This window comes from Lissotriton vulgaris, chromosome 4_1 (assembly GCF_964263255.1).
Source record: "Lissotriton vulgaris chromosome 4_1, aLisVul1.2, whole genome shotgun sequence".
Classification (NCBI taxonomy): Eukaryota; Metazoa; Chordata; class Amphibia; order Caudata; family Salamandridae; genus Lissotriton; species Lissotriton vulgaris.
The window spans coordinates 272687002-272759090 of record NC_141691.1 but is presented as its reverse complement, the minus strand read 5'-3'; positions in this window follow the sequence as shown (position 1 = coordinate 272759090).

The following is a 72089-nucleotide window of genomic DNA, read 5'->3' as shown; positions in this document are numbered from 1 at the left end:
GGCATAGGCGGAGGGCGGAGGGTGAGAGCACCTGTTTGTGTATCTGTTCGTTTATCTGTATGCTCTAAGCTTCGAGCCAGGCTCTGAGTCAGGATTAGGATTAACACCCAAAAAACTCCCTGTAAACCCCTGCAAAAAATACAAACAGGCTCAAGGACTAAGGACTAGGTCCGAGGACCACAGCTTCGCAGGTGCCGCTGGCAGGTGTGAGCGCTGTTCTAAGCGCTGTGATAACAACTCCTGCTAGCAGGAGGGGGGCGCTGTTACATTTTGGTCCCTCGCGTAATCGCCCATTGCCCTCGGCGCCAAAGTACTAATGTGCGCTAGGCAGGCGTGAGCTCTGTGTGGATCATTGAGCGCTGTGATAGCAACGCCGCCACCGACACTGTTCAGTTTGACCACCTGGGCTACACACCTATTGAGAAAAGATTCTAACCTCAAGTAAATCAGAGCGTAGGAGGACTACGACTTGAATGTATACAGAGAGCCGGTCTACCTCTGGGTTCATTTCTAGGGGAGTGCGAGAACATTGCCCTCAGCTTCACTGCCCCGACCATCCCAGAGTGTACAAATCAAAGGAGAAAGGCGAAAAAATGAGGACTAGAAACTCGACCTTATTGCAAGTCCAGACACAGGCAAAGCCTCGCCCTCATAGATCTGCCAGAAGACGTAAGGCAAAACTTTTTACCCCTGGGAGTGGGGGAGCTCTACCCTGGGCCAGTGCTCTTGGAGGGGGCATTCTTGGATTCTTCTGGAGCCCCAGGAGCCACTCCAACGCTCCCAGGCTTACTTATGGTGTGCCCAGCACGGACAGAGTCATTGAACATTGCACCGCCGCAAGCAGGGGAAGAGGGGAAGCGTTATAATCGAGCCTACTTAACCCCCCGCCCGGGTGCTACTGTAGCCAGCACTGGGCCCTCAGGAAATAGAGACAAAAGAACTTTCTTGCACCCTCTGGTAATAAGTTCCGCTGCACCTTTGAGGCCCCAGAACTGTTTCTTGCCTACCAAGTCTCCTGAGGACGGCCAGGGCCAGAGCTTGAGCTCTATTGTGGTGCAGGCACCAGGGCCACCTCTATCACCAATAATAACCACGCTTCAGGAGGGTGACCTGCTCAAGTTAGAGCCAGCTGACAGGGCAGCATCGAGGCCCGAGCACAACAGAACAACAACCCCGTCCACCCAAGCATTAGAAAACCTTCATCTAAACTTGTCCCCAACGGATGACGCTCGTAACGGTCCACGCCGCAGTGCATCAGCAAACGGAGAATATATACTTGATGCATCTGGTAGCAGTAAAGGCCCTGCCGAAGGATTAGTAACTTCAGAACTATCGGCTCGGCACATCCAGTCTCCGATCCTGTTGAGCTGGAGTCCCCCGGATCAAGACAAAATGTCTCAGTTACCACCCTCAACACGCAGAAGGGGGGACAGCCCCCCAGTGTTTGTAGACCATCTAACATTGATCAACGAGACCCTTATTTCTATGACTGGAGACGCAATCATGCATGGCGATAAGCTTGATGCCCTGATAAATATACTACAAACAGTGGCAAATTTTAATTTCAATGCTAAATTGGATCACATGAACTCCTTGATCCGCAGAGCCCAGGATAGCACACATTTTAAGCCTGAACCATGTAGTTGCGGCCCTATTTTGGAAAATCTAGAAAAACTTCCGCATATCATGACTACACTAATTGAGGATCTTAAAATAGAAGCTGGCAGGAACAAGGACTCAAATGTAAAGGCACCTGTGCCTGATCCGTCAAAAAAAGAAGGCATAACAATCTCTTTACCAGACAGCACAGTAATCTGTAATACAAATAATGAAAATAAATTCGCTGGGTGGAGCCCCCATCGATGATCAACGCAAATTCCATAGAGGCCTCACCGACCATAACAAAAATTCACGTTCAGGAGCAGATTCCCATATCGACCAACCTAGACGTCCAAAAGAATCTATCGAGAAAAAATAAGAAAAAATAAAAAAAATTGAACAAGGCGAACAAAAAAAAATCTATACGGGAATGGCTACATCCCGGCAATCAGACGCATGGCCACACAGAGACACCGGAAATGACTGAACCAGATGCAACCCCCATAACATCAGAGAGCTTAGAACCAAAGCATGAAGTTCTTAATTTGTCTGACGCAGCAATAAACCCAGGATGGTTGCCCCTCCTGGAGCGCCCCGGCCAGTCCCACCAGCACCAACTATATGCCTAGTAAATGATCTACAAGACCAAAACGCCGCAGAAGCGACTCAAACTTCTACCATTGAATATGATGCTTGTTTAAATCATTCTTTGGTCACTGTCCCATTAACGTTGACGACGCATGGTGCGTATCAAGTGCCACGGGCCGTCTTAGATACCAAGGATATTGAAAACATTTCATTTAATAATTGCCTTCCTAGCTTTCCACCCACGGTGGCCCCTCAACGAGCCATGGGGCCAAAAGGGCAGGCAAGCGCCCTTTCATCTGGCTTTTCACAGTCATCACACAGTCATCACAAACAGGAGGACAGGCCGCGGACTCCGATGGTTATTTAAATCATGCCCAATCCTAGGATCGAGAAATTAGGCTGTACCCAGAATATGCCTCGCAGGGGAGGTGGGACGTTCTCAATCGCAGCAATCTCCTGATACTCTGTGCAAACATCCCAGAGCTGTAAGGAATAAAATCTACTGACATTGAAACCTTCTCCTTCGTACCGACAGGCGCGGAAGAGAAAAATGAAACCACGGAGCTAACCTTCACGAGCTCGGTAATGGCAGAGGCCTTGAAAAGCCAGCATAAGCTACTGGAAAGCTGGGGTATAAAGATAAAACCCAATCGTTCACAAAAATATCCTCTTATATTAAAAACGCAGTTTGCATAACCCCAGATGGGAAACATGGCACAACCAGCTGGAGAGGTTCCACGTCTGCACGCGCTCCCCACCCATGCGTCAAAAATGGCACCCACCCTCAGGAGTCCAAAGGTGGCACAAACACTGGTCAACCCATCAGAACTCCAATAAAGATAACCACGAATCCAATCCAGGGCACACGCACATGCGTAACACAGGGGGCTCATGAACAAAGACTGGTCCTGGCTGCCGCTTGCTTTAAATTCCAAGACCTAATGGTCCTCGCCTTAATGCCGGGGGCCACTTCCATCGATGCATGATCAATACGCACCTAAAGCCCCCAGAGAAGGAATGGCCTCCGATGAGTTTGAAAATCTTGCCTTGGAATGTTGCTGGGCTCAGGAGGTTGCTTCTCACGCAAACTGCGGTGTCATTTATGGAGGAGGCAGACATAATCTGAACACAAGAAACTTGGCAAATCCAGCCTCTCTCCTTGAGAGGATACACTGAGCATGGAAAACCCGCAAAAAAGCTCATCATTTTCGGTAGACCCTCGGGTGGGATATGCGTCTATATAAAACACTCACTTAACCTGGAATTTGCAGAAATATCCAACCTGCTGGACACTCTCCAGGCAGGCATTCTGAAAGGCTGTCGCCTAACAAACAGTAATTTTTCACTTTTACTAATTAATCTTTATCATAACCCCCATGGGTCAACATCTAACACGGCGACGCTGATACGCCACATCGAGCGTTTACTGCTTCAATTTGCGGGCCTTGAATGCATCATTCTTGGTGATTTTAACACTCATAACATTGGGGTTTCAACCACACGTAGGCACCAGGCCGGGACCACTAACGCTCTGAACGACCTGCTAAAATCCTACAATCTGGCGACGGCGCATTCAGTCTTTCTAAAGAACAGCCCCGGGCTGACTGTCGGCCCCACATTTAACAACCAAACTACGGTCGACTATATAATCCTAAGTGGCAAACTCCAAGTTTTAATGTCAAACTTCTCCGTCCATTCACGTGGTGATAGTGACCACGCTTCCCTAACCGTCACTTTGAACATCATCGCGGACCACCGCTATAAGCTTGAATAAATCGGAGAAGCCGATGGAGAAGAACTAATAAAGCTGCCCAGAAGGATCAAATGGGAACAGACCGCAATTATTGGATTTAACAGCTGGGCAAATCAGTGGACAGGTTGGCCACCGAGCGAACAAAAAAAGGGTGCCATAGAAACCTGGAATATCACAACAGAGACCCTGGCGGTGAACCTTTGCGGGAGCTTGTACAGCATATCGCACAGGCGCCCTTTACCTACATATGGTCACAATAGTGAAATCAAAACAAGTGCCAAAAAACTAAACGAGCAACGCAAACTCTTCCGCAAAATCGGGACAAGTCTAAACAGGAACCAAGTACAAGAAGTCAAAAAAAGCCATGCAAAGAAGGTTTGGGCAGCAAAACGTGCCCATTGCGAAGCACAATGGCTAATAATTATTGACTTGCTGAGCCAGGGAAAATCACAGGAGTTTTGGAAGTATACATGCAACCTGGGTCGAGGCCCAAACCATAGAGAAAACTCCCTTGAAGCCTCCACTTGGGATTCCCACGTAAAAGCACTCTATACTAATGATGGCCATGCTCACATGCAAAATGAAACATCTATTGCTGGAGACAACCTAGACCCATTCATCGAGAAGATGGCGCCACCGGGAAAATTGCTTGTTGCCAACATCATAAAAACATCAGACAAAACTCCGCTCCAGGTCCTAATGGTCTCCCTGGACATCGACTTTTGGTCCAAAAATCTGACCTACCTGTACTCTGAATGCTGGCTCCAGGGGGACGTACCAGATTAATGGGGAGGCTCCCTTTTACAGCCTATCCATAAAAAAGGTTCAAAAACTGAACCTTCCAACTACCCATGATTGCCTTGTTGGATATTGAGGGAAAAGCTTACGCTAGTGCCATCTTGAGGGACCTCGCAGACTGGTCGAGTGCTGAAGGCATCCTTCCTTTCTGCCAAACCGTATTTAGACCTGGGTCTGCCACAGTTGACAACATCATCGCACTTTCTTTCCTGGCGCACCGCGCACAGACACGTAAAAGTCTTCCCCTCTTCACCTGCTTTATTGACTATTAGGCGGCATTTGATGGGGTAGACCGCGCAATTCTGTGGCACAAGTTGGTCCAATGGAACGTCAATCTGGTTCTGTTAAGAGCGATACAGTCCCTTTACCAAAAAACATGGTTGCGAATCAAACTCTCGAGGGACCACGCATCTGCCAAGATCAACACAGACAGAGGTCTAAAACAAGGGTGTGTGCTAGCCCCATTATTATTTAACCTATACACAGCGGATATGGAGAAGGCCTTGAATGGGGCTGCCTTGGCTACTCCAAAGATTGGTGGGTTCAAAATTCATTTTATGCAATATGCTGATGACTTGGTCCTCTTGGACCACACGAGAATGGGGCTACAAAAGGCGTTGACGGCACTCGCCGTATACAACGACAAAAACAGGCTTGTAGCAAACCCAACCAAGTCTAAAGTAATCATTTTTGGACATTACCCAAGGAAAAAAACTTTAAAATGGAGGCTAGGCAATCTCCTGCTGGAAAGTACGCAGCGGTACACCTATTTGGGCATTTGTTTTCAGGAATCAAGGCGCGCAAGTGCCCATCTTAAGTCAATCCAGGCTAAAGGTAAATCCATCACATATGCCATTTGCAAGCTGCAAGCCTCCTAATACAGCCCGTCCACCACGGCCATCAACAGAGTACTCAAAGCCAAGCTTATGCCGGCACTCAACTATGCTCTACAGGCATTTCCAGGCAAACTGAGTAATGAATTAGAAAAAAATCACTGTAGTGCATATAAGAAACTTTTCCATCTTCCAAGCTGCACTAGAAACACCCTCATTTGCCTGGAGTTCTCACTCAACCAGCAAAACCTGGAAGAGCTGGCTGCCTTAAGCAATGTTCCCTCTAATTGTTTTCCTCTGTGTGCGGCAGTGTGAGGTCTCTGTGCGCTCCAGCCACAGCAATGTACACCAAGAACCCACTGCATGGGTGGGTGTAGCGACAGGGGTTCTGACACTGGAGTTAATGCTTGATTGTGCAGATAAATGACCTAGGTACTGGTACAAAGGAGGCCTGTTTGATGGGGCAGGCAGGGCCGGACTGGAAACACAAAAAAGTAGCGTTGGCAATTTTGCTGCACTGACTCCCACCCACCAGAGGAGGGGTGTAGGGGGGTGGGGGCGCCAAGTGTCAAGCACTACTACTTAAACCCGGTCCCCAGCACTGGTGCTTTTGTTACTGAAGGACCATATTGCAGCATTGCTGCAAAACTGCCCCCAGTAACACGACTGGCCACCACTGCTCTAAAACTGCCCCCAGCCTTCCAGGCAAATGCCTGCTGCCTGCTAAGGCCAGTCAAGCCAGGGGGTGGCCTTTGTGTTGATGACTGCTGTACAATGATTGGGTCAGATTCGAAATGAGAAAGTGCAGTGCACAGCATATGCAACCACGACAAAGCTACACTAATATATATATATATATATATATATATTAGGAAAATGGAGCAACCAGCCTCATTCCACAGTGCCAGTGAACCTCTTCTTTACTAACTAACTACACAGTGGCGGCTCAGGGACATCTTAAGGACTTGGAGCGTCCTCGGCCTAATGTATTTTGGGGGCCTCTGTGCAGATCAGCCTTGAATTTATGATCCCGTTTCAGCTTTCTCGTGTCCTTTTGGCCAGATCACAAACAGTGCACAGACACACTGGTTCAAATTCCAAATGTGTTTATAGTCAGGGATAGTGATTTTTCCACTATTGTAACACAGTAGAAACCCACTAATACTACTGCAAGTAATCACTGTGACACCCTCCCATTTCTCATATACGATATCCTGTTTAAATCTAAAAGAACCATTTTTTTATGGATGCTGCATGAAATAAACCCACATTTGTCAAAAAATGTCTATAATACAGTCTCACACATTAGCCAGATTAAAAATAAATTAAAGGAGAATGCTATTTGCAATAATCTGTTTAAGTATTATTCAAGGTCATCAGGGAAAGACTCAGCAGAACAGAGCTGGCTCTACCAAGGCAGGGGTTACTCCACTCTTTAAAACTGATAATCATGAGTTCACTTATCTGCTCTGAAAATTGTTTCTTGGATACGCAGGGGGGTAATGTACATAGATGTCCACCATGTGTGCATTCAGAGTCACTAATATTTGTTAGTGATTCTGAAAGCACGCATGGTGCTTTTAGGCTTGCTTAGGGCTTTAAGTGAGATGAAAAAACTGGGGGGTCTCTCAAAGGGGCGTGCTTGATGTAATTGAGGGCATGGCATAAAAACACGTAAGCTAAAAATTTCTGCTTAGCATAGTATGCCCCCCGACCGTTATTGTGCTGCCTCTGTCATTGCATCCAGATATATAACACAATAAGTAACATTATACCTACAGCAACCCAGGACTATTGACTTTGTCAATGGTTGTTATTTGCATAGGATAAATAAGCAACAACTGCAGCTTTGTTGAATATATTGAAAATGCCTCCGTTCTGAAATGATTTTTAAAAAGTCCTCTGAAGTTACACCAAAGGCTTTCAGCAGTTGAGATTTTTTTTACCCTAAGGGTGAGGGCAAAAATGAAAAGCCTGATTGGGACCTGTCTTAAAAACTAAGCATCAGCAGGACCCAACCCACTTAAAGCCCAGGGCTTGCTGCATGCTTTTTGTTAATAGAGCATGGCTGCGGGAAGATTGTGTGCATTTTTGAATGTATACTTGTTAATTGCAGCAATTAACATGAATACTTTTGAAAATGTACACAGTCTTCCCGCAGCCACGCTCTATTAACAAAAAGCATGCAGCAAGTCCAGAAGCAGGATGTGGGATTTCAGAATCACTAACATTTATTAGTGATTGTAAAAGCACATGTTATATTTTTAGGCTTGCTGCGTGCCTTTCGCTAATAGAGGCCGGCAGAGTACATGCCTTTTGGAAAGTGTTCATGTTAATTGCAGAGCCCGACACACTTATACACGGGGCTGCATTTAACATCAAAACTTTCAAAAAGTCACACAATCTGCCGCTCTATTACTCGCACCGTGGATACAGAGAAGAACACCCAGCGCGAGAGAACTCATGAAAGTTCGTTCTGACAAAAACAAGAAAGCTGCTAGCATTTAACATAGAAATGCATGTTTAATCCATCAACCCCCCTTTTTAAGAGAAACCCTTCCAGCAAGCTTTTTTTTTAAATTGAAAATGGTCAGGTCGCGGTTCAAACGCCCCCAGGCTGCCTGCTTTTATTGTATTTCACATTTTCATCTATTTAAATAGCATAATTGTTATCCACACAAAGCGCCTATGTGCGCTCTGCATAAGAACACCCGAAGTATATAAAGCAGGGCCAGCCGTAAATAAGAGGTGGGGGTGCAAATGGAGAATGGGGGTGGTGGGAAGAAAAATGTAAATAATGGCACGCACCATCGCTCCAGCATGAACGTGGCCCTGTTGCTATCTTTGCTCTTAATGATTTCGGATGTATCGGGAAAGGTTGCAGGTTAAACGGTATGTTAGTGCCTGGTACCAGAGCCTCCGAAGTCCTGGAGATGAAGTGAACGAGAAGCAACGGCTGTCTCGGCGCAGTGAGCAAGTGGACATGCGATTAAGTATGATAAACCTACACCTGCTTTTCCGCCTACTTGCTGCATGCTTTCTGCAGGGTCATGCAAGGACAGCGCATAGTTTGCGTAACTCTGTCATATTTCCATGATTGCCCGTTGTTACTGTTGTGCAGCTCATCTGTTCCCAGTCCGGCCCTGGCTTTATTAACAAAAGGTGTGCAGCAAGCTTAAAAGCGCAATGTGTGCTTTGCACGTCTTTCTTTTGTGCTGGTTGCATGTCTTCTCTTAATAGACCACGGCTAAGAGCTGTCTGTTGACCATTGCAAAAATATTCCTGTTAATTGCAGCACCGTCGTGCGCTGCAATTAACATAAATATTTTCACAATGGCCCACAATCAGCCTGCAGCAGCGCTCTATTAAGGGAACACCTGCATCAAGCCCAAAAAACTACGTGTAATGCACATGTCGTGCTATTGGACTTTCTGCATTTCTTCTCCTAAAGGAGCGCTGCTGCAGGCTGATTGTGGGCCATTGTGAAAATATTTATGTTAATTGCAGCGCACAAAGGTGCTGCAATTAACAGGAATATTTTCACAATGGTCAACAGACCGCCCCCAGCTGAAGTCCATTAAAAAGGAAAAACCGCAGCAAGCACATGAGCCACCACCAGCCGGAAATAAAACATTTTTGCGCCGCTCCTGTTCTGAAAGCGGCGGTGCAAATGCTCTTCTTAGATGTGCTGTGGATGCGCGCTCCACACGCACCCACCACTGCGCGCTCGGGGGATTAGACGTGGGCGTGCGCGCGGGCGTGCACGTTACTGGGAACACTGGCCTTAAGTAAATATTACTTTTTAACTATGGCTGCACAGGAGAACACATTAAAGGCAGTCTTGAAAGGTATCTTCAGAGAGCCAAGGAAGCCCTGGTCGGCCATCCTCGAAGTGGCTAAAGTACAACTCAATCTTGGCATGGATTCATGGAACCCTGAATACATCAAATATTCTAAAAATGCGATTAAAAAACAAGTGCGTGCAAGACCTGGACCAGTAGTCGCTGGGAAGAAAAGACTTGCATGAGACCCTGTGTTTTCCGCATACCCTGCATACCTCTAAACCTCATCTCACGCAGGCCGTGGGCCGTGCTGTCCTCCACAAGATCTTGGCTTATAGACTACACCCATTGCCCCTCAAAGAACTATATCCTTGCGGTCAGGACAGCTCAGGAGTCCGGGAATGCAGGCTTTGCCTGTATAAACGCGAGTATTTGGCACACCTCCTTTTCTGCTGCCCGGCCCTGTGTTTGGCCCGCAGTCTTTATCTTAGGCCATTACTAAGACAATCGGGACTATGTACTGCAAAGGAGGGGGTTACCCATCTTTATATCCTGTCCACGGTAATGCATTTGGCGGCCTTTGGAAAGTTCATCTTTCAAGCACGGGTAATGTTGATGACTTCTACCGGTCTGATTACAGAGGCTCCTGCCGGCCCATGATCCTTTTCTGATGTATCACCAGGGCCCATGGAGCAATTAGATAAATTGAACCTTTGCAATTTTCTTGATTTTAACTTTTGTAATGCTGTTATTTTTGTATTTTGGTTTTATGTAATGGGTTTCAGTAACCAAACAATAAATATCATTCACATAGAGATTGTTTCATCAAGCCTGACTCTCAAAGGAAGGAACCCAGCATGAACAGATTCACATCTGCACAAAAGGATTGGCAAACAGATGAAAAATTGATTAGAAGTTCTGCTGAATCCACGGGGTGGAGGTTCTTCCGGAGGCAGCCTTCATAGGGTAAAAGACCAGATCTGACTCTTATTCCCAACATGTGGCATATGCAAACTAGGACAGCATGTTAGAAGAAGGCAGGGAGGAAAAAGTATGCCTCGTCCCTAAACAGTGACAGTAATGGAGTGCTCTTACCACTGGGTGTAGATCAGAGGATATGCTTTGTCCCTGGGTGACTGTAAGGGATAGCGTTGACTGCTTGGTTTGATGGCACGTCGACACACATAGGCTCTAGGTGTGATATAGAGCCAGCAACTCAAATATTTTTTTTTACCACAAAAGTTTTATTAGTGCTATGGATTCCACACTGGTAGCATCACTAAGTATGGGCGGAAAATCCGTTCCGCTCGCGGATTTTGCGGATTTTCGGTAAATTCGCAATCTGCGAGATTCGCAAATTTCCTGCAAAATCCGCAAATCCGCGAGCAGCGGATTTTATGGCTTGCTCGCACTGTTCGCGTGAGTTCGCGGCTTCCCAGTTCAACTTCGCGCCCCGCGAATAAGCGCTAAATTGCAGAAATACGATCTTAGCAAAACTGAAACTACTTACCAGGTTCAAAAGTTCAAGCTCATCATTAGTAGCCATTTCCTGTAGTGCTTCCTGAGGGGCCCCTCCAGAGTTCAGTTGCCTACTTGCAACTATTATGTGACCCTGCTCTGACCCTCAGAATAGTTACACATATGCCACAAAGGTCCTGAATTACAGCTAAGGGAGACAAGCAGGAGCCAGGCTGGAAGTTCAAATCCAGTGACACATTAATCAGCCCCTAATTCATTATTGTCAGTTGGGGCAGGGCAGGTGTTGTAACTAATTTTGCAACAATGAAAGCACTTAGCAAGTGCAAAAGATTACTAATCAGGAAGCACTAAGGAAGCAGGTGCCAGCTAAAAAAATATTCTGTGACACATTAATCAGCCCCAAATTAATTCAGGTCACTTGAGGCAGGGAAGGTGTGCTTTGCTTTGCCACAATAATGTACACTGGACAACCAGAGGGTGCTGTGATGAAACAGAGGGTGGCATGGGTGGGCCTGAGGGTGGCATGAGTAGTCAGAGAGTGGCAGTGGTGACAGAGAGTGGCAGTGATGAAGAAGAGTGTCCCAAACAGGCTGGACACGTAGAAACAACAAGTTCGCAAAACTTGCGACCCAACAGGTAAGTTCGCGTTTGCGAAATTGTACAAAACCCTCGCGAACTGGCAGAAACCCACGCGAACACACAAAAAAAAATCCGCAAATTCGCGAGAATTCGCGGATTTTGCGGATTGCGAGTTCGCAAATCCGCAAAATTCGCAAACGCGAGATTCGCAAAATTCGCCCATGCTTAAGCATCACTTGGATCACTGGATGTTAGGCAGTGATACACACAACCCCTGAGTGTGATATGGGGTGTAATTAAGAAATTGAGGAAAATACTGGTCTTGGTGAATTAGGTGTAGCTTGTGTAATGCCACAAGGGGCTGATAGTTATCAGGTTACTCCTTTTTCTCTGCTTAAATAGCTGCTAATTTTTGCCCGCTGAGCCAATAGTGAGAGACTATCAGGCTCACCTAGATCCACGCACTATGTAGAGCATCCTGTCTCCCTGGACTAAAAGGCACGAGGAGAGGGCCCCGTTTATCTGACAAACTAACTTGTTTTTCAGTGTGAGCTGTGAAGTTGTTACATGAATATGGATTGATAATAAAAAGATTTAGAAGAATACGATGTGGCTTGGAACTTTGAATTTGGAGTCATTTCAAAATTTAATGGACATTACAGACATATGAATTTGGAGCTATTTGGAAAAACTATGGACACTATATACCTATGATTGTGGACTAATATATGGGAGATTTACTGGTTTTGACAGAATCCTAATACATATCTAGGATTTCCGAGAATACATATGCTAATTGAATAATAGGTGTGTGACCTGCTCTCATTCTCTTGTTCTTACTTGTTTGGCACTTTGTGCCTTTTTGACACTCCTGGTGGTGGGTGTGCATCAGGTCACAAGAGCACCCGTTCTGTGCTATATAACTTTTGCTACTTTTTTATACTACACATCTAATACAATTTTTGTGGAAGATATTATTTTATGCGCGGACATTTTCCCTACTTGTTAAGGTTACACTACCACCATTCCTTTCAAAAGTAACTATTTTTTCTGTCAACCTTTTTAGCTTCTCTTAAATATTTTCCTTTTTTATGCATTTTAATGATGCTGTGGAGCTGTTGAAATTTTGCAAATGGTACGTCATGTTGGTAAGTCTATGCTTTAGGTAATAATAACCTTTTTTTCAAATCATAAGTTCATGATTGTTAGTTTACTACACCAAATCAACTCAATTGCACTTTTGTTATAGGTTATTATGTTATAGTATTTTTGCCTCTATTGAATGTTCATTGATTGTTTGGATGCGTTAATATTTTTCAAGGTCATGACTAAGTAGATTGGTTTTCGGTACCACACCATGTACACGGGAACCCCAAAATTAGAGTAGAATCTGTGAAATTTTCAAAATCTCGAGACAATCAACATTTTGCAAAGACCTTAAAACAAACAAGCTTCCCAATCCATCATGGAGACTCCACTAGATCACATGAAAACGAGGTTCCTCACCAAGCTCAGGAATCTAGAAAACCACTGTTGTGAGTGATTCACCCATACCAATTCATACGCATTCCCCTGACCTGTGGGGGCATTTCACCACTAACACCACAGAACATACAAAGACTCACATACAAACTAAGTATAAAGGACATAAGAAGGCTAAGTGGGAGGCCCTAATCGAACTATGTCCTTCTTTGAGATGGCCTTTGCTTATAAGACTATCCCTGAACACACAAATAAGGTATTTACAGCTCCCCCACCATACTACAGCAGGGATGTCCTCTCATTAATTCTGGCCATCGAAGTTGCCGTCACGTTGGGTTGCACCAATCCACCGGCCGAGGAAGCTGGTGGCCACCCTGGGCATCAAGCTACCAGGCGGGGAAGAGGATCCTATGTTCTACCAGCCTGGACACCATCTGCCCCAGCTCAGACCGGTACCAAGCCCCCTCGGGGTTCGATCCCTCACCCATCAGCTGTGACCCAGCTTGTCAGGACAGAACAAGAAGCACATAGTCCTGAATGCCCCACCAGGCAGCATAAGGTCCGAGGTAGGTTTGTGTCCATAGTAGAAGGAGATTCCAGCAGTGATGGGGAAGAAAAGAATGCCTAACCCACAAGATCCAACTAGGAGGGGGGAGTTGTGGGCTACACCACACCAAGACAGGTCTATGGCACAGAAGAAGCATCAGGGAGTAAGACTTAGGCCAATACATTGTCTAGAAGAACAGCACATATCACTGACGGAAGGAGGGAACCCAGGTAGGAGTTAGGGGAAAGGAGAGAGATAAGGGTGGAGATAGAGAAAGCTCTCGCCTGGGAAGCCCAGCAAGGAGAGGGAGCATCTCCCCCCTCCACCGAAGGGAACAGGAGGTATGCTTTGGGCTATACAGGAATGAGTTGAGAGGAAGGTCTCTAATGGCTTCCCATACATCCCCGAGGCTGTTGACGCAGGGGAGGGGCTGTCCAGGAAATAAGTAGACAAGAAAGCCTGACAGAGACACAATTGAGACACCAAAGGAGGTACATGGCCCCTCTATGTATGCAGGAGGAGAGCAACAATGAGACCATTCACTACTCCCCCTGACCCTGCTGGTCAGATACGCCAACCCCTAGAGAGATAATATCCAGAGAAGAGGGCAAAGCCTTCGCACTGACTTTTTGTCATGTACTGGCCTGCTGGACTGAAAGGAAGGGCCACCAGTATGATCGCACTTGGCCAGAGGAGGGTTCCTTTGAACTGTTATGATTGCATTCAGCATGGAGGAGGAGATCTAAAAATGGAACCACCCCTACATGGAGGAGTACCTGAGATGATTGGACTGCTATGTGGAGGAGAAACTAAAAGAGCTGCCCTGAGCCAGGATTTGTCCTCTACTCCAGAAAGGTTCAGCAGCAAGCATCTATGAGCCTTGTGTACAGATGAACAAAGAATAGCTCAGGAATAAACTGCCCCTATTGCTGGATGGGGTAGAAAAATGGATTTCCTGATTTCAATAGAAAAAGGCAGGTATAAACCTAGCCATAGGTGACATCAAAAGTCTCCTCAGCAGCCTCATTGGTGAACAGACCAACATGATGGTCTCCCGAACCCACATGCCACAGTCAGGAATCATAAGCCCCAAGCATGATGGGCCACATTTTGTTCTTTCAGACATCCAATCTGGATAGACCGGAGGTAGTTTTTCCCTGACTGCCTAGATGTAGGATGATTTATGGCAGAGAGCATGAAACCTGGGGAAACCATGACAGAGTTCCTAGATAGGTTTAGGGAACCGAGGGGGCAAGAGATAGGACAGCCCTGGACTGACACAGGTCCTCTGGTTACCTTCTGTAGCAGCATCCTCAAGAGGGGACTACCCACAGAGATCCAGACTGGACTAGATAGCGTACTAGGATTGGACACATACCCTGGCAGGAAAGACAGGTTCACATACTACACTATTATCAGAAGAGACAGGAGAAGGACTGGAAGAAGCAGGAGCAGACCTAGAGAATCACCGCCAAGCTGATTTAACAGAAGTTGAAAAAGACTGCCCTCGAGAGGGCTGAGTTAGGCTTAAACATCCAGATGGCACCCGTCTCAATGGGAATTCCACACATGAATCCCAGAAGGTTATCAGACCAGTGCTTGTGGCCAAGATGCATGCCACTACGTCACAGAATGGGTCTCGTGGCCAACAGGTGCCACCTAAATATATACCATGGCCAGAATGGAATAGAACAGGGGCAGCCTTCACAAAGCACTCACTCCCAAAGCGAAACTCAGAATGCTGCACCCGCATCACCCATTCAGCTTCGAGGAAATCAGGCTGCACCCATCCTACCGGGTGGGTGGCAGAGCACATAACAATCACAAATAGCAGGAATCAGACACCTAGTTACGAAAAGGTGGAGTGACTGTGTGGGGCGGCAATGCCTTAGCACAACCACAGGGATCAAACACACCATATGTACAATCCATTGCCCGAGATAACCTCCTTTAACACCACTCCAGTCACATTTCTTTACCTGCCTCCACAGCCTGTCTTCAGGACCTCCATACTATGCCGATCGGGAGTCCACACTAGAGTCTGCCTTCCCTGTGTTGGTAGGGGGCCCAGTGCCCCCTCTGCTGATGGTCCCCAGTGGAAAGGTTGGCTGACCACTCCCCAGGGGTTAGGACAGTCTGACAAGGGAGCAGAGCGTGCCCCCACTGTTGCAGAAAAACAACCACCTAGGACCGCACACCCTACTCCAACGATTTGGCAGCTATGTAAGTCTCAACCACCTCAGGGTTTATAGCCAAGTGGATGCCATCCTATAGTACAAAAACAATTGAACCAGGTCAGTGACAGAAGCCATACTTCCCTGCAATGGGAGGGAGAGGGTTTCCACAAATGACTTTTGCAGTAAGCGCCTGGTGGGCAGGGATAAGCTCATCAACAGTGCCGAACTGGTCAAAATAACACTCATGGGACTTCAGGATCACCCGAGTCCAGTGAGTGCCTCGACAGCAGCAGTATCCCATATGGAAATCCATTGAATTCAATTGCACAACTTCCCTTAGGACCAACATAGTCCCAGCCATTTTACCCTGCAGGTTCCATCAGGGGTCTCAAATCAACCTCTAGTATCCGTTGTTGAAGTTAGCAATACCTAAAAACATAGATAACCATGCCCTGGGACCCGTACAAAACAGCCTGACAGCAGCCTAAAGATCTTCAACCCTTCCAGACAAAGTACATTATGACCATGCGTTCCTCATACCAGACATCTGGACACACACACACTGACAAACACTAGCTCTCCTGACTGAGATGCTTTTTAGAAATGTAGAAACTGTTTTAGTTTTCCTCATGAATTGTATATATCACGGGCAAACGTTTGTACACAGTGAGACTGAAGAGATGCACTCTGTCAAGGCTCTCCCAGCTGCAACATTTAAATAAACCAACTTGCTCCAGTTTTGTCAAATGCCTCTTGTCTTTGCATTTATTTAATGTTAATTGATATCTGAGCAACAGTAGCAAAGCACTGACTATTGACGCACTAGTTAGCATGCCTTCATTAATTTTTGCATAACAAGAAAACGTGTACTCCATAGTGCTCAATGTCTTACTCATTAATGAAAGGTAATTTATTTTTATTTGTTCAGGCAAAATGTCTGTTTAGTTTTTTACTTGGAAATTGTTTAAAAGAAAAAAAGAAAAACATTATAATCATGTTGGCAGTTATTCTGCCTTAATTCCTTTCAGCCAGTTAGTGCTTTCGACTTTTATGCGAGGCAAGTTCCAATGGCCTAAGGGGACAATTAATATACTGCTACTGTGCCACCATATAACTTTCAATAAATGTAATGCCAGAGAATTCGGTGAAAGACATTTTTGGGGAATCCACAAAAGCCATATCACCCTTGTCTCCCCTGGGTATTTAGATTTGATAATTGTCTGGGTTTGGTAGATTATTTCCCTAGATGGCTGCCAAGTCCAGAACCAGAAATGCAGGTACCCTCCTTTGCAAAACCAGGTTGTTTTGTGGGGGATAATTTTCATGTCTCCACACTATGTTTTGGGCCCTTCCCTGTCATGAGCACTTGGTCAACTCACACAAGTGAGGCAGGGTTTTTCAGGAGAGAAATGGAGAATGATGGGTCTTATGAAATTTGTGACTGCCTGCTGATTCCAGGACTTATCCTAATGGAAATGCAAGGAAAATTTGATTTTTAGACAAGTTTGAGATTTGCCGGGGCGTCTGGGTAAATAAATCTGGTGAGAGTCACCTCACGCTGGATTTCCCCATAGTATAATTTTGCAAATGGTACGTCATGTTGGTAAGTCTATGCTTTAGGTAATAATAACCTTTTTTTCAAATCATAAGTTCATGATTGTTAGTTTACTACACCAAATCAACTCAATTGCACTTTTGTTATAGGTTATTATGTTATAGTATTTTTGCCTCTATTGAATGTTCATTGATTGTTTGGATGCGTTAATATTTTTCAAGGTCATGACTAAGTAGATTGGTTTTCGGTACCACACCATGTACACGGGAACCCCAAAATTAGAGTAGAATCTGTGAAATTTTCAAAATCTCGAGACAATCAACATTTTGCAAAGACCTTAAAACAAACAAGCTTCCCAATCCATCATGGAGACTCCACTAGATCACATGAAAACGAGGTTCCTCACCCAGCTCCGGAATCTAGAAAACCACTGTTGTGAGTGATCCACCCATACCAATTCATACGCATTCCCCTGACCTGTGGGGGCATTTCACCACTAACACCACAGAACATACAAAGACTCACATACAAACTAAGTATAAAGGACATAAGAAGGCTAAGTGGGAGGCCCTAATCGAACTATGTCCTTCTTTGAGATGGCCTTTGCTTATAAGACTATCCCTGAACACACAAATAAGGTATTTACAGCTCCCCCACCATACTACAGCAGGGATGTCCTCTCATTAATTCTGGCCATCGAAGTTGCCGTCACGTTGGGTTGCACCAATCCACCGGCCGAGGAAGCTGGTGGCCACCCTGGGCATCAAGCTACCAGGCGGGGAAGAGGATCCTATGTTCTACCAGCCTGGACACCATCTGCCCCAGCTCAGACCGGTACCAAGCCCCCTCGGGGTTCGATCCCTCACCCATCAGCTGTGACCCAGCTTGTCAGGACAGAACAAGAAGCACATAGTCCTGAATGCCCCACCAGGCAGCATAAGGTCTGAGGTAGGTTTGTGTCCATAGTAGAAGGAGATTCCAGCAGTGATGGGGAAGAAAAGAATGCCTAACCCACAAGATCCAACTAGGAGGGGGGAGTTGTGGGCTACACCACACCAAGACAGGTCTATGGCACAGAAGAAGCATCAGGGAGTAAGACTTAGGCCAATACATTGTCTAGAAGAACAGCACATATCACTGACGGAAGGAGGGAACCCAGGTAGGAGTTAGGGGAAAGGAGAGAGATAAGGGTGGAGATAGAGAAAGCTCTCGCCTGGGAAGCCCAGCAAGGAGAGGGAGCATCTCCCCCCTCCACCGAAGGGAACAGGAGGTATGCTTTGGGCTATACAGGAATGAGTTGAGAGGAAGGTCTCTAATGGCTTCCCATACATCCCCGAGGCTGTTGACGCAGGGGAGGGGCTGTCCAGGAAATAAGTAGACAAGAAAGCCTGACAGAGACACAATTGAGACACCAAAGGAGGTACATGGCCCCTCTATGTATGCAGGAGGAGAGCAACAATGAGACCATTCACTACTCCCCCTGACCCTGCTGGTCAGATACGCCAACCCCTAGAGAGATAATATCCAGAGAAGAGGGCAAAGCCTTCGCACTGACTTTTTGTCATGTACTGGCCTGCTGGACTGAAAGGAAGGGCCACCAGTATGATCGCACTTGGCCAGAGGAGGGTTCCTTTGAACTGTTATGATTGCATTCAGCATGGAGGAGGAGATCTAAAAATGGAACCACCCCTACATGGAGGAGTACCTGAGATGATTGGACTGCTATTTGGAGGAGAAACTAAAAGAGCTGCCCTGAGCCAGGATTTGTCCTCTACTCCAGAAAGGTTCAGCAGCAAGCATCTATGAGCCTTGTGTACAGATGAACAAAGAATAGCTCAGGAATAAACTGCCCCTATTGCTGGATGGGGTAGAAAAATGGATTTCCTGATTTCAATAGAAAAAGGCAGGTATAAACCTAGCCATAGGTGACATCAAAAGTCTCCTCAGCAGCCTCATTGGTGAACAGACCAACATGATGGTCTCCCGAACCCACATGCCACAGTCAGGAATCATAAGCCCCAAGCATGATGGGCCACATTTTGTTCTTTCAGACATCCAATCTGGATAGACCGGAGGTAGTTTTTCCCTGACTGCCTAGATGTAGGATGATTTATGGCAGAGAGCATGAAACCTGGGGAAACCATGACAGAGTTCCTAGATAGGTTTAGGGAACCGAGGGGGCAAGAGATAGGACAGCCCTGGACTGACACAGGTCCTCTGGTTACCTTCTGTAGCAGCATCCTCAAGAGGGGACTACCCACAGAGATCCAGACTGGACTAGATAGCGTACTAGGATTGGACACATACCCTGGCAGGAAAGACAGGTTCACATACTACACTATTATCAGAAGAGACAGGAGAAGGACTGGAAGAAGCAGGAGCAGACCTAGAGAATCACCGCCAAGCTGATTTAACAGAAGTTGAAAAAGACTGCCCTCGAGAGGGCTGAGTTAGGCTTAAACATCCAGATGGCACCCGTCTCAATGGGAATTCCACACATGAATCCCAGAAGGTTATCAGACCAGTGCTTGTGGCCAAGATGCATGCCACTACGTCACAGAATGGGTCTCGTGGCCAACAGGTGCCACCTAAATATATACCATGGCCAGAATGGAATAGAACAGGGGCAGCCTTCACAAAGCACTCACTCCCAAAGCGAAACTCAGAATGCTGCACCCGCATCACCCATTCAGCTTCGAGGAAATCAGGCTGCACCCATCCTACCGGGTGGGTGGCAGAGCACATAACAATCACAAATAGCAGGAATCAGACACCTAGTTACGAAAAGGTGGAGTGACTGTGTGGGGCGGCAATGCCTTAGCACAACCACAGGGATCAAACACACCATATGTACAATCCATTGCCCGAGATAACCTCCTTTAACACCACTCCAGTCACATTTCTTTACCTGCCTCCACAGCCTGTCTTCAGGACCTCCATACTATGCCGATCGGGAGTCCACACTAGAGTCTGCCTTCCCTGTGTTGGTAGGGGGCCCAGTGCCCCCTCTGCTGATGGTCCCCAGTGGAAAGGTTGGCTGACCACTCCCCAGGGGTTAGGACAGTCTGACAAGGGAGCAGAGCGTGCCCCCACTGTTGCAGAAAAACAACCACCTAGGACCGCACACCCTACTCCAACGATTTGGCAGCTATGTAAGTCTCAACCACCTCAGGGTTTATAGCCAAGTGGATGCCATCCTATAGTACAAAAACAATTGAACCAGGTCAGTGACAGAAGCCATACTTCCCTGCAATGGGAGGGAGAGGGTTTCCACAAATGACTTTTGCAGTAAGCGCCTGGTGGGCAGGGATAAGCTCATCAACAGTGCCGAACTGGTCAAAATAACACTCATGGGACTTCAGGATCACCCGAGTCCAGTGAGTGCCTCGACAGCAGCAGTATCCCATATGGAAATCCATTGAATTCAATTGCACAACTTCCCTTAGGACCAACATAGTCCCAGCCATTTTACCCTGCAGGTTCCATCAGGGGTCTCAAATCAACCTCTAGTATCCGTTGTTGAAGTTAGCAATACCTAAAAACATAGATAACCATGCCCTGGGACCCGTACAAAACAGCCTGACAGCAGCCTAAAGATCTTCAACCCTTCCAGACAAAGTACATTATGACCATGCGTTCCTCATACCAGACATCTGGACACACACACACTGACAAACACTAGCTCTCCTGACTGAGATGCTTTTTAGAAATGTAGAAACTGTTTTAGTTTTCCTCATGAATTGTATATATCACGGGCAAACGTTTGTACACAGTGAGACTGAAGAGATGCACTCTGTCAAGGCTCTCCCAGCTGCAACATTTAAATAAACCAACTTGCTCCAGTTTTGTCAAATGCCTCTTGTCTTTGCATTTATTTAATGTTAATTGATATCTGAGCAACAGTAGCAAAGTACTGACTATTGACGCACTAGTTAGCATGCCTTCATTAATTTTTGCATAACAAGAAAACGTGTACTCCATAGTGCTCAATGTCTTACTCATTAATGAAAGGTAATTTATTTTTATTTGTTCAGGCAAAATGTCTTTTTAGTTTTTTACTTGGAAATTGTTTAAAAGAAAAAAAAGAAAAACATTATAATCATGTTGGCAGTTATTCTGCCTTAATTCCTTTCAGCCAGTTAGTGCTTTCGACTTTTATGCGAGGCAAGTTCCAATGGCCTAAGGGGACAATTAATATACTGCTACTGTGCCACCATATAACTTTCAATAAATGTAATGCCAGAGAATTCGGTGAAAGACATTTTTGGGGAATCCACAAAAGCCATATCACCCTTGTCTCCCCTGGGTATTTAGATTTGATAATTGTCTGGGTTTGGTAGATTATTTCCCTAGATGGCTGCCAAGTCCAGAACCAGAAATGCAGGTACCCTCCTTTGCAAAACCAGGTTGTTTTGTGGGGGATAATTTTCATGTCTCCACACTATGTTTTGGGCCCTTCCCTGTCATGAGCACTTGGTCAACTCACACAAGTGAGGCAGGGTTTTTCAGGAGAGAAATGGAGAATGATGGGTCTTATGAAATTTGTGACTGCCTGCTGATTCCAGGACTTATCCTAATGGAAATGCAAGGAAAATTTGATTTTTAGACAAGTTTGAGATTTGCCGGGGCGTCTGGGTAAATAAATCTGGTGAGAGTCACCTCACGCTGGATTTCCCCATAGTATAATTTTGCAAATGGTACGTCATGTTGGTAAGTCTATGCTTTAGGTAATAATAACCTTTTTTTCAAATCATAAGTTCATGATTGTTAGTTTACTACACCAAATCAACTCAATTGCACTTTTGTTATAGGTTATTATGTTATAGTATTTTTGCCTCTATTGAATGTTCATTGATTGTTTGGATGCGTTAATATTTTTCAAGGTCATGACTAAGTAGATTGGTTTTCGGTACCACACCATGTACACGGGAACCCCAAAATTAGAGTAGAATCTGTGAAATTTTCAAAATCTCGAGACAATCAACATTTTGCAAAGACCTTAAAACAAACAAGCTTCCCAATCCATCATGGAGACTCCACTAGATCACATGAAAACGAGGTTCCTCACCCAGCTCAGGAATCTAGAAAACCACTGTTGTGAGTGATCCACCCATACCAATTCATACGCATTCCCCTGACCTGTGGGGGCATTTCACCACTAACACCACAGAACATACAAAGACTCACATACAAACTAAGTATAAAGGACATAAGAAGGCTAAGTGGGAGGCCCTAATCGAACTATGTCCTTCTTTGAGATGGCCTTTGCTTATAAGACTATCCCTGAACACACAAATAAGGTATTTACAGCTCCCCCACCATACTACAGCAGGGATGTCCTCTCATTAATTCTGGCCATCGAAGTTGCCGTCACGTTGGGTTGCACCAATCCACCGGCCGAGGAAGCTGGTGGCCACCCTGGGCATCAAGCTACCAGGCGGGGAAGAGGATCCTATGTTCTACCAGCCTGGACACCATCTGCCCCAGCTCAGACCGGTACCAAGCCCCCTCGGGGTTCGATCCCTCACCCATCAGCTGTGACCCAGCTTGTCAGGACAGAACAAGAAGCACATAGTCCTGAATGCCCCACCAGGCAGCATAAGGTCCGAGGTAGGTTTGTGTCCATAGTAGAAGGAGATTCCAGCAGTGATGGGGAAGAAAAGAATGCCTAACCCACAAGATCCAACTAGGAGGGGGGAGTTGTGGGCTACACCACACCAAGACAGGTCTATGGCACAGAAGACGCATCAGGGAGTAAGACTTAGGCCAATACATTGTCTAGAAGAACAGCACATATCACTGACGGAAGGAGGGAACCCAGGTAGGAGTTAGGGGAAAGGAGAGAGATAAGGGTGGAGATAGAGAAAGCTCTCGCCTGGGAAGCCCAGCAAGGAGATGGAGCATCTCCCCCCTCCACCGAAGGGAACAGGAGGTATGCTTTGGGCTATACAGGAATGAGTTGAGAGGAAGGTCTCTAATGGCTTCCCATACATCCCCGAGGCTGTTGACGCAGGGGAGGGGCTGTCCAGGAAATAAGTAGACAAGAAAGCCTGACAGAGACACAATTGAGACACCAAAGGAGGTACATGGCCCCTCTATGTATGCAGGAGGAGAGCAACAATGAGACCATTCACTACTCCCCCTGACCCTGCTGGTCAGATACGCCAACCCCTAGAGAGATAATATCCAGAGAAGAGGGCAAAGCCTTCGCACTGACTTTTTGTCATGTACTGGCCTGCTGGACTGAAAGGAAGGGCCACCAGTATGATCGCACTTGGCCAGAGGAGGGTTCCTTTGAACTGTTATGATTGCATTCAGCATGGAGGAGGAGATCTAAAAATGGAACCACCCCTACATGGAGGAGTACCTGAGATGATTGGACTGCTATGTGGAGGAGAAACTAAAAGAGCTGCCCTGAGCCAGGATTTGTCCTCTACTCCAGAAAGGTTCAGCAGCAAGCATCTATGAGCCTTGTGTACAGATGAACAAAGAATAGCTCAGGAATAAACTGCCCCTATTGCTGGATGGGGTAGAAAAATGGATTTCCTGATTTCAATAGAAAAAGGCAGGTATAAACCTAGCCATAGGTGACATCAAAAGTCTCCTCAGCAGCCTCATTGGTGAACAGACCAACATGATGGTCTCCCGAACCCACATGCCACAGTCAGGAATCATAAGCCCCAAGCATGATGGGCCACATTTTGTTCTTTCAGACATCCAATCTGGATAGACCGGAGGTAGTTTTTCCCTGACTGCCTAGATGTAGGATGATTTATGGCAGAGAGCATGAAACCTGGGGAAACCATGACAGAGTTCCTAGATAGGTTTAGGGAACCGAGGGGGCAAGAGATAGGACAGCCCTGGACTGACACAGGTCCTCTGGTTACCTTCTGTAGCAGCATCCTCAAGAGGGGACTACCCACAGAGATCCAGACTGGACTAGATCGCGTACTAGGATTGGACACATACCCTGGCAGGAAAGACAGGTTCACATACTACACTATTATCAGAAGAGACAGGAGAAGGACTGGAAGAAGCAGGAGCAGACCTAGAGAATCACCGCCAAGCTGATTTAACAGAAGTTGAAAAAGACTGCCCTCGAGAGGGCTGAGTTAGGCTTAAACATCCAGATGGCACCCGTCTCAATGGGAATTCCACACATGAATCCCAGAAGGTTATCAGACCAGTGCTTGTGGCCAAGATGCATGCCACTACGTCACAGAATGGGTCTCGTGGCCAACAGGTGCCACCTAAATATATACCATGGCCAGAATGGAATAGAACAGGGGCAGCCTTCACAAAGCACTCACTCCCAAAGCGAAACTCAGAATGCTGCACCCGCATCACCCATTCAGCTTCGAGGAAATCAGGCTGCACCCATCCTACCGGGTGGGTGGCAGAGCACATAACAATCACAAATAGCAGGAATCAGACACCTAGTTACGAAAAGGTGGAGTGACTGTGTGGGGCGGCAATGCCTTAGCACAACCACAGGGATCAAACACACCATATGTACAATCCATTGCCCGAGATAACCTCCTTTAACACCACTCCAGTCACATTTCTTTACCTGCCTCCACAGCCTGTCTTCAGGACCTCCATACTATGCCGATCGGGAGTCCACACTAGAGTCTGCCTTCCCTGTGTTGGTAGGGGGCCCAGTGCCCCCTCTGCTGATGGTCCCCAGTGGAAAGGTTGGCTGACCACTCCCCAGGGGTTAGGACAGTCTGACAAGGGAGCAGAGCGTGCCCCCACTGTTGCAGAAAAACAACCACCTAGGACCGCACACCCTACTCCAACGATTTGGCAGCTATGTAAGTCTCAACCACCTCAGGGTTTATAGCCAAGTGGATGCCATCCTATAGTACAAAAACAATTGAACCAGGTCAGTGACAGAAGCCATACTTCCCTGCAATGGGAGGGAGAGGGTTTCCACAAATGACTTTTGCAGTAAGCGCCTGGTGGGCAGGGATAAGCTCATCAACAGTGCCGAACTGGTCAAAATAACACTCATGGGACTTCAGGATCACCCGAGTCCAGTGAGTGCCTCGACAGCAGCAGTATCCCATATGGAAATCCATTGAATTCAATTGCACAACTTCCCTTAGGACCAACATAGTCCCAGCCATTTTACCCTGCAGGTTCCATCAGGGGTCTCAAATCAACCTCTAGTATCCGTTGTTGAAGTTAGCAATACCTAAAAACATAGATAACCATGCCCTGGGACCCGTACAAAACAGCCTGACAGCAGCCTAAAGATCTTCAACCCTTCCAGACAAAGTACATTATGACCATGCGTTCCTCATACCAGACATCTGGACACACACACACTGACAAACACTAGCTCTCCTGACTGAGATGCTTTTTAGAAATGTAGAAACTGTTTTAGTTTTCCTCATGAATTGTATATATCACGGGCAAACGTTTGTACACAGTGAGACTGAAGAGATGCACTCTGTCAAGGCTCTCCCAGCTGCAACATTTAAATAAACCAACTTGCTCCAGTTTTGTCAAATGCCTCTTGTCTTTGCATTTATTTAATGTTAATTGATATCTGAGCAACAGTAGCAAAGTACTGACTATTGACGCACTAGTTAGCATGCCTTCATTAATTTTTGCATAACAAGAAAACGTGTACTCCATAGTGCTCAATGTCTTACTCATTAATGAAAGGTAATTTATTTTTATTTGTTCAGGCAAAATGTCTGTTTAGTTTTTTACTTGGAAATTGTTTAAAAGAAAAAAAAGAAAAACATTATAATCATGTTGGCAGTTATTCTGCCTTAATTCCTTTCAGCCAGTTAGTGCTTTCGACTTTTATGCGAGGCAAGTTCCAATGGCCTAAGGGGACAATTAATATACTGCTACTGTGCCACCATATAACTTTCAATAAATGTAATGCCAGAGAATTCGGTGAAAGACATTTTTGGGGAATCCACAAAAGCCATATCACCCTTGTCTCCCCTGGGTATTTAGATTTGATAATTGTCTGGGTTTGGTAGATTATTTCCCTAGATGGCTGCCAAGTCCAGAACCAGAAATGCAGGTACCCTCCTTTGCAAAACCAGGTTGTTTTGTGGGGGATAATTTTCATGTCTCCACACTATGTTTTGGGCCCTTCCCTGTCATGAGCACTTGGTCAACTCACACAAGTGAGGCAGGGTTTTTCAGGAGAGAAATGGAGAATGATGGGTCTTATGAAATTTGTGACTGCCTGCTGATTCCAGGACTTATCCTAATGGAAATGCAAGGAAAATTTGATTTTTAGACAAGTTTGAGATTTGCCGGGGCGTCTGGGTAAATAAATCTGGTGAGAGTCACCTCACGCTGGATTTCCCCATAGTATAATTTTATTTTAATGTGTTTAAATGTGCCAGTTTTGCAGGTTTCCCTATGTGCCTATTGAGTTGGGGCCCTAGGTCCCATTTTGGGATGTTTTATGTCACAGGTGCAAGGCCCAACCACATGAGTGGAACTATTTTTTATTAGGAGACATATGGGAATACAGAAAAGTAGAACATTTGTTATTTTCAAGTGAATATCCCTTTCATATATTTTCTAAAACGCCATCTGAAACACATGCTAATATGGGTATCCATGAATTTAGAGTTGTACAAAAATAACATCCACTGCTCCTGAACTTAGGGGCGATTATGATAGCGGATAATCCGCATGCTCCGGGCAGGCGGAGGCCACCGCCGGCCCGGAGGATGCGGAATATCCGCTGTGGACTGGGAAAAGACCCCCAGCCAGATTAGGATGGCTGGGGCATCTTTTTTCCGTCTGCCGCATTTCCGCCGCGGTCGCCTTCTGACCACGGCGGGAAAGCTCTAACATGGCTGGCGGTATTGGGATGGCGGCGCTCCTATGCCTCTCCACGGCGGTATTTCCGCAATGGAAAGGCATACAGTGTTTTCTTCGGGGGCCCGTTGCGGGCCCCCAGGGGTGAAGGGGGTTGGGGGGTGCAGATGGGGGGGTACCTATGGTACCCCCATACCTTTGCGCGCACGAAGCGGCAGGCACCACGCGGTGCCTGCAGCTTCGTGCATGCAAAGGTAAACATGATTTTTTAACATTGCAGCGTGTGCTGCTTCAAGCAGCACCCGCCGCAATGTTAAAAATATAGGTGGTGACTGCCAGGGTGGTGGTCACATCCTAATTCGCACGGAGGAACTGCCGCTGCCCCTGCGTCGGTCCCTCCTCCTGTAGGGTCGCGGACGAACGCAGGTCTGTCCGCCATCCTAATAGGCCCCTAAGTATCTAATGTACATTTCAGAAATACAGTTTTCCTTCATACCCTTTTTCCATTCTTTATAATTAATCATATTAATTGTTGTTAAGTTGGTACAAAATGAAAAGAACATTGTAATGTGCAGCTCGGTTGTTGGCTCTGGGTAATTTGGGTTCTTGGAGAACCTACAAGCAACCAGAAGAGTCCATCAGACATAACGGTATATTACTTTTGAAAATCTTCCTGCGTAAGAATAAGTTACAAATCAAAACTTAGACAGAAATACCTGTTTTCTTCAACTCATTTTCATTTTTTTATTTCAACTGTTACATTTCATAGGAAAACCTTAAATGATCTGCGTTAATGACCCCTTGCTGTATTCAGAATTTTATCTAGCTTTCAGAAATGTGTAGCTTTCCGGGATCCACAATGGGTTTTACACCTCTTTCCATCACAAACTGGAAGGAGGTTGAAAGCACAAAAAATAGTAATGATGGGCTATTTTCCAGTAAAATGCCAAAACTGGCTTAAATATTATGGTTTTTGGAATCAAGTCTGGCTATTCCTGAAAGCTTTCAAAACAGTGATTTTAGCAACGCAAATCCTTCATTGAAGCCATTTGCAGCACTTTTTTCCCACTTTTCCCACCAAAAACTAAATGTTGCTATGTATTTGATCTTAAACATTTAAGATCATAAAAGTGCCAAAATATACATTATTCACATATTAAAATTAAAAATACATCACCAGCAAGTTTCAATAAAAAAGACACAATAGAATACAGATAGGAAGGATGTTAAAGCATTATCCAAAACATTAATTAAGATATGGGGAATTCATTCTATATCTAATAAAGTGCTTTAGTGCAATACATGGACAACTCATTTACAAATAATGTACGGTGAGCAGCAGGCCACATAAAGTGCTAAACAGGGCAGCATACTTTTCAAATACAGTCTACCAGCTAAGTAATTTGTCTTTTTGATAACACCATACATAGATATGATGCAAAACAAAGTTGACATATGGTTTAGGGAGCATTTGAAGGAAAAACAAAGCAGGGCGACATTGTGCAAATTTATATTTTAAAAATAACGGGCAAATATACTTTTGCGGGCACAAGAATACAATGTGCAGAAAAATATGAAATGAAGATTAGATTGAATAGATGTACCATCACAAGGAAAAACTGAAAGTTCATTAATTGAATATGTCCCTGATGGGAAGGCCAACATGCACAGTATGAGATTGTATCTAAATCTCAGGAGTTTGCTTCCCCAGGGACAGATGTAAGGCCCAGATATGATGCCTCTGTGGTTTGGTTACAGTTTCAGGCATAACTTTCTTTTTACCTGAGCTCTTTTAATCATGGTTTTATTTCATTTTTTGATAAGCCCATACAAGTAAGGGGATCTGTAAATTGGGTCTCTAGGCCCAACTTTAACATTTTAAACTTTACATAACACAAGCAAGGAACCTGAAGCGTATTATCAAGGGATAAGCAATCTCTGACGATGTTTGGGGTCAGTCCCACTGTATCTCTGGTCCACATTGAGTGCCGGAGTAGGACTGGAGCTATAAAAATCAGATCAGATATGAATGGGACATTCAGCTCTTGGTTTGTAGTTCTAGCAACCTTTCAGAAGAGAAAATAGCATGTTAAGAAGCTATCTTCTTTCTGTTTTTTATAAATGAACCTATGACCATCATGTTCTTTTCAAGTGCATTACATCTATTCTTAATCATATTTATCCAAGTCCCATCGCTGTTAAAAAGTACCCCCAAATTAAAAATTGAATAAGTAATTTAAATTTTATTGCTGGATCTGAAAAATGATGGTAACTTTTCTGGCTGTTTTCCTGCTATTAGGACAAATGTTTCACCTGTAAATCCAGTGCCGCCATATATGTCACATAATTATTTATAACATTTTGCAAGGCTACCCCTGTCCTAGCAACCAGTACGGTGTCATCAGCATAGAGGAGTATAGGCAGCTGTTTCTTGTTTATCTTGGGCACATCAGACACCTCAAGGTTCACTGCTGATTCCACACCGTTAGGATATAATGAAAATAAAAGAGGGGCTAAGATGCAACCTTGCCTAACCGCACAGTGGATTATGAAAGATTTTGTACACTCACCTGGGTACAGTACCTAGTGCATGCAGTAGAGTGGGAGTATAATTGGCTGATGAAAAGTATGATGTTATCGTCCACTCCTATCTCTTGAAGGATCCATAATTCCTGCAAAACAGAATCACACGTAGCAGAAAGGTCCATGAATGCCATAAAAACTTTTCCTCCTTTAGCAATGGTATACTTTACTGCAATTAGATTTAGGTTTAGGCACTGATCAAATGTCCCCTTTCCTTTTTTAAAACCATATTGAGATGGAATTAAAATATTTTTGTCAACGGCCCATTCCTCAAGTCTATTTAACAAGAGGCAGCCCATTAATTTGCATGTTCCATCTATATGTGAAATTTGCCAATAAATCCTAGGCACAACTTTGTCCCCTTTTTTAAATATTGGAATGATTACAGTTGTTTTCCCTGAGGGGGGGGGGGCCTTTAACAATTGCATTAAAAATAATGGTCTGGAGTGGAATCAAAAGTTCCGAATATTCAAAGAAAAAAATCAATAGGGGCACCGTCAGGACCCGGAGCCTTTGCAATACTGCACTGGGTGAGACCATTACCCACCTCTATCATTGAAAAGGTAATGGGCATACCCACATCGCAAATTGGGAGTTCATAAATCTGGTTTCCGGATCTATGGCTTACCTAAATATAGCTGCATAATGACGGACTCATGCATCCTCCCCCATCTTAGTGCCTAAAGAGGGGTCTGTATCTTGACTCAAAAATTGAGAATTGTCTATCTCCCAGAACTCTTTGGAGCTTTTTAATAGTGGGGCAAGCTGTCTTTTTGTGTTGCATTTTCACCCTAAGTGGGAAGGGTATGCTCAGATGTGGGTCCCGTGCTCACTACATCACTGGATTCAAGCTTTCCTGGCTGAAGAGGGGTGAAACCCCAAAACTGGTCCTAGGATGCTTGATTCTGTTCCAGGGAAGACATGGCCTGGCAGTTCGGTCTGGACTGTTCCCATGAGGCACAGGGTCAAGACTGATTTGCATATGTCTATGTGTGAACTGGGGTGGCGTGGTGAGCAAAATAACGATGGATTAAAAAACCCAGATCTGTGACTGGGGGTGAATGCTTGACAATGTTCAACATTACATCCATCATCTTTTTGTATTGCAAGCTGTAATTTGTCCCAGGCATCCTCTTTTAGAGCCATAATTCTCTCCTGCCTACATTTCTTATGCAATATCCTTTGGACTTTCCTTTATTGCTTTGTGTAGGCTACTAAGAGTTTTTGTGCAGGCCGTATTAAACCATTGCGGGGTATTTGATACACTATGTTTATTCTTAGATTTTAGATTACTTTTCACCAAACCCAGTAGTGAAACAAAAGCCAAGACTATGCTTTGCAAATCACTATTCAATTCAAGGCACGTAGATATTTCTTTATGTGTACTCCCAATTACAGTAGACAATAATATATCTGAATTTATTTTTGCCCACTTTTAAACTATGCCATTCCTTCCTTCTTGTTATTCTTACTGCTGGGGCATCTGAAACCAAGCTATTAAAACAAACCTTCCATTGGATGTGAACAGGTAATGCAACATGATCACTGGAAATTGATGAAAACATTCCTATCTGGTTAAAAATCCTCTTAAAAGGGATTGCCACCACTAGATAATCTCGTGTAGAACCATGCATTGTGTCCCCAAACATTTTTGCCAAAGTGCCCGTTTGCTCATCCACATGATTAAGAGTTACTAGGTTTCTCATGACCAAGAGTCTGTTCAGTTCATCACCGTACTGCGTATATAAAAAATGATAGGGTACAAACCCCCTGTCCCGTGGGTGATTGCCTGTTAGGGTGAATACCTCTTGTTGGTTTTGTGTTTGCTGTGTAACACCTCTATCCTTATGTCAATCACATGCTTCTAGGCCCTCAAGAGGCTCACATTTATTTGCCGGTGATATTCCAGTGATAACATTCCCTCCATTAGAGAGGGCTACCGGAGCATGCGGATGTGTAGGAAGAGCAGATGGGCTACGGGCTGCTATTTGTCCGCCGAACCAGGGGAATAGTACCCAATGGTCTATAAAAAAAATGGTAAAGCATACACTTGTGTTGATGCCACTAGAGCATTGGGGGTTTAGATCCAAAAGGTGTTTCACAAGATGTTGATTTCCAAAATTAATTACTACACAGTCACTCCCAATTGGTTTTGGAGTGATACCCATCCAGGGAAACTTTTTTTACCATGATGATGTGGCTATCAACATCAGGGTGTTCATGGTTCGGAGTAAATTTAGTCAGCCATTGGGATACTTTATTCATCAGTTTTTGGATAGACTCAATTCGGCCATAATGTAAGGGTGGGGTATTTCATAGAATCATCACAAAAGGGCATGCAGACTGGGGGAGATGAAGGTTAAACTTGTGAACGGATTGATATGCTCCCTGGCCTTCCCCTTTGGCAGCCTGTCTCTGTCTAACAGAATCTGCAGTACTGTGTAAGTGTATAGGTTGCTCAGTTTGAGGGGGTGCATTATAGCGAGCAGTGGACTGTCTAGATGAAGCTAGGGTATGGGGGTCACTAGACCATTGATGTTTATCCATGACTGGGAGGATATTTAAATTACTCATTGCCATTGAATCAGCCATACAAAAAGTGATTTATCGATACTATATCTCGTCTTTGCATTTGTCGGTCTCTCTCTATTAGCTTGGGTACATGATGTATCCAGCTGACATTCAAAACTGACCAAAGACTGTGAATTAGTCAGAAAAGGTTTTTTACTCTTACACTATCATGCTAAGTTTACACTCTGTACAGATTCAGCTGGCCTATCGATACATACACAGGCGCTGTCACTTCCTGCTTTCACTGATTTTTGCTATATCAGCTTTATTGGGTTCAAGTCTCTTCAGAACAGGCTGTAGCAAAGGTACTTACCAGTTCTGGTGTGGGCTGTATAAACTTCCCTTGGCCACATTTAATCTTCAAAGGTGAGTACTTACCCCCACCTGGTGAGGTGGCCGTTATAGGCATTCTTTGCAGCCTACCCTCTCTCTTCTTTTTCACTGGTGATTCAATAGGGGAATCTGGCCATCCATGGCATTGGGCAGGGAATCAGGGATCATAATTGGGGCCTAATGTTGTGCAAGTATGTCATTAATGACACTGGATTACATATTGTCATTTTCGTCATTTGTGATAGGAGTATGGAGGGAAAATGAGTTAGCCTCACCCTCTGACAGTCGTCACTGTGTGACTGACATTTGAGAGCACTTTTCTATGAGTGACATGGGGGCATATGTATGAACAAGCCCTTTTGTGATTCCTTAATGGCGATCTTTAGAGAATTGCTATTAAGGAATCGCAAAATGCTATGTATGTAGGAATCGCAATAATAATTGTGAATCCTCAGTATTCCTTAATTGCGAATCACAAATTGTGATTCGCAATTAAGGAATACCTTCCCATTCATTCCTATAAGCTAGGAGGCCCATAGGAATGAACGGGAATTCTCAATTTGAGATTTGCAATTAGAGAATTGCAAACTAAGAATGCAATTTAAGGGTGCTAGGGTGTCAAAAGGACGCCCTGTTGCACCCCTGAAATCTGTATGTGTACACATGTGGCGCACATACATGCCCTTAGGGCACCAGAGGGCATGTATGTGTGCCACATGGCACTTTGAAAAATGCAAAAAAGTGCATTTTTAAAAGAAATTGCAAATTACCACCAACTTGAAGTTGGTGGTAATTTGAAAATTCTTAAGGCCAAATCACACTTTTTTGTGCTTCATAATTTGCATTTAAGGAATCACAATTTGCGATTCCTTAAATGCAATCACAAAAGAGAGAATTGCACATTTTGTGAATCTCTAATTTGTGATGCCATTTTGGGATGATACATCCCAAAAGGCCTTTTCCCGTTCGCAAACTGGCCAATTCTGAATGAGAATTTATCAACAAAGAAGATTGATTTACACAACACTAAATGTGGAACTATATTTGTGTGCAAATGCTCATACTGCTCGAAATTGACGATGGGTTTCACACTTACCGTGAGAACTTTGGAGAGGCTATGCCCCCATCATTGCTCAGGACTGAGACTACATTTACGAGCACTCAGCGTGGATCTCCACCCTGAGTTTATACATAAAGAGAGTAATCATAAATGCCCCCTGCAAATTCACAAAGTTCTAAATTTAGATGTTTGGTCTAAGGTTAGACCAAATGTCTAAGTTTACCTTTGTGAATCATGTCCTAACTTTAGACCTGAAGTCTAACTTTAGAGCTAAAGTCTAAATTTAGGGCCTAATTATAAGTTTAGCTAGAGGGAGAGGGACTGTCCCGCTCTGCCAAACCTATGTAGGAGCCACCCACCAGAGCAGGAGTTTTCTCCTGTCTAGCAAGCATTTCTTTTCTACACACCCACCAGACATCTCCACTTTTCCCAACTGGCCCTGGCCACTGATCCGCAAGACCTCGGACGGAGGATGATCCTTCTCCTACCTCACTGCAAAGACCAGGAACTCCCTAGCCCTACATCTCAGACAATCACTGTCACTGTCTCAATTCAGAAAGGACCTCATTGACTGCCTCTTCAACTGAACCGCAGATCACCCCCCCAGTACCTTCAGACCCTAACAGGTGAGTAGTCATGCTTTACAAGAACCTGATTGATTGATTGAGAGGGGTGCCTATGAAATAAGCACTGCAATGTGAAAATCAAAGGCAGTACTTGGACGGCATGGACACTGCAATCCATGTTGTGCAGGTCCTGGGTAAATGCACACAAGGGGGCACATGGTGTGCCCACCCCTGTGTACAGCTCTGTAGAGCCCCCTTTGTCTCATCACCCCCATACTTTTTCCCCATAACATGTGTGGTGCTGAGGAAACATGTAATATGCTTGGCAGGGCTGCAGCAGCCCTGCCAGGCATATTGCAGCCTCCAGACTGCTGAGCCATGACGGTTGCGTTGGTCCCATGGTGGCTCAACCATCCTGGTCCTAATAGGGAGTCAGAAGTCTGCCACCACTGTGTCCCTGCAAGTCTGGCGGTCCGGGGACTGCCAGATTCACAATAAGGGCCATATTAATAAAAAAAAAGTTTTGCGATTCTCAAATTGGGATTTTTGGCGAATCGCAATTAGAGAATCGCAAAATGCAATGTATGTAGGATTTGCTAAAAATTTTGCGAATCCTACATATTCATTCCTATGGGCTAGGAGGCCCATAGGAATGAATGGGAAGAAATTCTCAAGTTGAGATTACCAATTAAAGAATCGCAAATTGAGAATGCAATTTCAAGGTTGCAAGGGTGCCAAAAGGGCACCCTGTTGCCCCCCTGAAATATGCATTTGTGCAAATTTTGGACACATACATGCCCTAACGCAAATTACCACCAACTTGTAGTTGGTGGTAATTTGCAAATCCTAAAGGCCAAATAGCAAATTTCTGGTGCTTCCAGAATTGCATTTAATGAATCGCATCAAATCACATCAAATGTGCTGCATATCTTTAAAAAGGATTCACTTTGAGCAGCTCTCCTACTTAGTTACTGCTAGTCGCTCATAAACAATGAGTAGAAAAAATAGGAGGTAAGTATTGTAAAAGGGTAATTTCCTTATTTCAAATTGGGCAATATTTTCTGCCAAAGGGTAGACAGGTTTGCTGCTGAACAGGACTTATTGCTCCCTAACATTAGTGCTTAAATGATTGACAGCAACTCCTGCGGGTTTGAATAATTGGTAGGAAGAAGACCCTTCTTTTTGGTGAGCTGAAACAGCCTAATTTGCATGATGGAGTTACCAAGCAAAGGAGGGCCATTCCTTTTTTTTTTTTTAAACAAAATTTATTGAAGTTTACAATTCTAGTCAAACACACAGCATGTAAATTTCCTTAGTAAGGCGCATATAATCAGAGCGAGTAATGGAACCAACATTTAAGATGTAATTATTTAAAGCGTTCTATGCTTGCAACGTCTCTTCTTTTTACACTCCAGTTCAAGCATAAACTAAGGCCATGAAAATTAATCACACATGATATAGGAGGGCCTGTCTTTTATCACCAGTGGTTTTAAAGGTCAATGCAGCATTAAGATGCCATCGATGATAAGTAGTGCCCTGATTAGCAAGAGAGCAATAATTTGGTGCTGTTTTGATGGGGGTTACGGCAGGTTTACACAAGATCTACAACCTGTCATGATGTCTTCTTTGATGCCACTTGCCCTCAAAGAGGAATCCTAAAGGATGTCCTTTCTGTGAAAGAGAACCATGCAAACCTCACTGTGTCATTGGTAAAACGTATATGCAGCCAGTAATGGCCCAGCCCCCGTCACAGAGGATGGAGGTGGAGATGATTTGGGGGGGAGAAAACAATAATAAACATACCTTGCGGCTGCGGCCAGAACCGTCTCCTGCGGATTGCTTCATTCTCCTTCTGGTCCTGGGCACAGGCTCGCAGCCAGCCCTGCGGCCAATCCTTAAGCTGCTCTCTCCCATGAGAGCAGCTTCAGGATTGGCCGGAGAACTGGCAACTTGCGCTCCTAGGCAGACTGGGATCCTGAGCCTGCTCTCTCCAGCCCCAGCAAAACAGCTGGGACAGGAGAGAGCTTCACTGCGCATGAGGGGTTTGGCCGGCCTGAGACACCCGGCCAAACACCGCATGCACAGTGAAGGGAGTGCCCACCACTCCATCAGCCACAGTGCCATCCCCTGGACCTGCCCCCAAGACTTATCAGAGTCTTGGGGTGGGTCTAGGGGATTAAAATACAACAATAATAAAACGGTTCTGAAACCGTTATCGTTTTATTTTCTGCTGGTGGCAGGGGGCGGCGCTCCTTCCCCCTAATGGTGACCTAATTCACACTCCTGAATTCAAACCCAATTCACACTCCTGAATAGGGCTGGGTGTATAGATTTGCCAGTGGGAAAATGATATGCTGAGCCATAATTCCCACAAATTAGGAAGCGAGTGCAGAGCAATCTGGAATGCAAACGCTAAGATTCTAGGGCCAGATGCATCAAGCCAAAAAACGGTCGCAAAGGGGCAGATTCTCAGAATCTGCCCCTTTGCGACCGGTATTTTTGCATTTGGGATGCATCATCCCAAATGCAAAAATCGCAAATAGAGAATTCGCTAAATTGCGATTGTTTGCATTTAAGGAATCTCAAATTGAGATTCCTTAAATGCAATGCATGAAAGTTTCAAAAATAGCGAATTCGCTAATAGGGCATGCAAATTACCACGAAGTACAACTTCATGGTAATTTGCAAAAACTTTGAAAAATGCACTTTTGTGCATTTTTCAAAGTTTCATGTTGCGCACACACATGCCCTAAGGGCATGTGTGTGCGTAACATGTGCACAGATCAAATTCAGGGGTGCAACAGGGTGTCCTTTGGACACCCCTGCACCCTTGAAATCGCAATCTCAATTTGCGAATCGTTAATTGCGATTCGCAAATTGAGATTGTCTTCCCATTCATTCCTATGGGCCTCTAGGCTCATAGGAATGAATGGGGAGGTATTCATTTATTGCGACTCGCAATTCGCGAGTCGCAATTAAGGAATTCTAAGGAATCGCTATTTTTGTAGTGAATGCTTGATGCATTCCATTTTGTTATTCCTTATTAGCGATTCCTTATTTTTGGCTAATAAGGAATCGCAAAATGGATGCTTGATGCATCTGGCCCCTAATGTGTTACCACAAAAGTCGGTCAAACGTTTCCTAGCTTAAACACCTCTGAAAATGAGGAAACATCTGAAATTATTACTGTTCAAGCCTCACTTTAGAAACGTAAATAAGCAAATAACTGACATATATTACATCATCCTAGTTACGCATATTTATTCATAATTCTGTGCCATGACAGTCCGTTCCATAATGTGTTTTTCTGTCGATATGATATGAGTGTGACAGAAGGACGCTTCTTCTATACAAATACTATACTTGCAAGACAAGAATTCAGGGTTTACTTTTCATGTACATTTTTAAGACAAAGTGCTGGCAATCAGGCAACAAGTCAGGTTTGTTTTAAGTAGTTACCATTACAAGGCTGCTGGGCTATGCAGCGAACGCTTATCTCCCTCAACTCCAAATTGCTTCTTGAATTGACAAAATTACTTCAGTATCATTAGACATGAATAGTGGCCAAAGTAGAGCTGCTTCTAATAACAGAAAATTGGCTAATCTCGAGGACTATTAATGTTTATTTTGAAAACCAGAGATTTTCTTTTTATAAACTTACAAGCGAACCGATTAAATGAAAGGGTTAAAAAGTGAAGGAGTAAAAAGCTGTAATAAAGTATTTTTTCCATACATAACATGAGCACCACAGAAAAGAAAACTTCTCAATAGCTGACCTTTTTTAAAGAAAATGTTGAACTCACATTATTTCGACCAGTTCATTTTGCTATTTGATGATTTTGTCCTTATAAAATTATACGTATATCACTTATATTCAACATTCTTATCATCAGCCTGACAATTTCTGAAAAAGGCTAGCCTTTTATCCTTCTTTTTTTTTTTTACAAATGTTTGATACCGGTTCAAACAGAAGACTTTCTGAAGGTTTGAATGCCGAATTTCCTTTTAGTTTTTGAAGATATGAGAAGGATGCGAACAGAAAAGCAAGTAATAAAGTGTCATTATATAATATGACTCATTCACTCCTCATCTACCTAGACAATGTAATTCAGCTGCTTTCAACGGAAGCGTATTTCAACCAATTCTGTCAAAGTCACCGGGTAATAATGAGTGAGATTTTGAAGCCATGCAATATATACTGAATGATAAGCAAGTGTGTATTTTGTTACCTAGTTCTAAGAAAAAGTACCATATTTCAGCAAAGTTTGATTTTATAAAACAACTGCTAGCTAATGTTACCAAATAAATGTTGGTAAAGGTCACAGACTTGTTAATCTATAGCATATATACATTCCTTTAGTTGGAGTAGTACCTGATTATGTTCAAATGACTATGCAGAATATTGATCCACAGAGCAGTAATATAGCGCTTCTTTATTTGTTTTGTCTGCTACTGCAACCTGGAAACAGCATATAATATTCTAACGCAAAATAAAACATCAATATGGCACAAATGGCCCACTTCCTCTTTTGAGGTTCCTCATATGTGTCCCAGAAAATGTATTAGCTAAGGCCGCTTTATACAAATGTTACATGAGTTCAGACGTCGTAGAAACAGTAATCATGGCCGCATTCAATGTATTACGATTATTATCTTGCCTTTTAAGGAGTAATTTCAACTTCAACCAACATCAAGATATGCTGAAAACCTGCAATCACAATTTACATCTTTCAAGTAATAAGAGGCTAAGAGAGATGATGGAGGTGAGATCAGGAGACAGATGCCGCACAGCAACCTTAAATTGTGGAGAGCATGCATACAGGCATAAGGCAGAGGAGTGTCCCCACTGCTTTCCGAGCAATTCAAGAAGGAAAAATGAAATGATAATAATGCAGTGTTATTATCATTTTATTTTTCCTACTGCAGAGCCTCAGTTGTGATATGCGGGTGGGGCTGGGCTCTGCCAGAAACAGGTCCTCGGAAGCTTGGTTCCGGTCCAGGGAAGACATGGCTTGGCAGTTCGGGCTGGACTGTTCCCATGAGGCACAGGGCCAGACTGATTTGCATGTAGCCATGTCTGAACTGGGGTGGCAGGGCAGAGTGGGCTAAAGAACGGTGATGGATTAAACCCAGATCTGTTGACTGGGTGTGAGTGTTTGATTGGTTCAGATGCTCCGTCCATCACCACCCCCTTTTTTACTGCTTTGTTTGCCATAAGTTGGCAGTGTATGCTCAAATGTGAGTCCTTTGCTCACTTTGCCACTTGATTCAAGCAAGCCGGGCTGAAGACTGCTGTAATGCCAGAAACCGGTCCTTGGAAGCTTGTTTCCGGTCCAGGGAAGGCATGGCTTGGCAGTTTGGGCTGGACTGTTCCCATGAAGCACAGGGTCAGACTGATTTGCATATGGCCACGTCTGTAGCTGAGGTGGCAGAGTGGGCTAAAGAACAGTGATGGATTAAACCCAGATCTGTTGACTGGGTGTGAGTGTTTAATTGGTTCAGATACTCAGTCCATCACCACCCCCTTTTGTACTGCTGGGCTCTGTGATGCCAGGACACAGCAGTGGGAGGAGTGTTGGGCACTTTGGAAGTGCACATGACGCTTTGGCTGGTCATCTAGGGCCGGCCAAAGCGTCTTGTGTACTTTGCATGTTCTCCACCCAGGCTGCATTATACCCTCGGTGAAAAATATGTCCAGACTCACATTGCATGTCTGAGTGCCAAACCACGGCTCTCAGTGATTGGCTGTGGGTAGCCTGGGAGCCTGAGTGCTTCCTGCTGCCTGACCGGACTCGAGGAAGAGAATGAAGGAGAGCAGCGACTGGCTGGCCGTAGTGAGGTAAGTGTATTTAAAAAATATATATTTTTATCTTTTTCATTCCGCTCCCTCTCCCAGCCTCACCACTCCCGTCCGACAGCAGCTTCTACTGAGAGCATGTGCCTTCTTGAGGTGTAAGAGTGGGTAGGCTGTTGCCTCTGAGTGAGACCTGTCAGTATAGTCACTAGATGATGTTTGTCTATGACCTTGATATGATGGTGAAAGCAATAGACTTACTTACATGTACTGGAGGTAATCTCCAAATACCACAGATTGAAGCAGGCACAGAAGCAGAAGGAAATAATTGAGAATGACAGAAAGGACTGGACTTATGGAAGTTAGAAGTACCAACAAGGAACTAGCCGGAGATTTGGTCCAGCAAGCAACTGAGAAAATCCAGCCAAACGAGAGCAAGAAGGAAACCCTTCGAAAGGCTGGAGAACACAAATATTATTCGTAAGAAGGCGAAACAGTTGTGAAGCACTTTACTGTGGTATAACTCGTTTTTAATTTATGACTGGGGCAAGAGCATAGATGATCAGTTATATAAGGACTGCTGTTCCCTGAGACATGCTCCATAATTAAAGTTTCATGATTTATCTTGCATGTATGCCACCTATCCTGTGTCTATGCTAAACTCACTGCATACAGTGGGCCTCATTTGTAAGTCCATTGGGCCGTCAGTGCATCACTTTTTTATGATGCACCAGCTAGCTCATATTGACAAGGCCAAGTAAACTCACACTCGTGACTTTTCTTTCCCTTGTAAAGATGGGGCCCTTTCACCGATTACTCTACAAGAAAGTGGCGGTCCATGGGTGTTCCCATGCAGCTTCCCTGGAACCTGAAACATTCTCATTTGTGACTGGGGCAAGAGCATACATGATCAGTTATATAAGGACTGCTGTTCCCTGCGACATGCTCCATAATTAAAGTTTCATGATTTATGTTGCAAGTATGCCATTTATCCTGTGTCTATGCTAAATTCACTGCATACAGTGGGCCTCATTTGTAAGTCCATTGGGCCGTCAGTGCATCACTTTTTTATGATGCACCGGCTAGCTCATATTGACAAGGCCAAGTAAACTCACCCTCTTGACTTTTCTTTCCCTTGTAAAGATGGGGCCCTTTCACCGATTACTCTACAAGAAAGTGGCGGTCCATGGGTGTTCCCATGCAGCTTCCTTGGAACCTGAAACATTCTCAGGTTTACAAATTTTTTAAAGCTGGCAATGTAACAGAATCATACGGAGGCTCAAGTAGGAGAACTACTTTTGATTTCTCCTATTTGTTTCCTCTTTCTATGCATGATGCATAATGCAGCACGCATAGAAAGATGGACATGCCATCAATAATTGTTTTTGTGAGGGAAGTTGTCCCTTCCTGAGCAAAAGCCATCACCCCCGCAGCGCAGGCACCCTTGCAACATGGCGCAATGTATTTCTTCATTGGTGCACGGCTGCTCTTTGTTTGCCGGCGCAGAGAAGAATGACAGGAATCTGCTGTATCTTGTAGATACGGTGCATTACTGTCCATATTTCTAGACGCATGGCAGAGCAGCAGTAAGGCTTGCTGAGCTGCCATGCAACAAAATCTAGTAAATGAGGCCCTGTGTTTGCAGATATGCACTGTTTTCCTTTGGAACCTCACTGGCGAAGATGGCATTACCTCCTGGCTGCATCATCTATACAATTGGTCATAGGTCCACTAGCAACCCAGGGCCTCTTTTATGAGAGGCTTACGCCAGGTTTGAACCAAACAATGTGCTACATGCATGATGCAAACCTCCAGAGAAGAGTAGTTTTGGCTCCATCCTTTTATTTTTGGCTAGGCCATGTATGTGTTTATCTTTGAAGGTGCATTCATTGTGTGTTTGAGACATATATGTGTGTGCATAATAACGATTTTTCTTTGCAGAGCCATCTGGCTTACTGATATTATTCTTCTATATGTTTAGATTGTAAGATGGTGCGCTAAAATGCATTTAAGGCAGTACACTCGCCAGGGTTTATTGAGAATGAATCATACGTAAGTTCAATGCTTCCTTTGTTTCTTGTGACCAGTTGTCATTTAGGCTGACTAATGCATGTATTCGTTATTGGTCAACATATAAGAGTACAGTACATAAAGAGCGTGATTCCTTTATTAAAGATTAATTTATTGGATTATATGTAGATTGAAGAATTAGTACGTATTTATAGAAAACAGTTAGATTAGTGTGATTGTGGGTCCTATGCTTACATTCGAGACATTTAGCACTAATGTTAAAGCTGTTTTTATGCATAATTTTTCTCCTTAGTAGTTGCGGATCAAAGGCGTTCCTTAGTTAGTGAAAAACACATTGTATTTCAGAGATAGTGAGGCACAGAGAACTGGCTATGTTAAATAATTTGAATGAAGAACAAAGGGAGTGTTACCAGTTTGTACTATAAGACTAGGGGAGGAATCCAAGGATGCCTTGAACACGGAGACTGGAATATGGGAGTAGTGTTGAATGCAACAAGTTATTTGTTGGGAAGTGGACAAGTACTGGGATATGCCTCAGGATTTTTTCTTGAATGTTCTTTTTACATTTTAATTAGTAAACCCATCTTGGGTTTGTTTCAATTCCCTGTCAATTTAGAGAGGTACATGCCTCTCTCGTCATCTCTGATTGTGTGGATTCATGCTATACATGACTCCTTACATATAGGACGTCTAGAGAGGTTCTGATGCTGACACTTGTCTTGCTTCCTTGATTCAATAGGGTTTCCCCTATTCATAGTTGTATGTAGGGGTTAGTAGATGTTGTAAATATTTTCCATGCGTGGGAAGAAGGATCAAAATCATTTGTCTAGTCATAAAATTGTATTTCTTATTTTCTGCATTGCTGTCACCAAAATTCTTATATGCTTCCTGCTGTAGATGACCAATATTGTACGTCACTGTGGTCTTCCTTTGATAATCCTATACTTTTATAGTATGTTCTTGGGATTGATTTATAATAGCCTGGCTTTGACTTTGCTTGCTTTGATATTAGCCTGACTTCAAGTTACTGACTCAGATTTTTATTGTGTGGTCTCAATGGTCACACTGTACCGTAAGATTTAAAATTTGTTGCTAACTCTTTTCCGTCTCAGGCTACTAAAAAGGTTCATTGAGCAGAGTAAATTGGAAGAAATTGCCCAGGACATTCTCTGAAGGTAACATTCCTAGGATGGTTAGTACCTGGAGTAGAGGGGCTGGAAAACTGTTACTTTAGATTAGTGCAGACCCAATATCAAGTCCTAGTGCCAATGTTTCGACTAGCAGAATTAGAGATGTTCCAGTGGTTTGCGAGCAAGTTGTAACAGCAGAGGAATGAGTATCAATAGAGTTGTTTGTAAAAGGCCTATTCTTAGCTTGCAGTGTTTGTGGCAATTTTCTGGTGTCTTGCAGAAAATGTGTGATATAATGTGCTAATGTTTTAGATGATCGTGGGAATATAGCCCTTATTGTGGAGAAGTTGTTTTTAGGTCTGACGTGGCCTAAGATCCCAGAATGACATTAAATAGCGTAGAAGACACTGTATTGTAATTGTCTGCTGAGGTTTTGTGGTGTTTATCATCGGACTTCCTTAACAAGCCCAATCCAGATAGGGACACAAATCTTTATGTAAAAGTGAAGTATGATTGGAGTGGCAGACATTTTTGTGCGGAGGAAAGCTGCACCCTTCAGCGTGATTCCCCACTAGGTGATATTTCATTTGAATGTATGTTTGTGCTATTTTTATGGGATTGAGTTATGTGATTTCTTTAGTAAAGCTGACAATTATTACTTGTTCCTATTGCATTGTATTTAGTTGCATGCGTATTGCTGAAAATAGTGCGTTTGTGAAAATTGTAAAGAAGGAGAGCTGCTGTGAGGAGTGAGATTGTCGTCACAGTGTGCCATGCTTGTATAGTTTAGTTGGTGTAAATCTGTGCTGGTATTGGCTGTTCACATCCCTAGGTGCATTGATGTTGTTGTTCGATGATTTGGAACGAGGTTTGTAAGTAAAATATTGATAATTGTGATGAGATGAATACATTTTAATTGAAAATGAAATGTTTTTAAAGTTGTATAGGATTTGTTTATAGGAGGATGTTCAGATACCTCTTAGAAGGTGGAAGAAGCCCTGCTGGAAGACACTGCAAGACATTATATGGTGATAACTGTACGGTTACACACATGTATTTGGCTAGAACAATGACACACGATCACTGAGAAAGAAAGTCCAGTGGGGTTTCCACATTTTGGTACATTTAATTTGAGAATTACTGAAAATTTGAGGAAAATTCTATATGAAATGAAACCACAACCTAGACATACACAATCTTAAGTGCTTAATGCTTGGGAGGGTGTGACTTACATGATTAAAAATAAAGATTTCAAGGTCGAATTAAAAAGGCAGCGCAAACTTGTGGAGATGCGAGGTGGAATGCAGAGCAGAAAAGGAGGAGAACTGACATGATAGAAGGAGTGAAATTAGGTCCACAATTGCAAAGCAGCTAAGAGGAAAGAGGGACAAAAAGAGAAATAAGGGTAAAACAAGAGAGTTCAGAGAGAAATATGAAGACAATGATAGTGATGCTAATGTACTAATGTCCACTCAACCACGTCTGTATAAGGAGATTCGAACAGAGGGAGGTGAGAGCGGTGTTGCAGGTTGGTATACTGGATTGCCTACTGCACCAGAATGACTGGGTAACCTTTCTCACAGGTCACTTATAAATGGAGGAGTGGAAGGCATTACTAGCTACAAATCCTCCCCAGGAATGGCAGGGTATCCCGCAAGGTGCACAGCGAAATTCTATGGAAGAGGTCCCCTTCTCCCCCACAAAGCTAGCAGAAACTCTTTCTAAAGCCAGATTGCAGAGAGCTCTGGGCCAAATGGCCTGCCACAGGCCCTGTTCAAAAAGAACATACCCTTCTGGTCAAAGCAGTTGTCCAGCCTGTTCAATAAGTAATGTGAGCCAAGATAGGCCCCACCCTGTTGTACAGTTTGAGATCTCTCTTGTCAATTTCAGAACCATCCTTAATCAATATACGACTAAAATCAACAAAATGGTGCTTCAGCCACCAAAATGTGTGTCTACTGCCCAGATTTGATTGGAGCTGGGCTCCCCAAACTATTCCTTTCTTAACCTTTGTCACATGCTGAGACAGGCAGGAAATGGTACCCTTAAGTCCTTTTTATGGTTGGACATAAGCGTTAATAACTGTTGTGGGCCTCACAGCTGGTACTTCAACGAATGCCAAAAATCGGCAGATGATCTCTGGTCTCTTAATGCTGTCGAAAAAGCTTTCAAGTTAGGTTAAGCATCAACAAGCGCATACAACTATACTCCAGACTGTTAGACCAAGAGATTCTAGCCAAAAGGAAGCACGCATGGGCAGTAATCAATTCATAACAGCTGGCCCCTGCCCTGACACACTTTTTTTGTTTTGTTTTTTGTAGCTTTATATAGCGCAAACCTGACGGGAAGTAATCAGGTATCAGAGCGCTTTACATGAGCACCAGTTTCATTACAGACGGACACATTCATTTTTGTTAGGCACATGGAGATTAAGTCATTTGCTCAGAATCACAAGATGTTGAGCGTCGTTGGCGAGACTCTAACCCAGTTCCCCAGATTTGATGTTGACCGCCCTAGCCAAAAGGCTTCATCTCTACCCTTGGCTTGCTCTTATTCTTTACATCTAAAACAAAGATTCTTGGCTCTTGGTATGGTAGAGTGGCTTTTCCTGAAACATCTAACTTCATGGCGGTGGACCTCCGATGATCTTTCATGCAGAGGCTGTTGTGAATTAGATGAATCTCTGGAGCAGGTTGCATTTATTTGCCCAGCACTGTTGTCCCTGCGCAGAACAACGTTGAAGCCCAAGTGGAACAAATTGGGAGTTTGGACCTTTAGGCAGGGAATCATAGCTGCCCTGAATCCAGAGAACACAACTTTAAACAGTAACTTCCCATTTTCATCCACTTGGCTTATCTTCAGTTCAAGGTCCCCCAAGCCTCAAATCCATTTAGACTTGTTGAGGAACCCCACTGTTTGTTCCATCCAACTAAAGGCTTACAAAGGCTGTAATAGTGGGTGCCATTAGACTGCTCAGACTGTTGTATTCCTTCAATGGGGCGCTGCCACTTTTTTACCTTTTCACATTGATGAATTTTGCCATTTAAAAAAAAATGTTTTTAAGTATGTTCTTATGAAGAAAATTTGCTTTATTTGCTTTTATGACATATTTTTAAATTGAATAAAGCGTGTTAATATTCTACTGCACCAGTAAGTTTGAGTTATGATATGATAGAGTTTTCTCCTGTAAAGAAGGACAGAGCGTGATGGGACTATTACACTGAATCAAAAAACGATGGGAGGAATTTCAGAGACTTGCGTTTCTGGGACCTCGCCTGTTTGTACAGTCCCATATGCACTTATAAGTCCTGTTATCATTAGACCAGTGGTTTCTATATATAAACCTGGTTCCAGTGGAAGAAAACGTTTTTCACAATTCAAGCATCAGGAGTTACACCCATGAGTCAGAGGGTGGGGGAATTTTTCCTATAAGCCCAATTAACAAAGTTCTCCTTGTGATGCAAGTGCACATCCATCTGTGCATCAGACTGGATTTGGATCTTTAAGGTCATTCCCATGGTTACCAGATGTGGGTTCATTTATTTGGGAACCACCTTAAAGTATGCTGAGTAGCAGACCTACAGTAAAGGTAGTATCTTAAGCTCCTGAGGTCTTAATGTCTAGTAACTGGTAATTTTTTTGAAAGCTCTTAATGCTATATTGAATGAGGATGGGAGTATGGAAGTGAACTCCTGAGTCCACTTTGAAAGTGAATTTGGTGGATGTTAGGAAATTGAAATTGGACTTGGATGAGACGATAAGTGGATGTCTTGCATTGGACAGAATAGAAATATAACAGCAGAGTAAACTTTTATTCATGAGAGGATTTTATTAGGAGAGCAAGACAAGCCCATGATAAATTATCATATTTACAACAAGGGGTGGTGAGGGACAGAGTCTCTGAATTAAGCAGAAAGCTCTCACCCAGTCAAGAGATCAGGGCTAGATCCAACACCGTTTTTTAGCTCACTGCACCATCCCAGTTTCAGAACCTGGCTGTATGCAAATTAGTCTGTTCCTGTCCCAGGGCATGATGGGAACAGGGCAAACCAAACTACAAAAGCCAATTCTTACACAGGGAAGGAAACAAGCTCCCGGGGACCGGTTTCTGGCATTACAGCCGTCTTCGGCCCGGTTTGCTTGAATCCTGATGGTGCAATGAGCAAGGGTCTCACATCTGAGAATACCCTTCCACGCTTAGGGTGGACAAAAATATTTACAACAAGGGGTGGTGAGGGACAGAGTCTCTGAATTAAGCAGAAAGCTCTCACCCAGTCAAGAGATCAGGGCTAGATCCAACACCGTTTTTTAGCTCACTGCACCATCCCAGTTTCAGAACCTGGCTGTATGCAAATTAGTCTGTTCCTGTCCCAGTGCATGATGGGAACAGGGCAAACCAAACTACAAAAGCCAATTCTTACACTGGGAAGGAAACAAGCTCCCGGGGACCGGTTTCTGGCATTACAGCCGTCTTCGGCCCGGTTTGCTTGAATCCTGATGGTGCAATGAGCAAGGGTCTCACATCTGAGAATACCCTTCCACGCTTAGGGTGGACAAAAATATTTACAACAAGGGGTGGTGAGGGACAGAGTCTCTGAATTAAGCAGAAAGCTCTCACCCAGTCAAGAGATCAGGGCTAGATCCAACACCGTTTTTTAGCTCACTGCACCATCCCAGTTTCAGAACCTGGCTGTATGCAAATTAGTCTGTTCCTGTCCCAGTGCATGATGGGAACAGGGCAAACCAAACTACAAAAGCCAATTCTTACACTGGGAAGGAAACAAGCTCCCGGGGACCGGTTTCTGGCATTACAGCCGTCTTCGGCCCGGTTTGCTTGAATCCTGATGGTGCAATGAGCAAGGGTCTCACATCTGAGAATACCCTTCCACGCTTAGGGTGGACAAAAATATTTACAACAAGGGGTGGTGAGGGACAGAGTCTCTGAATTAAGCAGAAAGCTCTCACCCAGTCAAGAGATCAGGGCTAGATCCAACACCGTTTTTTAGCTCACTGCACCATCCCAGTTTCAGAACCTGGCTGTATGCAAATTAGTCTGTTCCTGTCCCAGTGCATGATGGCAACAGGGCAAACCAAACTACAAAAGCCAATTCTTACACTGGGAAGGAAACAAGCTCCCGGGGACCGGTTTCTGGCATTACAGCCGTCTTCGGCCCGGTTTGCTTGAATCCTGATGGTGCAATGAGCAAGGGTCTCACATCTGAGAATACCCTTCCACGCTTAGGGTGGACAAAAATATTTACAACAAGGGGTGGTGAGGGACAGAGTCTCTGAATTAAGCAGAAAGCTCTCACCCAGTCAAGAGATCAGGGCTAGATCCAACACCGTTTTTTAGCTCACTGCACCATCCCAGTTTCAGAACCTGGCTGTATGCAAATTAGTCTGTTCCTGTCCCAGGGCATGATGGGAACAGGGCAAACCAAACTACAAAAGCCAATTCTTACACAGGGAAGGAAACAAGCTCCCGGGGACCGGTTTCTGGCATTACAGCCGTCTTCGGCCCGGTTTGCTTGAATCCTGATGGTGCAATGAGCAAGGGTCTCACATCTGAGAATACCCTTCCACGCTTAGGGTGGACAAAAATATTTACAACAAGGGGTGGTGAGGGACAGAGTCTCTGAATTAAGCAGAAAGCTCTCACCCAGTCAAGAGATCAGGGCTAGATCCAACACCGTTTTTTAGCTCACTGCACCATCCCAGTTTCAGAACCTGGCTGTATGCAAATTAGTCTGTTCCTGTCCCAGTGCATGATGGGAACAGGGCAAACCAAACTACAAAAGCCAATTCTTACACTGGGAAGGAAACAAGCTCCCGGGGACCGGTTTCTGGCATTACAGCCGTCTTCGGCCCGGTTTGCTTGAATCCTGATGGTGCAATGAGCAAGGGTCTCACATCTGAGAATACCCTTCCACGCTTAGGGTGGACAAAAATATTTACAACAAGGGGTGGTGAGGGACAGAGTCTCTGAATTAAGCAGAAAGCTCTCACCCAGTCAAGAGATCAGGGCTAGATCCAACACCGTTTTTTAGCTCACTGCACCATCCCAGTTTCAGAACCTGGCTGTATGCAAATTAGTCTGTTCCTGTCCCAGTGCATGATGGGAACAGGGCAAACCAAACTACAAAAGCCAATTCTTACACTGGGAAGGAAACAAGCTCCCGGGGACCGGTTTCTGGCATTACAGCCGTCTTCGGCCCGGTTTGCTTGAATCCTGATGGTGCAATGAGCAAGGGTCTCACATCTGAGAATACCCTTCCACGCTTAGGGTGGACAAAAATATTTACAACAAGGGGTGGTGAGGGACAGAGTCTCTGAATTAAGCAGAAAGCTCTCACCCAGTCAAGAGATCAGGGCTAGATCCAACACCGTTTTTTAGCTCACTGCACCATCCCAGTTTCAGAACCTGGCTGTATGCAAATTAGTCTGTTCCTGTCCCAGTGCATGATGGGAACAGGGCAAACCAAACTACAAAAGCCAATTCTTACACTGGGAAGGAAACAAGCTCCGGGGGACCGGTTTCTGGCATTACAGCCGTCTTCGGCCCAGTTTGCTTGAATCCTGATGGTGCAATGAGCAAGGGTCTCACATCTGAGAATACCCTTCCACGCTTAGGGTGGACAAAAATATTTACAACAAGGGGTGGTGAGGGACAGAGTCTCTGAATTAAGCAGAAAGCTCTCACCCAGTCAAGAGATCAGGGCTAGATCCAACACCGTTTTTTAGCTCACTGCACCATCCCAGTTTCAGAACCTGGCTGTATGCAAATTAGTCTGTTCCTGTCCCAGTGCATGATGGGAACAGGGCAAACCAAACTACAAAAGCCAATTCTTACACTGGGAAGGAAACAAGCTCCCGGGGACCGGTTTCTGGCATTACAGCCGTCTTCGGCCCGGTTTGCTTGAATCCTGATGGTGCAATGAGCAAGGGTCTCACATCTGAGAATACCCTTCCACGCTTAGGGTGGACAAAAATATTTACAACAAGGGGTGGTGAGGGATAGAGTCTCTGAATTAAGCAGAAAGCTCTCACCCAGTCAAGAGATCAGGGCTAGATCCAACACCGTTTTTTAGCTCACTGCACCATCCCAGTTTCAGAACCTGGCTGTATGCAAATTAGTCTGTTCCTGTCCCAGTGCATGATGGGAACAGGGCAAACCAAACTACAAAAGCCAATTCTTACACTGGGAAGGAAACAAGCTCCCGGGGACCGGTTTCTGGCATTACAGCCGTCTTCGGCCCGGTTTGATGATAAATTATCAGAATTATTTTTGCAAAATGAGGTGGATTTGGAACAGACAAAGGTTTTACAAACAATCCACCTATTAGCTTTTAGTGAACAGGACATGGAATATATGAGAATACCAGGGGTGAAGATGCAACTTCTGGAATTAATGACAATATCGAAATGTGGAAGTGGGATGTTAAGTGGTCAAAGAGAATGACTCCCAAGAGAACAATGGGAGAGCTGTCAACTCCCAGAGGAGGGGAGATGGGGCCTACAAGTTTTCCTATACAGTAGGTACCTAGTGGAGGTTACATATATGTTCTGTGAAGTAGGAGTGATCTTGTGTATTTTAGAAATAAATTGGTAGAAACAAGTTGAGCGGTTTGTAAAAATGTCAAAGGTTTTGAGGACTGATTTGAATACCTTGTTTGATATTGTGCTCCCAAGTGATTTATGGATGACATGAAAAATAACCATAGGGTGGCCAGATAGAGAGCCAACAAGAAATCCTGTGACTAATGGTCCTTCAGTTATAGTGATGAGGAGGTATGAACAGGTAATGACATGGTTGAAGTCTAAGGTGCCAGCCACCCCAAGATTTTGACTGGATCAGGATTGATCGAACAACTCAGTTGTTTCATGCATACTATGAGAGATTGTTACAGGCATTCAAACTATATAGCATAATGGGAACACTGGAGCCTAAATATATGGGGTATGTTGTGTGCAGGTTTGTGACAGGATTTAAGCATGCAATTACTATGATGATTCAACAGCATTTGATTTGTTGGCACAATACATCGGTTGACGAGGTTCTGAAATATGCTAAATATTGTAACAATGAGATTGAAATGAGTCAGACAAATTGAAAGGAGATATTGATGGTGGAACAATGCAAGGAGTGTATCAACTGGGAGTTCCAGTGCTGCAAGGTGGAGGTGGATTTCTGTCACAAGGTAGACTGGAATTGATTTGCCCACACTGAAGAAGTCTAATCCATGCCACTACAGTAATGAGTTGGGGCATTGGAAGTGAATATCATCTTAATCACCCTAATCAAGGTCAAAATTCTGAGTTTATTCTACCTCAGAACAGTAATTCCATGCAGCAAGTGAATGTACCCCAACCTAGATTTCAGAATTTTAATGTGCCAAAACCCCAGTAATGCAGGCTCCCCAAACTCCAATGTCAAAGCAAGCTAGTAATGTTCCCAGAGGTTCTTCAAAACAGGTCCTGAATTTGAATCAGAATGCTTTCTAGAATACTAATTGTTAGACCTGCCTTATTTTGGCATAATTCTCTTTTGCTTTCTGACCTCACAGGTTTGACTCTGTTTTTGCTGGTTTAGTGTCTTTGCGCACTTTCTCACTGCTGTTCAGTGTTAAAGTGCAAGTGCTCCTGTTGTAAATTGTTATTATGTGATTGGTGTTCCATTATTGGCATTTTTGATTTACTGGTAAGCCCCTAGTAAAGTGCACTGAGTGTGCCAGGGCCTGTAAATCAAATGTTACTAATGGGCCTGCAGCACTGATGGTGCCACCCACATGAGTAGCCCTGAAATGGTATCTCAGATTTTTATGTTCTGTGTTTGAAAATGCCACTTTTAGAAACTGGGTATTTGTACTTCCTTAGCCATCCTGTGTGTCTTTGCTGGGTTTGTGGATTGACTGTCTGTCAGGATCGCTGGTCGCTCTAAATCAGAGGCCAGATCTGTTTGCTCCCTACTGAACTCCTGCAGGTCAAAACGGAGGAAAAACCCAGAGAGAAACCTCACCTGGACCTATTTGTGGCGTGCGCGGAATTCCAAGATGGCTGCCATGGAGCTGGAAGGTAGCAGTGTAGTGTTTGCCAAAACACCGGTGAGGGATTGAGGCGACGCGCGCACTCCCTAGCGTGTGCGCAATTCGCTAAAGTATCAACCTGGTTAAGTCCTGTGTCTCCGAGCTCTTAGTTTTAAAAAAGTACATAGCGCATTAGTCGTTGCTAAATACCCCAGAATGGGACTCGACCTTATAGGTGTTCAGAGTTGACATGTTATTTAACGGAAGTCTACAGTTTCCTCATCTTGAGTTGAGCCTTTTCAGTCAGTGAGTTCTCCTCAGCTGCGGCGGCAGTTCTAAGGAAGGAAGACGTTTGGAGACAGAAAGAAGATACACATTAAGCTAAGTTATTTTTGAAATATGATTGAAGGAGAAAAACTGTGAATTAAACAGAGTACATTATTGCTTGTCAAACTTACCTGGTCTATAGGAAATATTACCAGTGACATTTTCTGCATTGCTTAAGAAATCTGAGTTGGAGAAAGAGAAAGAATATAAAAGTAAATAGGTTAAAAACTAATTGTGTGTAACTAACTGTACAATATTTTGCAGATGTAGAATTCAGTTCTAACCAAACTAGAATCGCATCAGGAAAAAAGAAGAGGGGCTGGTTACAAGAGGACTTGGGGTAGGTTATCAATAAAAAGAGAGAGAATTAAATAGAGAAAGTGTCAGAGTAGAGAAGAGAGTGAGCTTAATGATTGTTGTGTGTTAGTTTCCTTTGACATCTTCAGTGAGCTGATCATCAGTAATTAGATAGAAGATCCAGACAGAAAACCAGAGGGTCCGGAACCAGTCTCTTCTATTGGTCTTTATTATTTTGTCCATTCCCTCTTCCCCCTTCAGGGTTTAATTAGAGTCATGGTTACATCTTGGCTCTGAGGAATCCTGGAGTGGGAATTGGGACCTTGTATCTTCTGTTCCTGTGCAAGTATTTGAAGACGAAAGTTGGTAAGCTTTGTGGACTCTGACAGAGTGAAGTGCCCACGTTTTTAAACTTGCACCCGAACAGAATGTCTGAAGGGATACATTTGCAGACTCTGGGAGCAGTGTTAGAAGCAATTCAGAAGGAGTTGGTAGCGGTTAAGGAAGAAAATCAAAGTTTAAGACAGGAGGTCATGAATTCTAGAAAAGAAACAGCAGAGTTAGCACAGTGGATAAGGCAACCATATAATACTGATAGAGAAAACTCTGCCACATCGGCTGGAGGAGCAAATAGGTTAACTACACAGGTTATACATTCCTTGTCTCCAGTCATACCATTAGCTCCACCAGAAAGATTCAATATATCGAACCGCCCTACAGAAATTTCAGCCCTTATGGATCTGGTCTTGGAATTAGACTTCCGTCAAGGAGAAAGAAGAGGGGAAAGAAAACAAGTGTTTAGAAACATAGTTCCCAGGTTCCATAGAGCAAAATCTGAAGTAGGAAAGGTCATGGAAGGATCATCAGGACCAGAACCTACGCAAATAGGAATCATTAAGAGTCCACTCTGTCAGGAAGAGAAAGATAAGAGACGAGCCCGCAATTTATGTATGTATTGTGGTTCAAGTGGACACTATGTGCGAAATTGTCCAAAAAAGCCTAAAGGTTCATTTAAGCCAAAGGAACACTCACAGCACCACCTGTAGAAGGAGTTGTACAGGTGGATGCGAGCCAAGAATCGACTCCACATGAACATCGGTTGGCAAATACTTTGCAATCATCTTCACCGCACTTGATATTATCCATGACTATAAAGTTTCGACAAGTGACCATGATGGGAGTGGCAATAATGGTTGACTCCGGAGCCACTGGTAATTTTTGCGATTTGAAATTAATTTGCGGCTAAAGTGGGGCTGAGAACAATTCCCAAGGCTAAAAGTGAACCAGTCAGAGCAGTAGATGGGACGAATCTCTCTTCAGGACCCATCGTAAGTCATACAGAACTAATACAATACAGATGATTGGAGAAGATGGACATAGAGAAGACATCCGTTTTAACTTAATTGATGCCCCCTAGTTTCACTTAATTTTAGGACTTCCTTGGCTTACTGAGCACAACCCCGCCATCAATTGGAGTGCCCGGACGATCGAAATGAATTCAACGTATTGCAAAGAGAATTGTTTTGGAGAGCAAGAAGTAATAAATAAAGAGAATCCTGCTCATTCCCTATGTTCGGCGGAAGTGTCAGTGTGTGTGATCAACACACAACAAATACCACTTGAATACCAGGACTTTGAAGACGTGTTCAACAAACAGGAAGCCGAACAACTGCCACCTCATTGTGTCTATGATTGCAAGATAGATTTTGAACCAGGCTCCAATATGCCTTGCAGTCGAGTTTACGCCTTGACGGAAAAGGAGCATCAACATTTGAAAGAGTACATAGACAAATATTTGGCTAACAGTTTCATTCGACCTTCCCAATCACCTGTATCCTCGCCTCTGTTTTTTGTGCCCAAGAAGGAAGAAGGAGAATTACGAACGTGTATTGATTATCGTGCAATCAACAGAATAACAAAGAAACATCGGTATCCGCTTACTCTCATTTCGGTCTTGTTAGATCAGGTGAAAGGAGTGCAAGGGTATACGAAATTGGATTTGAGGGGAGCTTACCACCTAATCCGAATAAGAGAAGGCGACGAGTGAAAGATGGCCTTTAGAACTCGATTTGGATTATTTGAATATCAAGTCATACCCTATGGGTTATGCAACGCTCCAGCAGCCTTCCAGCATTTTATCAATGATGTTCTTAGCGACTTTGTTGATCAATGCGCAATAGTGCATATTGACGACATATTGATCTATTCCGCTGACACCTGGAGTTCTGGACTTTTTGGTTCCGTCCAGAGGTGTCAGGGAACAACACCCAAAGACCCCGGAGTTCCACCTGCCTTGGTGCGCAAATGAACAGAAACACGGGCTTCTCGATGGTGGCGTCAAGGACCAAAGGTTTATTACTGCAGGGACACAGAAGTCACAGAAACCACACATGGGCAGATTCTAGGAGCCTGTTCAAATTGTACAAAGAGGGTTGCTCCTTATATACTAAATTTTGGCCTTCAGGCGAATTCTTCACATGTTGGTACATTCCCAAAAACCCTTGTGCCCTAAACAATAAATATTTGGCGTTACACAGGAACCGTCGATAAAATCTGATACCAAACATCTATGAAGAGGGGTTCCCACTAGTTCATCACAATCCCTTGTCAATATTGCATTCAAGAGCCGGACCGCCTCATCGTAAATTTCGTTACCTCCCCCTAATAAAGATTCAGAAAGAAAGAAACGGAGCCAGGTGTGGAAGATAGAAAAGCGGGATAAGAGATGTTTGTAGGTTGTAAATGGGCAAGGCTACCGGCTTCGGCCGCCTAATCATGATCAGGACAATGGACACGAAGACCAGTTTGGTGGGACTGGCCTCGGGCAGAGGAGGCAGCCTTTGTCGAGTCATGCAGCTACAGCGTGATCTGGTTTAAGGTGCACGTGTCATGAAAGAGGTGAATCTCCGGCTAAGGCTACGTGTCTTTAATCGAAATGAAGTGATCAGAGGTTATTGCGTATGTGAGGGCAAGAAACACAAAATGGCTGCCATGATCTAAGATGGATGCCGTGGGTAGATCAGAAATGTGTTCATAACAGGAGCGCTCTTGCTCGTAGCGTAGCGAAAACACCAGGATATGCTAAATGGATCATTTGCGGTTCGCTGATACCAATATTATGTATTTCCGAAAATATTGAAAACACAGGTTCAAATCGTCACGGAACCTCAGACCCTCCTTTTGCCCTTACATAGGCAATTACTCAGTCTATGTCAGAATCTAATTCTATGCTCATCAGGTCAATGACATGCTGTTGTACCATCATCCTTTCTCGCGCCTTTTCTCCAAACGCAGGTGGTTTCCTAAAACAAGTTGCAGTGCAGAGACTACACAAAGCAGGACCACACTGGATAATCAGGCAGCATGAGAAGAGGAATACTAAGATGACACCAATGACCATTAGAACCTTCCATCCCCACGCTGAGATCAGAGTCCAAAACCACTCCATGAAGGACCAGTTTTCCTTGTCTACATGAATAGAGTCGGAAATCTTGTGTAGCTTAGAGATCGCCTCGTATACTGTTGGAGCATTATTAGGAATAAAGACACAGCAGCTCGATTGGATCATTCTGCATACCCCACCTCGATCTGCAAGGATAACGTCTAGAACCATACGGTTCTGCAACGTCATGAGTCTATCCGCCTGAAGCTCTGCTGTCAAATTGCTAAGGGCACCAGCAGTTTCGGTAATAGTAGATTCAACTACCCGTGTTAGCTGACGTATGTTTCTACTATTGGCCATAGGCCCCCAGAACGGAAGGAAACCTTTGAAGAAGTCTCCTGCTTCCTGACCAGCAATATCTTCCTTGCTGAAGACACCTCTCGCTACTCTGGTTCTGTGGTAATCAGATGAAGCAGTGTATGTTGGGGGCAACAATCGAGCAATATAGCATGATCCTGAAAAGTCGGCAGGCAACCATGTATAGGCTCGGTCTCGACAGATGAAGTAGGTACCCCTAGCAGTAAGAAAAGCAGGGGAAGAGTTAGCCGGAAACACGTAAGTCTCTACGCACTCACTCCTCCCTAGCTGAGCTCTCGGATTCCTCCCATTACCTTGCAAACAGACCTGACCTCGGTGAGGTACGACCCAGATTGGAGTTGAGCTTTTGCGCTTGCTTTCTCCCAAACTAAGGCGATACTCTGAAGAATTCCAACTTAAATATACTCGCAATTCGTCTCTAGGCTATGATGGAGTATTATTGACGTCCTTGATCATGTCAATAATTCCCTGGACTAAAGCTTTGTTGGCAGAGTTATATTTAGTGGAACGTGGTGGTCGTGGAGGATAGGTTTCAAGGGCATAAGCAAAGATGGTTTGAAGGGCCTAAAATGATCCATTGTAGCTGAAAGGCAAAACCAGATAGGGAATACCTTTATCCAGCAGTCTGTAGTGTTAACTATCAATTGGTGTTGGTGCAAGAGCTGTACAAAAGTGTTGTTAATGAATTCTGAGCGTCGAGCTTGCTCATGTTCAGGAAACGAATGAAAAGAGTGTATAGAGGAAACAGTAGAAGTAACAGGATCAAGGGGAGGTACTGTAGTAACTGGCACAAAAATCAAACTTATACCGAAAACGATTCCACCCACCAATGTTATCAAAACAATCAAGAATGTAATGGCACATTGTATTAAAAAGCATTTGCTGTGAAGGATTCTGTAAAGTCTGTTTCTGCGAACATAAATCACATTTTCTCGTTGCAGCGCAGGAAGCTCCATCTTCTACAATCCGCTCGCGACCACTGATGATGTGTACGTAGATGAAAATGCCTCTATCAGCCCTGGGAGTTCCCAGAACCAACAGAAAGATCGACCTTGTGTCAGACCCCCGCAGATTCAACTAGGCACACAGCCACGACCCTACGGCTACCCAGACGGCAAGGCAATTTTAAAAACAATAAAACAATAGCAAACTTCCTGGCTGAAGGCAAAAGTTCAAAATTTCAAAATATCACAATGGGCAGTTGCCTGCTTTATTTGTCCATATTACGAGGTCGTAGATAGTATCTTTGCTTTGCAGGAACTGTTTGATCAGAAAATAGTGTATCACTGGCAACTGTTGCAGTGTTCAAGTTCGCAGATGACAGAGTTTTCTCTGATGCAGGGGACAAATGTTCAGAGTTCAAAGGAGTCTTTTCAGGAGGAGAGTCAGAGTTTGAAGTGTCAGTGATCAATTTAGCATCGCTGAAAGGGATGAACTTTGGCGTGCGTTCAAATTCGGAGGCACCAATTCCCTTCTTCACCCAGTCGTCGTAAGGAAGTGGCAAAGGTACACGCTTAACATGAGAGGCGTGCACCCAATGCTTGCGACCAGCTACACGAACTGCTGTTCTCGTCACAAGCAGGACCTGGAAGGGGCCGATGTATCTGGGCTGAAGGTTCTTCGTCCTCGCGAAATTCCTGATTACCACTTGATCTAATGGTTTCAGCTGATGCCCTGGACTCTCCGGAGGCTTTGGCAATGCATCGAAAACCTGTTGGTGAATAAGACTCAATTTAGCAGTCAAGTCGTAAAGGTAGTCTATCAACATAGGATATTCTAGAGAACAAAACTCCTTAGGCCTCGGCACACCCCAAATATTTGCCGGGCGGCCAAAAACGATTTCGTAGGGGCTAAGCCCCACTCTAGAATGTACAGTTGCTCTCGTTGATAACAAAGCCAAAGGAAGTGCGTCTGGCCAGGGTAAACCTGTGGATGCTTGTATTTTAGCTAGTTTTAGTTTGAGGGTGCCATTGTAACCCTCCACTAAACCAGCAGACTGGGGATGGTTCGCACTGTGGAACTTCTGTTTCAGACCTAGGCCGGCACACACACTCTGCATAACTTTCCCTATAAACTCACTTCCGTTATCTGACCATACAATCCGTGGCATACCGAATCTAGGGAAATATTCTTTGAGAAGAATTTTGGCAGTTGATAGGGCAGTATTGTCCTTTAGTGGGTATGCTTCAATCCACCTGGAGAAAGCACAGACTACCACCAGGACGTATTTCAAATTATTACAGCGATCCATGTGAATGAAGTCTAACTGAATCACTTCAAAGGGGCAGGAAGGAGGAGCGAAGTGACCAGCAGGAGTTGGAGTTCCCTTGCCAGGATTATGCATCAGGCACACCATACAATTTCTCACCACTCTCTCTGCACACTTACTGATTCCATCATTCTTCCAGACTGGAGCCAACATCTTACAGATTCATTTAGAACTTATATGCGCTACTCCATGCGCCATCGTCACCACTGCAAGCACATACGCATCAGGCAACATCCAACGCTGCTGTTCTGTCAAATCAATCCAACACCCATTCGAATCCAATTTGCCCGTACTTTCTCTCCATACACATTTTTCCTCCTCCGTTGCCTCTTTCTGAATCTCTTTCACACTTTCCATTGTATCCTCACACATTCCAGATTCAGCAATCCATCTTGCAGACGTAGCAACATACATTCTGCTCATCATGTCTCTAGCTGTTTGTTTAGCGGTTTCATCAGCAAAAGCATTCCCACGACCAACATCATCCGTGATTGCTTTATGAGCACTGCACTTTACAATCGCAACTTCAGTCGGCAAGGTTAAAGATTCCAACAAGTCGTTAACTAGCTGACCATGTTGAATCTTAGTCCCATGGGACGTAATGAAACCTCTTTCTCTCCACAAACGGCCAAAACTATGGGCCACGCCGAACGCGTACTGACTATCTGTAAAAACATTCACTCTCTTTCCCTTAGCTAAAATACACGCTCTTGTTAGAGCTATTAATTCTGCAGCTTGGGCAGAATTCTGACTCACTCTTGCAGTCTCCACAATCGTCTTCAAAGTCGTTACTGCGTAAGCAGCAGTCACATCACCATTCTCCAGTTTAAAACATGACCCGTCCACATACAGCGTGCCATCTGGATCTGATAATGGAGTGTCCTTTAAGTCTATGCGTCCTTTTGTCTCTTCCTCCGTTCTAAAACAGCAATCACGTGGCTCGGAATCACTCGACTCTTGATTAGCCGGCAACAGTGTTGCTGGATTCAATACATTACATCTTTTGATCTGAATATGACTCGCTAATAATGTCAGCTCATAACCAGATAGTCTCGCACTGGTAAGGTGTTGTGTCTTAGTTCGGTTCATGAGTGTATCCACTGCATGAGGAACCATGACCACTAGCATGTTGTTCATCACCAAACCAGCAGATTGTCGAATGGAAGCCGCAGCTGCCGCTGTAGCTCTCAAACAACTAGGTAACGCTCTAGCTACCGGATCTAATGTTGATGAAAAATACGCACAAGGGCGTTGTTTATCACCAAATGTCTGTGTCAGAACACTCAACGCGCAACCTTCTCTCTCGTGAACGTAGAGCGTGAATGGCTTACTGTAATCAGGTGTACCTAATACAGGAGCTGAACACAGTGCATTTCGTAACTCAGAAAAACTCTCCTGACATTCATCAGACCATGGCACCGGACTCGGAACACTTTTCCCAGTCAAAGCTACGAATGGTTTTGCTAAAAGAGAAAAATTTGGGATCCACTATCTACAGTAAGAGGTAATACCTAGAAAGGCACGTACTTCTCTCTGCGTGCGAGGAACACTCATCTGCATAATTGCTTTTATTCTCTCTGGGGTCAACTTTCTTCCCTCCTTTGACAAGAGATGACCTAGGTAGGTCACTTTTTGGCAGCAGTATTGCATTTTCGAAGGTGATACCTTGTGATTCAAATTAGACAAATGATGCAATAACGAAATTGTAGCTGCTTTGCAAGTTTCCTTGTCATCGGCAGCCACTAGAAGATCGTCTACATACTGTACTAGAGCAGAACTTGGAGGAAGGACAAAGGTATCTAACTGGCTTTTTAATGCTTGACTGTAAATAGATGGGCTCTCACAATAGCCTTGTGGAGCGCGTTTAAATCTGAAACTTCGACCTCCTAAACAGAAGCCAAAAATATCTCTGCTTTCCTCGGCTATCGGAATGCTGAAAAAGGCATTCTTCAAGTCAATGACTGAAAACCAAGTAGCTGTAGCAGGAATCAATGTTAACAAGGCAGTAATGTCTGGAACTACAGGAAACTGCGGAACTACAATCTTATTAACTTCTCTGAGGTCGATGACAAACCTATACACTGGAGGCTTTGTAGGATCAGTTCGTTTCAAGATCGGTAATACAGGACTGTTACAGACATTTCCTCTAGTTTCTTCAACCACACCTTTCTTAATCAAATCTTGAACAATCAATAAAAGTGCACGCTCACCTTCACTAGATATTTTGTATTGAGGAATTCTTGGAAGTTTTACATTTGCTTTCAAAGTTACTACATATGGTGGTATTTCTAAGAGGCCTACATCATTAGGACCAGTCGCCCAAAGAGAATCAGGGAGAGAACGCAGCTCTGGCGGGAGTGCATCCATTGACAAATACATCGGAGAGGTGATTCTTTTACCCAATGTAAGCTGTACTCCTTCCGGAGAACAGTATAATGTCGCATATAGTCGTTTTAACAAATCTAAACCAAGCAGATTTTCATTACAACCTGTCGTCAAAATCAGGGGTGCTTTCAAGTGACACGGTCCAACAGAAATAGACAAAGGACCAGATATCGGGTTGTAAACAGGGGCGCCTGAAAAACCTACAGAAACATTTGTTGAGCCGGACAAAGGTGCGCCAGGGAGTTTCGCATGAATGATAGAACTTTTTGCTGCACCAGTATCCAACAGAAACGGTTCGATTACACCTGATGTTGCTACTGCGACATAAGGCCCACTCTGATCCACTGGAACTGATACTACTCCCTCTCTCTGTCCATGGCTGTCCTAGTACACATTTTGCTGAAATCCCTCATCCACTTCACAATAGTCTTCAACAAGATATTGTTGAGATCTATTTTGCTGAGTCGATTGGCCATTTAGTTGATCAAAGTGATTGGAAGGTCGATCATTCGTTTGTGGAGGCATAGCACCTCGCCCTCGACCTCTAGAATTCTGCACAAAACCACCACGACCTCTCTGAGCTGCTGCTGCATTATTTTGCGCTAAGATCGGACATTCATTCTTGTAGTGACCCTCTTTCTTACAGTACGCACACTGGTTCCACTGATATTGAGGTCTCGGTGAACTATAATCTGTCCTTTGATACGAGCCCTGTTGCGTATTAGTCTGATTCGTGCGAGGCGGATATGCCTGTTGCAAAAGAACTTTAGTTTTTAAATCTTTCATTTTCTTGTCTGATTTCTCTTTTTCCTCTTTATCCCTGTTTTCATAATACTGTGCAGTTGCAAGTATTTGCGCAGTTGTAGAAACAGCCCACGCACTCTCTGAATCCTTTAATTTATTGCATAACTCAGGCAACAAATTATGCACAAATTTATCGACAAACAGTCTCTGTCCTCCTTCTGTGCTCATATCCTGACCACTGTGATCTACAAAAGTCTCTTCGAACCTGGTGAAAAAGTCGGAGACACTTTCGTCTTTCTTCTGCCTGCATGCTGATAACTTGTCCCAATTAACACGCAATGCGGGCATCAGAGTCTTCATTAAGTCGATTATTCAACCTGGAAGATTAGCAATTAGGGGTTCGGGTTTTGCACCACCTGTTTGCTGACCATCCGCTGCAGTGATGGCTGCCCAATCACCACCTAAGGCAACTTGATGATCCTCTCTACGAATTTTATCCCAAATTGGTTGCGGAACTACATTGCCAAATAACATATCGATGTCCGCTAAATTCATTATACAAGCCTCAACTGTCTGTGTTAATTCCTTATAGTATCCAGCAGGATTCTTACGCGGATCTGGCAAGGCCTGCTTCACTGCTAGCACTTCGGCTCGCTTCCACGGAATGTGTATCCACACCCTTTGGAATTGCGCCGGAGCGGCTGCAATACCATGGGCCGCATTAGCTTGCACAGCTTCGCGCCAAATTGGAGGAACCTCCCTCATTGGATATTGGCGACTTAGCTTCGTTTTACTTTTCTCTAAATCTCTTGGTGAACGAAGTGATGGGTCATTTCTATAACTTAAAATCAGTTCCATCGCTTCCTCTATATTTTCACCTACTATCATTCCTGCAGCAAACTCTTTCTGAACCTTAATTAAATCTTCTAGATTTGATTCAACATCATCTTCTTCTATTTCCTCACGTAACAGCGAGCACATCTCGTCAAAGACATACCGTTGCGTTGGTTCTTTCCACTGCATAAATGTATCTAGCACATCTCTCGTACTATATCTCCTACTCTTCGAAATCCATCTGAGAGCCGTAGAATCTAAAATTCCCCGTTCCTCAGTACTCGGAAGCTGACTACGTCTCTGAACAGAGTCAGAAGTAGGAGTCTTGATTAAAGTTTTATATAAAGGAGACAGAATGTTAGAAACAGAATCAGTGATTCTTCGACGAACAGAAAGTGGAGTCAACACACTCGAAGACGCAGAGAACACAGTAGAGGTAGGAACAGATAGCGGGACAGTAGAAGTATCGAAAAAGATAGTTTGTGGAACAGTAGGTGTAAGCGAGACAGATACAGGTATAGAAGTCGGCAACCCAGGAAGAGGAGGAGCCGTAGGAACATTCACATTGACCACAGGAGGTACAGGAACTTGATTCTGAGGGGCAGGAACACCAAGTTGTCCAGCAACCGGCAATAGAACATTCGGTACAAGTGGAGCCGTAGCACCTTGTGCATACGGTGGAGGTGACCGTAACAGATCAGACAGCAGAGGATCGTTTTCAGAATCCTCTAGTATCTTAGCTGTTTTCGATGGCAAGGCAGGGTAGCACTTGTCAATCGCTAAATTATGCTCTCTAATGGCCACCTCCATGGCCTTCTCTGACTCGTTAACTTGCAGCTGCTTAGCCGCTTGTTCTAGAGTCAACTCTTCTTGCTCTTTCTGTTCTTTCTTTAACCTTTTCATTTCTCTCTGTTTAGATTCTTTTCGCCAGTAACGGAAAGAATCAAACATTGCCGGCCGGGCTTTCTTCCTAAACAATTTTGCTTCTAAATTGTCAAGGATTTCGGGTTCAAAACTACCATGCAGTGGCCAACTAAGGACACCATCTTTCTCAGTGTATCGGACCCACACCTCATTATAAGATATAGGACCCACACCATGTTTACAATACAAGTCATATAGGGGAGTCCCAATCGGAGGAACCAGACATGAGTCCTCCAATCGTGAGTCACGGTTGCAACCAAAACAAGACAACATACAATTCTTCCGACTTACCATTTTTCAGACCGGAACACAGAACAAACAAAACAAGAAACAGATATGTGCACCTGAACCAAGAACTTAGGCCTACCAAAACGAACTGATGTATCGATACCCAAACTAAACCAAATAGATTATCGTAACCAGAACAACCAGTGATAATCTTACGAAACCAAACCAAACCAAGAATCGAAAACAATTTAACAACCCTTACGAAGTGAGTAACCAGCTAGCTATCACTAAATTCTTAACTGAGGCACTGAAGACGTCACCAAGGAGAAACCCGTCACGTTTCGCTGTACTAAGAACTGCACCTCGGGTCCAAGACAGGGCGACGGTCAAGGCAACGGCCCACTGCAGCCGTCCTGAACGGGAACCCTTGTGGAAGAGAACTTCGGGCCACTTTTGCGATATGCCGGGATCGATGAAGTGGGGCGCCTCCCTCAGGAATCTTCTCACGAAGCTTCTCGAACTCTTCAGGCTTTTGGACCGGTACCGAATGACGTCACCCCACGTGGGCGCCAATTGGAGTTCTGGACTTTTTGGTTCCGTCCAGAGGTGTCAGGGAACAACACCCAAAGACCCCGGAGTTCCACCTGCCTTGGTGCGCAAATGAACAGAAACACGGGCTTCTCGATGGTGGCGTCAAGGACCAAAGGTTTATTACTGCAGGGACACAGAAGTCACAGAAACCACACATGGGCAGATTCTAGGAGCCTGTTCAAATTGTACAAAGAGGGTTGCTCCTTATATACTAAATTTTGGCCTTCAGGCGAATTCTTCACATGTTGGTACATTCCCAAAAACCCTTGTGCCCTAAACAATAAATATTTGGCGTTACACAGGAACCGTCGATAAAATCTGATACCAAACATCTATGAAGAGGGGTTCCCACTAGTTCATCACAATCCCTTGTCAATATTGCATTCAAGAGCCGGACCGCCTCATCGTAAATTTCGTTACCTCCCCCTAATAAAGATTCAGAAAGAAAGAAACGGAGCCAGGTGTGGAAGATAGAAAAGCGGGATAAGAGATGTTTGTAGGTTGTAAATGGGCAAGGCTACCGGCTTCGGCCGCCTAATCATGATCAGGACAATGGACACGAAGACCAGTTTGGTGGGACTGGCCTCGGGCAGAGGAGGCAGCCTATGTCGAGTCATGCAGCTACAGCGTGATCTGGTTTAAGGTGCACGTGTCATGAAAGAGGTGAATCTCCGGCTAAGGCTACGTGTCTTTAATCGAAATGAAGTGATCAGAGGTTATTGCGTATGTGAGGGCAAGAAACACAAAATGGCTGCCATGATCTAAGATGGATGCCGTGGGTAGATCAGAAATGTGTTCATAACAGGAGCGCTCTTGCTCGTAGCGTAGCGAAAACACCAGGATATGCTAAATGGATCATTTGCGGTTCGCTGATACCAATATTATGTATTTCCGAAAATATTGAAAACACGGGTTCAAATCGTCACGGAACCTCACACCCAGGAACATCAAGAACAATTTCAAAGGATTTTATTGAAACTTCGAGAGAATAGACTATTTGGCAAGCTGGAAAAATGCACATTTAGCGTCACCCAAGTGGAATTTCTGGGTTTTGTAATTTCACCGTCGGGAATCAACATGGACAAGCGGAAGATTCAAGCTGTCCTTGAGTGGAAATCTCCAGCAAGTGTCAAGGAAGTACAAGCGTTCATAGGCTTTGCACATGTCTATCAGAGGTTCATTAGTGAATTCTCATGAAGAATACTTCCACTCACTCGTCTATTGAAGAAGGGAATGTGTTTCGAATGGACGGAAGAAGCTGAGATGGCCTTTAAGGCCCTAAGAGAGAATTTACCTCAGCACCCATTCTACTTCACGCAGAGCCAACAGAACCTTTTTATATAGAAACAGATGCTTCTGATTTGGCTATTGGGGGAGTGCTGTCCCAAAGAAACAAGAAGACCGGCCAATTGCATCCAGTGGCCTACAGGTCTAGAAAATTGACTCCTGCAGAAATTAATTACACAATTACGGAAAAAGAGCTACTGGCAATGAAAGATGCCTTCAAGGAATGGAGACATTGCCTTATGGGAGCTCACCATGTAGTTACAGTCTTTACTGATCACTGTAATTTTACATTTCTGAAGTCAGACAGAACTCTGACACCTCGACAACTTTGTTGGTCATTTTATTTTGCAGACTATGACTTTGTGATAAGCTAAAGGCCTGGAACTCAAAATGGAAAGGCGGACGCCTTATCAGAAATGGGAACTGGAGAAGAAAAGAATCTGATGAAAACTCAAGCAATAATTCCAGACTCTAAAATAATTTGCGCCACTGAAACTTTGACTATGAAGGAACAGATTGCTCAAGCCGTGAGCCCAGATTAGATGCAACAACTCAGTTCAGCAAGGAGATGGAAGAGAAGTTCTCAACGACTTGCCTTATAATGGAGGGGCATTGTATTTGCCAACACAAGCATTGCAAAATCAAGCACTACATGAATGCCATGATGATCAGTTAGCTGGACACAAGGGAGAGCTCAGGACGGCAGATTTGGTTAAAAGAAAATATTGGTGGCAACAAATGAATAAAGACATCGAGCAATATGTAAAGACTTGTGAGATTTGCGCTCAGGGGAAATCAGAACGGCAAGCTCCAAAGGGATTGTTGTAACCGATACCCACTCCTCCCTTCCCATGGCACACTATCACTCTAGATTTAATAACTGACTTACCGTCTTGCCAAGGGGTTATTACAGTCTTAGTTGTGGTAGATGCATTTTTCAAAAATGACACATTTTGTAGCCTTAAAGGGAATCAAAACAGCGAAACAATTAGCTAGTCATTTTAGTACACAAATAGTGAAATTGCATGGAATACCCAAGGTTATTATCTCGGACCGGGGAACACAATTTGTATAACATTTTTGGAGAGCCTTTGTGAAGGGGTTGGGAATTGAGGCATGATATTCCACCGGTTTCCATCTCGAAACCGATGGTCAGAGCAAAAGCGTGAACCAGGAGTTAGAACAGTACCTCAGGTTACTTTCATTAAAACAAGAAATAGAATGGCCTGGCGACTTGTGGGCGGCAGAGTTCGCCCACAATAATGCAAAAAATGTGGCTATGAGGAACCCTGGAGTGGGAGATGAGACCTTGCATCTTCTGTTCCTGTGCAGGTATTTGAAGACGACAGTTGGTAAGCTTTGTGGACTCTGACACTGTCTGGCTTTGGAGTGACAGGTTCCCTGGATGTGCATTCTCTTGAGACTGCATCTGGGAGCGGGTCGATGTGTGTCCTGCCTTTCCTGGATGAGTCAGGGCTGGGCTGAATTCACCTCAGCTGCATTTAGAGTAGTGGGAGGAGTGTTCTTTCCACCTGCATGGGCTTGGTCTGCTTTGAACAATGCTGTCTTCACCTTCTGCAGGAAGCTGGGCCAGAGTGGACAGAACTGGTGTGGATTAAGCACAGTCACTCTCTGCCTGAGAGAAAAAATGAATTGTGAGTATAAATATTGGGGTCTAGACCCCAGAACATTAGAACTCACTGGAATCCAGGAACCTGCCAAGAGGAGGAGCTGTGAGACTACCAGGGTGAGTACTGCTCCCTTGCTGTGTTCTTTTTTGTTGGGTTGACCTGCAGTTGCTGCTTCTGTCTTGTACAGTGAAAGGACTGGACTTAACTTTCTTTACTTTTGCTGAGTATCTCCAAGGGCTTTAAGTAGAGCTTGCCTCCTGTTCTGAAGTTTCAGGGACTGCAAAGACTTCACCAACCTCTGAGTACCGCTTCTGGAACTGCTATTTCAGTTGCCAAAGAGAAGGGAAATGCAATGGACTCCATCATCTGTCGCTGGCTCTGTGTCCTGACTACACTGCATAAGGCACCATCCACATCTCGCACCACAACCCTGGTCTCAGTGATGACGACGACCGCTATCTCCCACCTAGCCACTGCTTCCAATCTGGCCTGTGGGCACCACACTCCCCACCGCCTCTGTTCACTTTGCCATCCTGGTCTCACCATTGCCGTCACTGCTGCTGACTTTGAAACCAATGACCGCTTCGTAGCTGTTGTTGCTGGGGGTACACTCAATAATTTTCAAGCTGCACCACCTCTCCCTGCACCATAAGTCTTGGTCTGACCGACGCCGACTGGATGAGCGTCACCGAGCCGTTGCCTGCACGACATCAAGACGGCACTGCACCCTGCAGCACTTCCATTTTGCAACGCAACTGTGGCGGTTGCCAGGACCGGGTCATAACAACGTGCCTGCTGCAAAGAGAAAGGTACTATTGATGAGTCTGTCCATGCTTTTGCTGGTCAGTACGGTTGTCTGGAACTGTTAGACTCTGTTGTTTTCAGCATTGAGGTAGCCCCTGGTGGAGCTACCGCCTAATAGGATCTGTGTTTTTGAGATATTTCTGTAATTTTAAGGATTTCATGCAAAGTATATATTGTTAATACAGTAAGTTGGATTCTTATCATTGTGGTCTTGTTTTGGATGTATACAAATATTGGATAATTTTCTAAACTGGTGTGGTGTCCTTCTGTAGTGTTTTCACTGTAATACTCTTGGTTATAGGCAAATGCTTTACTCACTGCCTCTGAGATAAGCCTGACTGCTCGTGCCAAGCTACCAAGGGGGTGAGCAGGGGTTATTTTAGAAATGTATCGCCCCTTATCCTGACTCGGAAGAAGGATCCCTACTTTGACAAAGGTACAAACCATTGCCAACTACCATTTCTAACACTAAACATTACCAGCAATTTCCCATTTTCAAGACAGTCTTGGATGTAGACCAGAGGCCTTTTATACATTCTGATGTAAAAATGGCTAAAGGGTATAATTTTGGGTTGATACTGGTGGTACCCGTTCTGCTGTGAGATCGGTGAAGTTGCAAACCGATGCCTCTCGGAAAGATCTATCTATGTTTAAGTTGCTAATCAGCCAATGAAGAACCCCATTGCTGAGGATGACACTGTAAGGATAGGAAGTTTGATTATAATCATCAATTCATGGTTTTTGGGTTGGTTCCTGTGAGTTAGTTATCATGGGAATTTGTTGTGCCAACTGAACTGCACCATATTTATTTATTTATTTATTTAGTGTTTTATAGAGCGGGAACTTGACCTGTTAGGGTATCAGAGCGCTTTACATAGGTGAAGCATCACATAATATTCACACAGTGCAGGAAATATGATGGAAAGAGGACAAATATCTACAGGTTATATTTACATTTAACAAGAAACGGGCTCCAGGTATCTTGGGGGAAAAACTAGGTAGTCAGGAGGGAGGCCAAGGCCGGACGTAAGACTGGGTCTCTGTGCTGGTTGGTGGCAAAAATTAAGCAAGAAATTGACCCATAAGGTACGTTTTGGCTTCCTGCTTGAAGAGTGCTAGAGAAGGGATTCTTCTAATGGTGGTTGGAAGAGAGTTCCATATTCTTGGTACTGCCTCGGAGAAGGCTCGATTGTACGTTTTTTTTTTTAAACGTACAGGTTGGAGGAGGAGGTCGCTAGCGGACCGGGATATTCTACTTCCTCCAGATATCACAAGTTTCTGTGCAAGATATGCTGGGGAGTTTGCGTGAACGCCTTGTGCATGATGCATGCCAGTTTCAGCTGTATCCTGGCCTCTAGTTCAGAGCTTTCAGGTGTGGAGTAATGTGGTCGAACTTCCTTGTGCCGGTAAGTAGTCTGGCGGCCGCGTTGAGGCAGGCTTTCAATGGTGCCAGGGAGGTCAAGGGTAACCCAGTGAGAGTGGAACAGCCATATTCCAGTTTAGAGATGACAAGTGCTTGGACTGCCATTTTTAGGTCAGGGGCGCCAAGGAAGGGTATCATTTTCCTAAGGTAGCTCAGGTGGAACCTTTCTGATTTGGCCATCGAGTTGATTGATCTCGCATATGTAGATTGCAGTCCAGGATTACTCCCAAAGATTTGGCTGATTCTACGATGGTCGGTGAGCAGTTCAAGGCTGTGATGGAATTGACCCATAGCTGAAGCTCAGGATTGATTTTTGTACGGGAGATTAAGAGAAATTCCATTTTCTTTGTGTTCAGTTTAAGATGATTGGAGGCAAGCCATTGGTCAGTTAGTTTCCAGGCCTCATTCAAGGAGAGAAGAGATTTTGATGTAGATCTGTGTATCGTCAGTATACATATGGTAGGAGATATTTGCAGTGCGTAGATCATTGGTAAGCGGTTCTCGATAAAGGTTGAAGAGGGGGGGTGATAGGGTTGAACCTTGAGGGACTCCGACCGTGACCGGAGAGGAAGCAGACAGGTTACCATTAATTAAGAATCTCTGTGATCGGTTTTGTAGGAAGGATCTAAACCATTTTAGAGCAGAGCCATCCAATCCCATCCTTAGTCTGAGGCGTTCCAGTAGCTTTTCGTGACTGACCGTGTCGAATGCTGAGGAAAGATCAAGGAGTATTAGGAGACAGGTTTTGGCTTGGTCTAGGGCTTGGAGGGCATCATCAACGATGTGGAGCATGGTGGTTTCAGTGCTGTGTCCAGGTCTGAACCCGGACTGGAAGTCATCTAGTAGGTGGAAGTTGTTGATGTGTTGACTTAGCTGTTGTTGCACACACTTCTCCAACCCTTTGGCTAAGAGAGGGATGTTGGAGATAGGTCTGAAATGATCAGGGGAGGCTGGATCCAGCAAGGGATTTTTCAAAATGTGGAGGACTTGGCCAGCTTTCAAAGAATCAGGCATCGATCCTTGCCGGACAGAGGCGTTAATTAGTGCAGTCCAACTAGGTATAATTGATTGGACGACGGCAGCTAGGCAGTTGGAGGGGAGCGGGTCATGATAATGGTTGTTAGGGTTTAAGGTGGATAGGATTTTTTAGTCTTCTTCATAGAATTTGAAGTTGGACAGTGTGCTTGATTTTTAGTTTAAGCCATAGTGGGTGGCGTGGAAGGAGGAGGTAGTTCAATAAGGGGTTCGGAGTATGTGTTCAAAACTGAGTTCTTTCCCTAAGGCTGTGCGTTTGCCGGTGATGTAAGAGGAGAATTCCTCAGCTGAGATTAGTGACTTTGGGGTTTCTTTTGAAGTTTTGGGCAGTTCATTGGATTGGTGTTTGACCAGTTTGAAGACTTTGTGTTGTCTGTTCTTGGTGTTCCCCAGTTCGGATCTGAAGAAGAAGTCTTATATGGGCGGCATATGGGTGTTGTCTCAAGATTCTTTCAGCTTGCCTTACTGTACTGCACCATTCCTGAAAGTATTAGAATTGCAACTCATAATGTAGACATTGCCTTCATGTTGACAAATCAAAATTTAAATATCGTAATGCATCCGATGATGACGACTGAATACTTGCCTTTAGATCCCAAAGTTTCAGTGAGACCAGAAGTTCGGGATTTTCCCAGGAAAGGACATTGGACTCATTAAAGGAGTTGAGCTTGTTCTTATTAAGATCAAGCCAAATGTGGACTATTCCAGAGTAGAATTTGACTCCAGAAACGATTGCTGGAATAACCCCAGTGATTGAGACAAAGATTCAGCAGGATATACTGAAAGATATCATCAGGAGTTAGCATTCCCATTTTTCAACCCTCCCTTACTTTTCTTTATTTTTTTGCTCACAGATAAGAACAGTACCCCAGCCCAATTTGTTACATATTTACAGCCAGTCGTCAGTACATTTTTGGTGTGGTGCACAACTTCGGACAGGTCAGGAGCCTCTATCATAATGGTGAGCAGGTGAGAAAACTGTTAGAGGGTTCACAATTACCTGCAACTGCCTGCGAAGGTTGGGATGTGAAATGATTCACATGAGACATGATTATGTGGCAGTCAGAAGCAAACATGCTGATGAAATTGCAAGGTACTGCACTTACAATGCTTGTACATTTAATGGGGAGTATGTAAATGAAAGAACAGATGAGACCAATTTCAACCTTTTGCTCTCATCAGCTTATATAGCAAGGAAGTAAAGAGGTTACTGGAAGAGGTGTCAGAAGCAGAACAGAAGAGTTGGGGAAATGTAGGTTGTAAAAGAGATGAAGATAAAATATTGTAGCAGGGTTTCCGTTCTCCCACAGAACTGTGCATAGAGATCTAGAACCTCAGTGAGTTAGGATGATCCAAAAACTCATCTCAGTGTCAGAAATCTCCTTACCTAGCTAGCTACAGTGTCTCATGTATCATTATGGAATGATCCATGTCTTAGACAAACCAGAACATGATCTTTAGAATACCTCAGGAGTCGTGGAACACA